The 72,089-nt window shown below is 43.6% G+C and overlaps 2 protein-coding genes across 2 annotated transcripts; one reads left to right on the forward strand and one right to left on the reverse strand.

Moving 5' to 3' along the window:
* The first annotated feature begins 3,172 nt into the window (after positions 1 to 3,172).
* LOC109894787 (trace amine-associated receptor 3-like) lies at positions 3,173 to 6,161 on the forward strand. Its single transcript, XM_031828230.1, has 3 exons — positions 3,173 to 3,272; positions 4,057 to 4,146; positions 4,784 to 6,161. Exons 1-3 carry the CDS (start codon positions 3,173 to 3,175, stop codon positions 5,890 to 5,892), a joined length of 1,299 nt encoding a protein of 432 aa, XP_031684090.1. The 3' UTR covers positions 5,893 to 6,161.
* Positions 6,162 to 17,469: 11,308 nt separating this feature from the next.
* LOC109894190 (alpha-1D adrenergic receptor-like) lies at positions 17,470 to 37,859 on the reverse strand. Its single transcript, XM_020487469.2, has 2 exons — positions 36,376 to 37,859; positions 17,470 to 19,400 (listed from the first exon to the last, which is right to left on the reverse strand). The coding sequence occupies exons 1-2, from the start codon at positions 37,325 to 37,327 to the stop codon at positions 18,808 to 18,810; spliced, it is 1,545 nt and encodes a 514-aa protein (XP_020343058.1). The 5' UTR covers positions 37,328 to 37,859; the 3' UTR covers positions 17,470 to 18,807.
* Positions 37,860 to 72,089: the final 34,230 nt, after the last annotated feature.

Genomic DNA, 72,089 nt, shown 5'->3' on the forward strand with positions numbered 1-72,089 from the left:
TAAATGCCTTCTTCGGCACCCCCAAAAAATCTAGAGAGATTTCCCAGCAATGGGCGCCAACTCGTTCTGAGCCGAAGAGCTCTGCTTATAACACCACGCCACCGCAGTTCACCATGTCCTAGCAAGCCGCGAGAATACTTGATGATAGTTGATGGTAATAGAGCCTCCTTTTTAGTTATTTTGTCTTCAGCCTTCTCCAAACCATAGCCCTGACCTTTTAACCACTCAGGATGAATACCTAAATGTAACTCTTTGAAAACAAAAAGTTTATTGGTCGCCTACACAGATGTGCAGATTTTATCGCAGGTGCAGTGACATGCTTGTGTTTCTCGCTCCAACAGTTCATTAATAAAATAAAACAATTTAAAAAACTATACACATAATCACCCCCTCAACAAAAAAAAGAAAGACATATCAGATTGAGCCATGTCAGAGTGCGGAATATATATATATATTATATATGTGTATGTGTATATGTATATGAATAGAAAGGTGTGTACAGCAGTAGTTATATAGGATGAGCCATGACTATAGAATACAGTATATACATATAAAGTGTGTAAAACCGTATGTACACATTATTAAAGTGACCAGTGTTCAATGACTCAGTTTCTGTTTTAACCCTGTAACCACGAGTCAAAAATAGATGTTCATCCATAATAAACTCAGCAAAAAAACGGAAGTCCTTTTTTCAGGACCTTGTCTTTCAAAGATAACTTGTAAAAATTAAAATAACTTCACAGATCTTCATTGTAAAGGGTTTGAACACTGTTTCCCATGCTTGTTCAATGACCCATAAACAATTAATGAACATGCACCTGTGGAACGGTCTATAAAACACTAACAGCTTACAGACGGAAGGCAGTTAAGGTCACAGTTATGAAAACTTAGGACACTAAAGAGGCCTTTTAACTGACGCTGAAAAACACCAAAAGAAAGATGCCCAGGGTCCCTGCTCATCTGCGTGAACGTGCCTTAGGCATGCTGCAAGGAGGCATGAGGACTGCAGATGTGGACGGGGCAATAAATTGCAATGTCCGTACTGTGAGACGCCTAAGACAGGATGGACAGCTGATCGTCCTCGCAGTGGCAGACCACGTGCAACAACACCTGCACAGGATCGGTACATTCGAACATCACACCTGCGGGACAAGTACAGGATGGCAACAACAACTGCCTGAGTTACACCAGGAACGTACACCAGGAACGCACAATCCCTCCATCAGTGCAAAAACTGTCCACAATAGGCTGAGAGAGACTGGACTGAGGTATTTTAGGCCTGTTGTAAGGCAGGTCCTCACCAGACATCACCGGCAACAACGTCGCCTATGGGCACAAACCCACCGTCGTTGGACCAGACAGGACTAGCAAAAAGTGCTCTTCACTGACGAGTCATGGTTTTGTCTCACCAGAGGTGATGGTCGGATTTGCGTTTATCGTCGAAGGAATGAGCGTTACACCGAGGCCTGTACTCTGGAGCGGGATCGATTTGGAGGTGGAGGATCCGTCATGGTCTGGGGCAGTGTGTCACTGAGCTTGTTGTCATTGCAGCTTATTGTAATTTCAGGCAATCTCAATGCTGTGCATTACAGGGAAGACATCCTCCTCCCTCATGTGGGACCCTTGCTGCAGGCTCATCTTGACATGACCCACCAGCATGACAATGCCACCAGCCATACTGCTCTTTCTGTGCCTGATTTCCTGCAAGACAGGAATGTCAGTGTTCTGCCATGGCCAGCGAAGAACCCGGATCTCAATCTCATTGAGCATGTCTGGGACCTGTTGGATCGGAGGGTGAGGGCTAAGGCCATTCCCCCCAGAAATGTCTGGGAATTTGCAGGTGCCTTGGTGGAAGAGTGGGGTAACATCTCACAGCAAGAACTGGCAAATCTGGTGCAGTCCAAGAGGAGAAGATGCACTGCAGTACTTAATGCAGCTGGTGGCCACACCAGATACTGACTGTTACTTTTGATTTTGACCCCCCCTTTGATCAGGGACACGTTATTCAATTTATCTTAGTCACATGTCTGTGGAACGTGTTCAGTTTATGTCTCAGTTGTTGAATCTTATGTTCATACAAATATTTACACATGTTAAGTTTGCTGAAAATAAACGCTGTTGACAGTGAGAGGGCGTTTCTTTTTTTGACGTTTCTTCACATGTTCTTCCAACCTCACAGAAAGACACTCACAAACGCACCCACCCACCCACACACACACCCACACACATTCCACACTCCTGTTCTGTTCTGATGTGTTCTGATGTTCTGACCTACCCTCTTGACCACTCAGTAGTGGGCGCGGTGTTCTGTCTGTTTGTCTGTCTGTTGACACGCCCCCTTCTTAGAAGACCAGAAGCAACAAGCAACCCTATGTGCACTGGGTAGAGTTATTATTTTAGCTTGTACTCATACTGTGTGTTGAAGGTGTTTGTGTGAGTGGTGGGCGGGTGGTGACACAGGGTGGTGCATGTGTGTGTGTGTGTGTGTGTGTGTGCACTGTGTGGAGTCTGTCTGTCTGTGAAGTTGAGAGAACATAACATATTTCTATAATCACATTGACCAAGATTCATCTCCCTTGATCCTTTGAACCAACGTCCAAAACTCCAAAGATCCATCATGTGCACTGGAAAGAGACAACATATCGGGTTTAGTGGAGTTTTGCTCAGGGGTTGGTGTGGTTATTTAAGCACTAACATTTCTGGAATAAGAGGGTAAAACTATAACTTATTTCCATTTTTTTCAGAGAAGCGTCATTGATTTGACCCACTGATTTACTGACTAAGATAGAACTTTTCCGTAAATGTGGCGTCTGGGACAGTCCAAATCGACCTGCTTGTCCTATCACTTGTCCCACCGACATTCTCCGTCTGCGTCCCAAATGGCGCCCTATACCCTTTATAGTGGTGTGTGGCTCTAGTCAGAAGTCACTGTATAGGGAATATGGTGACATTTGAGACAAGATATTCTCTGTGTCAGGCTGTGAACTTTGTTTATATTCCGTCTCATTGCCGAGCCAATATAAGTAAGTTATGTGGAGTTGCTTGATTTACAAATGCAGTGTGGGTTTAAGTATAAATAAGGAAAGGTGAAAACTTTCTGATAGAATCAGGTCAACTGTCATAAGATGAGAGGAATGGTGTTTCTTCCTGCTCTGTTGTCTCTTGCAAAAGCATGAGTTCTGCTCATGAGAATGATGACAGCGATGACGACCATGATGACCAGAATAGGAATGACAGCGTTGTTGATGGTGATGAGAAGGATGACGATGATGGTAAGTAGTGGCAACAATATTCACAAGGATCGTGACAGCGATAAAGACGGTGATGATGACGATGATGGAGTCCTTTGTTTTGACATGTTAGCATGACTGACAGGAGCAGGGGATATTACTTCCCTCGGCCCCTAGAACACTACAGTCCCTTTGGTGTTAATTAAAAAAACATTCTTACTGAACTAAAACCATTTCTCTATGCTTCCTCTGTTTTAGTCTCCGGAAACAATGAGCACCTCCGGCTGCTGCTTTCGCGCCACAGTAATCCGATGAGTTGCGTACCAAACGCCCATCCGAGTAACATTATATTCACTGAGCATGATAATGTCTAACAGATCAGACATTATCACTGCAACAGCGAAGCGGTGCTATCCCTGCTTTCAATCAGCCCTTCTCAGGAATATAGTGAACATATTAGGACAGGTTGTGGACAGATATCTATCGAAATATGGACACCATACTCGACCACGAACAACCTACTCTACCAACCTGTCAGATAGGAAATCCCCAGAACAGCCTGCAAATATCAGTTACGTTTAGGAGAGAAAGGAGTAGACTGCTTTGTGCCACGGTTAAATAGGTCCCCAAAGGGTTCAGTGGAAAGGTGTGAAATGGTATGCCTGTCTATCTGTCACTGTGTGATTATGTTTCCTGCTGGATAGTTCCACTCCAACAGAACTGATGACAGCTGTATCCACAGTGGAATATTCTTGAATGTTCCACTGGGGAAAGGGAGCCCAGGGAAGGTCAAACAAAGTGCCCTCTTTTGCATTGTGCTTGACAGTCTTCCAAAATGGCCGCCTCCGAGCCCCACACAGGCATCATCCCAGCAAACATGACCCCATTGGCCCCATGTGTGTATTCTTTGGGCAAGGTGAGCACGGGCTAGCACACACCAACCCCACACCAAGCTCACACCAGCCGTTAGGCTAGCCCAGCACGAGCTAGCCTAAGGCAATCCCACACCAGCCCAACACAGGCCAGCCTACACCAAGCCCAGCTAGAGGCGGGGGCACGTTAGAATATTGTGGGCATGTTTACTGGGAGGTGTCTCGCTGTTTGATTGTTTCTGATAGGTTTTGCCAACATCGTTCATTTGTGATTTCCTTTGCGCTGGTGAGGCTTGTAGATAAAATTTGAGAGAGCATCTGGTTTTCCTCAGTTAGCCCACCAGGGAGATCGCAGTCTAGATAAGAACCCGAAACCGGCACCAGAACTATTAGCTTCTTCCGCCAAGGTTCCTGGCTGTGTGATCTCATCAAACACTGATTTAGCTACGTATCAGACTAAAACACACAGTTTGAGGTTTAACTAACAATGAAGTGCCTTGGAGAGGGATGGATTAAGCAGAACCAGCAGAATTCTGGGTGGTTTGTTTGTATTGGTAAGATTGTTTGAGTACACAGATTCCTCACAGGGGGTAAATTTCCTGTTTTGGAAATGTCTCAACCTACTGCTTAAATCATGCCAAAACGTTTATTAACATCATGGATATTGTGTGTTTTTGACAGAACAAGACCAAGCCATGGATAATACCAGTTTGGGATGGCCAGAGGATCTGGATGATGATGCCAACCTTTCTTCTCTCCAAGGTGACCTGGAGGACTTCTGCGCTACGTCGTCAAGGCACCAGGCATCCCAGGTGATCCTGTATGCCTTCTTTACAGCGGGCATCGTGTGCACGGTGGTGGGTAACTTCCTGGTGGTCCTGGCCATCGCGTACTACAAGCAGCTGCAGTCGCCCACCAATTCGTTCGTCATGTCCTTGGCGGTGGCCGACTGCCTGGTGGGGTTGGTGGTCATGCCCTACAGCATGGTGCGCACCGTGGAGGGCTGCTGGCTCTTCGGCGCCCTCTTCTGTCGGGTCCACTCCAGCCTGGACGTCATGCTGTGCACCGCATCCATCTTCCACCTCAGCTGCATCGCCTTCGACCGCTACTACGCCGTGTGTAACCCCTTGGTCTACCACCTGAAAATGTCCCAGGGCCGAGTAGCCTTCCTGATCGTGGTCTGTTGGGCCGTCCCGCTGCTCATCTCCTTCGGCCCCATCATGCTGGGCCTCCACAAGGCTGGGGTGGACATGGTGCCCATGCCGCCCGAGGACGCCTGCGTCTTCCTGGTCAACCGTGTCTACGCCGTCATGGCCTCCCTGGTGGCCTTCTACCTGCCCATGGGCATCATGCTAGCGGCCTACTGGAAGATCTACAAGGCGGCCAAGCGGCAGGCCATGCAGATCAGCGCCATGGAGAGCCAGTTTTTGGCCGGGGTGGGCAAGGACTCCAGCAAGAAGCAGAGGCACCGCAACGCCATGAGGAGGGAGAGGAAGGCGGCTAAGACCCTGGGGATCATCATGGGGGTCTTTCTCCTCTTCTGGCTTCCCTTCTTCACTGTCAACATCGTGGATCCCTTCATCGACTATAGCACAGGGGTGGAGGTGTGGGAGATTTTCCTGTGGCTGGGGTACGTTAACTCATCGCTTAACCCATTCTTGTATGGGTTCTTCAATAGATCCTTCCGTAGAGCGTTTATGATGATTATGGGATGTCGGATATGTCTGTCGAGCTCCTCACCGGGTCTGGACCTATCAAAAGAGAGCAACGAACGCAAGGTCAACCAATAGGAGACAAGAATTGCAACACTCCACACATGGATGTGACATCGACCTATCACACGCCAAGAAAGAGGGCAACGGGACACACAGACAACCAATAGGAGACTTTTAAAATACTTCATTTACCGGCTAATTGTGTACAGGTAGAGGACAATTGAAGGGATTAAGTTGTTATTGTTATATTAAAGAGGATTAAGCCACTGACTGATGAAAACATTGACGTTTAAAACAATCTGTGCATTTCTGAGACGGACAAAACTGAAGATTGAGCTGCAAAACCCTCAAATGACAGGGTGCAAATAAACACTGGATTTTGGTAGTCGTTAAAAATAAAGAAAGAGAGAAAGAAAATGCATGTAAAAAAATAAAGAAGTGACTACTCTTCAGCAAATGTTGTTCTAGTGTGGAAATAAATATAATGTCTGGTTCTTCTTTTGCATTTCAAAAGTCTTTTTGTGTACGTTTTTTCCTTTTTACATTTTAGCAAGTGGTAGTGATGCACAGGCTTTTTTGAAACATCGCCATCTCCTGGCCGCATTAACCCGCAAGATTCAGTTGCTTGAAAACGCCCCAAAAGCTTGAAAACCCAATTCGGTTTAGCTAAAAAATAATTCATGATTGATTTTAGTTTGTTTTGGAGTCAAAGATTTGTTAATTATTTTACTAAATCATTTTTGTTTTCGTTGAATTTTTAGCTTACAATAATAACCTTGTACACAACTCTGATGAAAGTTTTAATCATCTTACATAGTCACCTTATAATGAGGATACTGTCCACACTCTGTTTGCATAGAGTGCTTCTGACTACCGACTATCGTGTTGATTAGAGAAGAGAGGAGCACACAGAAGTAATTGGGCTCAACTTGTTTGCAATAAGAGGATGGTCTCTGTATGACTTTGCCATGAATGTGAGATGTGTCCCCTGCCAAGTGTGGACCCGTTACAAACTAGTTTCAAACTGATTGCTGTAATAAAGCAGTATGCACACACACACACACACACACACACACACACACACACACACACACACACACACACACACACACACACACACACACACGCACGCACGCACGCAAACATGCACACACACATTCGCACACACATAAACACACACGGTATAAACACTTGGGTTTAGATTGCCTCTCAGGACATATTTGTTAGAGGAAATAGCCGGGGCGAAAATAGAATCTGAAATATGGTTATGTTTTGATTAAATGGTGCTTATGAAATGATTACTGCTTGTGACTGGACAGACGGGGTCAAGCACTGGCACCAGCCAGTCCGGCCATGCCAAGTAAGAATAATAAGGGAGAGAATGGACTTTAGGTTCGTGCCAAGGAGAGAGAGGAAGAGAAGGATAGCGGGGGACGAGATGAGAGAGAGAGGAAGGGGGAAAAGGAGAGATTAAGTAAGAGAAGGAGAGGGTGTCAGTGAATAACAATGTGAAGAAGGAAAAGAGGGAATAGCACGAGATGAGAAAGGAAATTCCACCTGTGTTCTTCAATGTACTTTGTGCAAAAAAGCTAACACATCTCCCAAATGTTCTCTCCACTCTCTATTCTAACAAAGTGAGTCTCCACTTTTTTTTAGAGACCAAATGAACCACAACTAAATCAGAACCTGGCCAACATTGAAAACAGCCAAGACAAAAAAATCCTTCAAGCAGGTTAACGAATTATATAATTTTGTGAACATTTGCTTAAATTTCACGAGATATATAAACTCAGCAAAAAAAGAAATGTCCCCTTTTCAGTGCCCTGTCTTTCAAAGATAATTCTTAAAAATCCAAATAACTTCACAGATCTTCATTGTAAAGGGTTTAAACACTGTTCCCAATGCTTGTTCAATGAACCATAAACAGTTCATGAACATGCACCTGTGGAACGGTTGTTAAAACACTAACAGCTGACATACGGTAGGCAATTAAGGTCACAGTTATGAAAACGTAGGACACTAAAGAGGCCTTTCTACTGACACCTAAGACAGCGCTACAGGGAGACAGGATGGACTGATCGTCCTCGCAGTGGCAGACCACGTGTAACAACACCTGCACAAGATCGGTACATCTGAACATCTCACCTGTGGGACAGGTACAGGATGGCAACAACAACTGCCTGAGTTACACCAGGAACGCACAATCCCAGACTGTCCGCAATAGGCTGAGAGAGGCTGGACTGAGGGCTTGTAGGCCTGTTGTAAGGCAGGTCCTCACCAGACATCACTGGCAACAACGTCGCCTATGGGCACAAACCCACCGTCGCTGGACCAGACAGGACTGGCAAAAAGTGCTCTTCACTGAAGAGTCGCGGTTTTGTCGCCCCAGGGGTGATGGTCGGATTCGCGTTTATCGTCGAAGGAATGAGCGTTAAACCGAGGCCTGTACTCTGGAGCGGGATCGATTTGGAGGTGAAGGGTCTGTCATGGTCTGGGGCAGTGTGTCACAGCATCATTGGACTGAGCTTGTTGTCATTGCAGGCAATCTCAATGCTGTGCGTTACAGGGAAGACACATCCTCCTCTCTCATGTGGTACCCTTCCTGCAGGCTAATCCTGACATGACCCTCCAGCATGACAATGCCACCAGCCATACTACTCGTTCTGTGCGTGATTTCCTGCAAGACAGGAATGTCAGTGTTATGCCATGGCCAGCAAAGAGCCCGGATCTCAATCCCATTGAGCACGTCTGGGATCTGTTGGATCGGAGGGTGAGGGCTAGGGCCATTCCCCCCAGAAATGTCCGGGAACTTGCAGGTGTCTTGGTGTAAGAGTGGGGTAACATCTCACAGCAAATCTTGTGCAGCCCATGAGGAGGAGACGCACTGCAGTACTTAATGCAGCTGGTGGCCACACCAGATACTGACTGTTACTTTTGATTTTGACCCCCCGTTTGTTCAGGGACACATTATTTCATTTCTGTTAGTCACATGTCTGTGGAACTTGTTCCGTTTATGTCTCAGTTGTTGAATCTTATGATGTTCATACAAATATTTACACATGTGAAGTTTGCTGAAAATAAACGCAGTTGACAGTGAGAGGGCGTTTCCTTTTTTTTCTGAGTTTATTTATGGCAGAACCAGGGGAAGTGGGAGAGACAGATAGGGTAACAGAGTGTGACTTGAAGCATGGCTTTGTCATGCTGAGTGCTTTGTGTTTATGCCCAGAGAGATTCATCGCTCACACACACCTCAGGTGGATTAGTCATCTGGAGGTGCAACAGGAAGAGCACATGCACGCAAACAGGAACACACATGCACACACACATTTTTCAGATTTGTTTCTCAACCCTTCATCTGAGGCAAAGAGTCTTGAGATCTGGTCTGTGTGAGGGAGACGAGAAAAGGGGAAGAAGAGGCATACACATTTCCCATGTTTACCCTATACAGAATCTGATGTGTCGCGGGCCGTACGGTTGACCTTCTCACAAGAAAATGATCAAACAGTTCCATTATTCGAATGTCTGTTCCTACAACGTGCCCTAAAAGGACCCGACCCTGTTTCTTCACAGCAGGAAGCCTTTGAGAGGCGGTAAAAACACGTGTCCTCCTGGACTTCCTAATCTGCCCTTGCTTGGACGATTATCGCGATAACAACAGTCCACCCAGCATGGGATTGGTGATTTGGAAGAGGAAGAGGAACATTTAACTTCTCACCCTGCAAAAGGTTATATAGGCTGTCTGATGAGTGAGGCACAGTTTATAGAGCATCACTTGCTTTGGCTGTTTTCATCTGCAAGAAACATCAAAACAAGTTCTGATGGAGGACGAAGCTTATCGGCTGGGTAGTAGTTTATGATATTTTTTTTACCAGGCAAGTCAGTTAAGAACAAATTCTTATTTTCAACGACGGCCTAGCAACAGTGGGTTAACTGCCTGTTCAGGGGTAGAACGACAGATTTGTACCTTGTCAGCTCGGGATTTAAACTTGCAACCTTTCGGTTACTAGTCCAACGCTCTAACCACTAGGCTACCCTGTGTTTATGATATAACACTGTAGGTTCCCATCCTACACCGCAGTTGTGTTGCACCAGTTCATTTTGTCAGTAAAGTCATGTGTAAAGTCTTACTAAATCCTTAGGCATTACTAGGGAGTTTATAATGGGGAAGGGGGGGGGGGGTTCTAAATTTGATTGCACCATGGACATGTACAGTGCTTTTGGACAGTATTCAGACCCCTTGACTTTCCACATTTCTGTTATGTTTCAGGCTTATACTAAAATGGATCAAGTTTTTTTTTGCCCTCATCAATCTAAAGACAATACCCCATAATGACAAAGCAAAAATCTGTTTTTTAGAAAAGTTTTCAAATTCATAAAAAATAAAAACTGAAATATGACATTTACACAAGTATTCAGACCCTTTACTCAGCACTTTGTTGAAGCACCTTTGGCAGCAGTTACAGTCTTGAGTCTTCTTAGGTATGACGCTACAATCTTGGCACACCTGTATTTGGGGAGTTTCTCCCATTCTTCTCTGCAGATCCTCTCAAGCTCTGTCAGGTTGGATGGGGAGCGTTGCTGCACAGCCATTTTCAGGTCTCTCCAGAGATGTTCGATCAGGCTCAAGTCCAGGCTTTGGCTGGGCAACTCAAGGACATTCAGAGACTTGTCCCGAAGCCACTCATGCGTTGTCTTGGCTGTTTGCTTAGGGTCGTTGTCCTGTTGGAAGGTGAACCTTCACCCAAGTCTGTGGTCCTGAGTGCTCTGGAGCAGGTTTTCATCAAGGATTTCTCAGTACTTTCCTCCGTTCATCTTTCCCTCCATACTGAATTGTCTCCCAGTCCCTGATGCTGAAAAACATCCCCACAGCATGATGCTGCCACCACCATGCTTCACCATAGGGATGGTGTCAGGTTTCCTCCAGAGGTGACGCTTACAGACGTGACGTGCCTCTTACTGAGGAGTGGCTTCTGTCTGGCCTGATTGGTGGAGTGCTGCAGAGATGGTTGTCCTTCTGGAAGGTTCTCCCATCTCCACAGAGGAACTCTGGAGCTCTGTCAGAGTGACCATCAGGTTCTTTGTCACCTCCTGACCAAGGCCCTTCTCCCCCGATTGCTCAGTTGGCCGGGCGGCCAGCTCTAGGAAGATACTTGGTGGTTCTTAACTTCTTCTATATAAGAATGATGGTGGCCACTGTTCTTGGGGACCTTAAATGCTGCAGAAATTTTTGGTACCCTTCCCCAGACTGATATATTTTTGGAATATCTGTTGTTCCATGTAGAGAATGTGTTATTCAATGTGTTTGTATGGGCTAATAGCAGTAGGCCTATTTGTTAATATTTTTTTATACTTCAAAGGGTCTTACATTTCAAAATCAAATAGCAAAATAATCCTTGGTATCCATTTAGAAGAACCTGAACGGCTAAGACAGGGCTTAGTCTCTGAGGGGTTAGACTTGGGGCAAAGTTACCATTTTATCACACATGCAGTGTTTTGGGCGAGATAACCAAGATTTGTTGGGCCTCCATGTTGTTTATTCTACTAGAGTGTGTGTCATATACAGCGTTCCTCACTGAGTTCCCTGAATTCCTATCGGACCTTGTAGTCATAGCAGATAATATTCACATTTTTTGTGACTTTAATATTCACATGGAAATGTCCACAGACCCACTCCAAAAGGCTTTCGGAGCCATCATCAACTCAGTGGGTTTTGTCCAACATGTCTCAGTCATACTCTGGACCGAGTTTTGTCCCATAGAATAAATGTTGTGGATCTTAATGTTTTTCTTCATAACCCTGGACTATCGGACCACCATTTTTTAAACGTTTGCAATCGCAACAAATAATCTGCTCAGACCCCAACCAAGGAGCATCAAAAGTCGTGCTATAAATTCTCAGACAACCCAAAGATTCCTTGATGCTTCCAGACTCCCTCTGCCTACCCAAGGACGTCAGAGGACAAAAATCAGTTAACCACCTAACTGAGAAACTCAATCTAACCTTGCGCAATACCCTAGATGCAGTTGCACCCATAAAAACATTTGTCATAAGAACTAGCTCCCTGGTATACAGAAAATACCCGAGCTCTGAAGAAAGCTTCCATTAAATTGGAACGGAAATGGCGCCACACCAAACTGGAAGTCTTCCGACTAGCTTGGAAAGACAGTACCGTGCAGTATCGAAGAGTCCTCACTACTGCTCGATCATCCTATTTTTCCAACTTAATTTAAGAAAATAAAAACAATCCGAAATCGCAAAGCTAACCGAAAAGGAGGATTCTCCAAGAGAGGAGGGCTTTCACTTCAGCAGTAATAAATTCATGAACTTCTTTGAGGAAAAGATCATGATCATTAGAAAGCAAATTACGGACTCCTCTTGAAATTAGCATATTCCTCCAAAGCTCAGAGTCTGCACAACTCTGCCAGGACCTAGGATCAAAGGAGACACTCAATTGTTTTAGTACTATATCTCTTGACACAATGATGAAAATAATCATGGCCTCTAAACCTTCAAGCTACATACTGGACCCTATTCGAACTAAACTACTGAAAGAGCTGCTTCCTGTGCTTGGCCCTCCTATGTTGAACATAATAAACGGCTCCCTATCCACCGGATGTACCAAACTCACTAAAAGTGGCAGTAATAAAGCCTCTCTTGAAAAAGCCAAACGTTGACCCAGAAAATATAAAATACTATCGGCCTATATTGAATCTTCCATTCCTCTCTAAACATTTTGAAAAAGCTGTTGCGCAGCAATTCACTGCCTTCCTGAAGACAAACAATGTATATGAAATGATACCGTCTAGTTTTAGACCCCATCATAGCACTGAGACTGCACATGTGAAGGTGATAAATGACCTTTTAATGGCGTCAGACCGAGGCTCTGCATCTGTCCTTGTGCTCCTAGACCTTAGTGCTGCTTTTGATACCATCGATCCACCACATTCTTTTGGAGATTGGAAACCCAAATTGGTCTACACGGACAAGTTCTGGCCTGGTTTTGATCTTATCTGTCGGAAAGATATCAATTTGTCTCTGTGAATGGTTTGTCCTCTGACAAATCAACTGTAAATTTCGGTGTTCCTCAGGATTCCGTTTTAGGACCACTATTGTTTTCACTATATATTTGACCTCTTGGGGATGTCAATCGAAAACATAATGTTAACTTTCACTGCTATGTGGATGACACACAGCTGTACATTTCAATGAAACATAGTGAAGCCCCAAAATTGCCCTCGCTAGAAGCCTGTGATTCAGACATAAGGAAGTGGATGGTTGCAAACGTTCTACTTTTAAACTCGGACAAAACAGAGATGTTTGTTCTAGGTCCCAAGAAACAAAGAGATCTTCTGTTGAATCTGACAATTAATCTTGATGCTTGTCCAGGCGTCTCAAATAAAACTGTGAAGGACCTCGGTGTTACTCTGGACCCTGATCTCTCTTTTGACGAACATATGAAGACTGTTTCAAGAACAGCTTTTTTCCATCTACGTAACCGTGTTCTGTTATAATCTCCACCCTGCACAGCCAGAAGAGGACTGGCCACCCCTCATAGCCTGGTTCCTCTCTAGGTTTCTTCCTAGGTTTTGGCCTTTCTAGGGAGTTTTTCCTAGCCACTGTGCATCTACACGTGCATTCCTTGCTGTTTGGGGTTTTAGGCTGGGTTTCTGTACAGCACTTGGATATATCAGCTGATGTTAGAAGGGCTATATAAATACATTTGATTTGATTTGATTAGTATTCACCCCTCTCAAATTTTGTTGCAGTACAAAGTGGGATTGAAATGAATGTAATCAGGATTTCTTTGTTGTCATTGGTCTACACAAAATACAAAAGTGGAAGAAAAATCACCCCCAAAAAATAAATTATAAAAAAAACAATACTATACCTTGATTTGATACATATTCAACTCCCCGAGTCAATATACGTTAGAAACACCTTTGGCAGCTATGAGTCTTCTTGGATAAGTCTCTAAGGGCCCGATTCCGATTGAGGAAATTACGCCTTTCTTACACATGCCTTTCCTTTGCACTTCTCAGTAGTTTGTATTCAGACTTACCTTAGGAAGGTGTGTAACAGGCTTTGCAGGTGTGGTTCCCTGAATACATGTAACAACCCGCTTGGAGTTTGCCAAAAAGGCACCTAAAGACTCTCAGATTCTCTAGTCTGATGTCTGGGGGAAACATGGCACCTTCCCTACGGTGAAACATGGTAGTGGCAGCAATGTTTTGGTACCATTCCACAGATCTGTGCCTCAACACAATCCTGTCTCAAAGATTTACGGAAAATTCCTTCATGGCTTGGTTTTTGCTCTGACATGCACTGTCAACTGTGGGACTTTAAATAGACAGGCGTGTGCCTTTCCAAATAGTATCCAATCAATTGAATTTACACCAGGTGGACTCCAATGAAGTTGGAGAAACGTCTGAAGGATGATCAATGGAAACAGGATGCACTTGAGCTCAGTTTCGACTCTCATAGCAAAGGGTCTGAATACTTATGTAAATACGTTATTTTTTTTTAGATTTGCAAACATTTCAAAAACCTATTTTTACTTTTTCATTATGGGATATTACGTGGAGATTTCAGAGTATTTTTTCGTATTTAATCTATTTTGGAATAAGGCTGTAACGTAACAACATGTGGAAAAAGTCAAGGGGTGTGAATAGTTTCCGAAGGCACTGTAGCACATTCATACGGACTCTACGCACACACACACACACACACACACACACACACACACACACACACACACACACACACACACACACACACACACACACACACACACACACACACACACACACACACACACACAATCACCATATACTGTATGCTGCTCTGTTTATCATGTACAGTATCCTGATGACTAAATCACACCTTAGCCCTATACTTGTCTGCCCCTACCACTCCAGTATTCCTGCACATTGTAAATATGGTATTGGCACTGACCCTGGAACTGACCCTTTATATAGCTCACTTACTTCCTTGTGTTCTTCTTTGTTCTGCTTTACTATTTGTACAGTTGAAGTCGGAGGTTTACATAAACCTTAGCCAAATACATTTAAGCTCAGTTTTTCATAATTCCTGACATTTAATCCTAGTAGAAATTCCCTGTGAAATGTCAGAATAATACTAGAGAGAATGTTTTATTTCAGCTTTTATTTCTTTCATCACATTCCCAGTGGGTCAGAAGTTAACATACACTCAATTAGTATTTGGTAGCATTGTCTTTTAAATTGTTTAACTTGAGTCAAACATTTCGGGTAGCCTTCCACAAGCTTCCCACAATAAGTTGGGTGAATTTTGGCCCATTCCTCCTGACAGTGCTGGTGTAACAGAGTCAGGTTTGTAGGCCTCCTTGCTCACACACGCTTTTTCAGTTCTGCCCACAGATTTTCCATAGGATTGAGGTCAGGGCTTTGTGATGGCCACTCCAATTGCCTTTGTTGTCCTTAAGCCATTTTGCCACAGCTTTGGAAGTATGCTTGGGATCATTGTCCATTTGGAAGACCCATTTGCGACCAAGCTTTAACCAAGCTCTGATGTCTTGAGATGATGCTTCAAAATATCCACATTATCTTCCTTCCTCATGACTCCATGTATTTTGTGAAGTGCACGAGCCCCTCCTGCAGCAAAGCACCCCCACAAAATAATGTTTGTGCTGTTGGGATGGTGTTCTTCGGCTTGCAAGCCTCCCCCTTTTTTCCTCCAAAAATAACGATGGTCATTATTGCCAAACAGTTCTATTTTTGTTTCATCAGACCAGAGTACATTTCTCCAAAAAGTATGATCTTTGTCTCCATGTGCAGTTGCAAACTGTAGTCTGGCTTTTTTTATGGCGGTTTTGGAGCAGTGGCTTCTTCCTTGCTGAGCGGTCTTTCAGGTTATGTCGATATAGGACTCAGTTTACTGTGGTTATAGATACTTTTGTACCTGTTTCCTCCAACATCTTCACAGGGTCCTTTGCTGCTGTTCTTGGATTGATTTGCACTTTTCGCACCAAAGTACGTTCCTCTCCAGGAGACAGAACGTGTTTCCTTCCTGAGCGCTATGATGGCTGCGTGGTCCCATGGTGTTTACACTTGCGTACTATTGTTTGTACAGATGAACGTGGTACTTTCATGCGTTTGGAAATTGCTCCCAAGGATGAACCAGACTTGTGGAGGTCTACAATTTTTTTCTGAGGTCTTGGCTGATTTCTTTTGCTTTTCCCATGATGTCAAGCAACGAGGTTCTGAGTTTGAAGGTAGGCCTTGAAATACTTCCAAATACACCTCCAATTGACTCAAATGATGTCAATTAGCCTATCAGAGGCTTCTAAAGCCATGTGATCATTTTCTGGAATTTTCCAAGCTGTTAAAAGGCACAGTCAACTCAGTGTATGTAAACTTCTGACCCACTGGAATTGTGATACAGTGAATTATAAGTGAAATAATCTGTCTGTAAACATTTGCTGAAGAAATGACTTGTGTCATGCACAAAGTAGATGTCCTAACCGACTTGCCAAAACTATAGTTCGTTAACAAGAAATTTGTGGAGTGGTTGAAAAACTAGTTTTAGTGACTCCAACCTAAGTGGATGTAAACTTCCCACTTCAGCTGCATTACTACTGATATTGATTACTTCATTGTTGGGAAATCAATGAAGGCATTTCACTGTTCTTGTGCACAGGACAATACAACTCTCTCTCTCTCTCTCTCTCTCTCTCAGTCCTCTTAGCTGAAGTCTCTGTCTGGAGTAATTGCTTGCATGGCCATTTTGTTATTGTCAGCTTGGCAGAGATTTTGGCCGGGCCCCTCACACAGCGGCTGACTCATACAGTACTTAAGGTAACGTCCCAAATGGCACACTATCCCCCATTAAGCACTATAGCGCTCTGGTCAAAAGTAGTGCACTATATAAGGAATGGGGTGCCGTTTGGGACACAGGGACTATGATTTATGTCTAGTACTTTCCTTTGTCTCAAAAATGATGGGGGGGGGGTGTACACTGAGTTGACAAAACATTAGGAAAACCTGCTCTTTCTGTGACAGATTGACCAGGTGAATACAGGTGAAAGATATGATCCCTTATTGATGTCACTTGTTAAATCCAATTCAATCAGTGTAGATCAAGGCTGTCAAACTCATTCATGCAGGTCCTAGTGTCTGCAGGTTTTAGTTTTTCCTTTGAATTAAAACCTAGACAACCAACTCAACATTAGGAAGGTGTTCTTAATGTTCTGTACACTCGGTGTGTAACACACAGAGGCAATGAACCATTTTTTATGCCCTCATCTGTGATACAGTAGTTATACTACTCTGGTAGTGCTTCTATTACTCCATTGGTGTCAGAGAAGACATCTTTGATGTGATCATGGACATTTTTAACTGAACTGTGATTATGAGGGAATGCAGCTGGTAGGGCATTACAGTAAATGGTAAATAGCAGCTGCCAATAGTGACACCTGCTGGGAATAACAGGTACAATACAATATGTAGTTACAATGCATATGTGGTGTGTAGTTTGTGTGGGTATTTTGTCCAAACCTAACCACCGTAAAATGTACCTGATACAGCCAGTTAAGGTTTCTCCAGTTGCTCAGTTGAATCGCTTCAGCCTAGAGTTTTAGTGCTAGGCTGGAACAAAAGCCTGCACCGACCAAGGCCCTCCAGGACTGACATCCATTTTATTTTGCTTAACATTGACAGACGTCATTGAACCATCAGCAAATACAAACGAAACAAAAGCGTATTTTTGGCAATGCAAAGAACAGACAAATACTGTAATCAACGTGTTCAAGGATTTCATTCTGTCAATCCTTGTCCTTTCAAAAGATAAAATGACCTCTCTTCTCTCTGACCTCTCTTCTCTCTGGCTCTGATTGCCGTTAAGGTAAATACACCATGCTACTTATTCAACTGCTCCGTACATTGTTTCCAGTCTGAATGTGACCCATCACTTTTATAATGCAATTTCACAGAGGTCTGCTAATGTCAGTTCATCACAGTTCACCTCACTCATTCACTTAGCCAAATAATCAGATGCAATTATTATCACCCATACACTACCCTATGTTTACTCACTTCACCCCGAAATGTTCCTGTGCAATGCTTTCGTCATTCAAGTCAGTGGCTTTCACTTTGTGATATGTGCTTTCTCTAAGAGAACACACGTCTATGCCCAGCTGCATTGTGTTAAGTTGAGCTGGATGAGCTGATACCCTAGCAAAGGGGTGTTTGTCAGTAGGTTATGGTAAAATGGGAGTTGTGAGTTGTGACATTGTGTCTCGATGTTGCTGCTGGTTGTAGGGGTTGAGCTGTTTGGACTTGAGAGTGAGAATGCTCAAAGGATATAGGCTGGAGCCGGTCACTATCATCAGCAGCCGGTCACTATCAATGAGAAGTCAGTTTGACATCTTGCTACTTGTCCAGAAAGTGCCTTTTCCATACCCACTTATTGTTCTGCGCTTGTCTTTTGAACGCAGCTCAAATAAATAACGCTCCCATTCCACTTCACTTCAATCGCCATCCAACAAAATGAAACAAACGCGATACAATCATTAAGGTTCGATATCATATTTTGGAGCAATTTGTGCTCGGATCAAATTGGGCCATTTCCAGACAAAATGAACTCAGGCCTTTGATCGATGTCCAAACAACTCTCTGCAGACAAATGTTCCTCCAGTCTTGTTTGTTTGCTGGTCAAATGGTCCCATGATAACCCCAAGTTCCGATCTTACATTTTGTGGAATTTCCGCATTCCATTCCATTGTGCAAGTGGAAAAGAGCACTTCCTTTTGACTCTTACCTCTTTCTGCTTCGCAACGATGAACCCCAACTAGGTGATTTAAGGAAGGAATTATATTGGTCATTCCCTGTGTTGATACTCCAATGGCAACCATCACGTGCTTTCACTTGCAGCGTCACTGCAAATGTCATTGAAGAAGCAATTGAAATGACAGTAGCCATCCACATTCGCCACTCCTTTTGTCTGTCCCTCTAGAATCTAGATGTCTGTCTCCTTCAGGCCGTAGCACTCTGTGAGGTCATAGATCTGATAGCAGCTCTGCTCGGCGACGTCGTTGTAAATCCCCATGGAAACCGTGTCAATCTCTGTCCTCGCAAGGGAGGGCGTCGCGACGCCTCCCTTAATCTTATTGGACAGATTGTTCATCTTCTCCTTGAGCTGGAACGATGACTTCTGTAGTGGCGGGAACAGGCTCCACCCTTTAAAACTCAGTGAACGTCCTTTAGTACCCTTGTAGTAGTGCGAGCTCCCGCACGACTCATGGTTGATGGAGTACCCCGGCCGGTAGTCTGTCACACTGGCATTGCCAATACCCATAGTACCCATTTCCCTGCCATCTATGCCCTGGTTGTGATGGCCCTTGACGGCTGTGCGCCAGTGCTGGTCATAGAAACGCCGCAGGACTCGGCGGCGGCGGTGGCACTGGCAGCGGAGGAGGCGGGTGAAGGCGCGCTGGAACTCTTTGCTGGAGCACGGGTAGATGACAGGGTTAATGCAGCTGTTGAAGTAGCCCAGCCAGAAGATGACCTTAAAGACCATGTCAGATGGCTTCAGTGCCGGGAAGAAGGAGCCTGGGAGGGGACAGAGGAGAGAGGTGTTAGGTTCTGTGATAATCTTGAAGATTTTGTGTGTAAGACAAGAATTGGCGAACGGCAGCTTCTTCGGGTAAGGTTAAGGTGGGAGGTGTGTGTTTCTTTGTAAACAACAGCTGGCGCGCGATCTCTGGAAGTCTCTAGGTTTTGCTCACTTGAGTTGGAATACCTCTTGATAAGTAGCAGACCATACTATTTATCTAGAGAGTTTCAATCTATTTTTTTCATAGCTGTATATTTACCACCACAAACCGATACCGGCACTCAACGAGATGTACAGTATAGTGCCATAAACAGCTATATAGGGCCAGTGATTTTAATGCAGGGAATCTGAAAAACTGTCTTACCAAATGTTTTCCAGAATGTCACCTGTGCAACTAGAGGGGAAAAACTCTAGATTACTATCACACCCTGACCTTGGAGATCCTTTTTATGTCTCTATTTTGGTTTGGTCAGGGCGTGAGTTGGGTCGGGCATTTCTAAGTTTTGTGTTTCTATCATTTTCTATCTCTATGTTTTGGCCGGGTATGATTCTCAATCAGGGACAGCTGTCTATCATTGTCTCTGATTGGGAACCATACTTAGGTACCCTTTTACCACCTATGTTTGTGGGAAGTTGAGGGCACATAGCCTTTGAGCGTCACGGTTTGGTTTTGTAGTGGTTATTGTTTTTTTTGGGCGTCATTTTGAGTTAATAAAGAAAATGTACGCTAACCAAGCTGCACCTTGGTCCTCTCCTTTCATCAGCCATGACAATTAACTTTATTCCACCAACAGAAATGTATACAAAGCTCTCCCTCGTCCTCCATTTGGCAGATCTGACCATAACTCTATCCTCCTGATTCCTGCTTACAAACAGAAAGTACTAGTGACACGCTCAATATTGAATTGGTCCAATGAAGGGAATAATAAGGTAGAAGACTGTTTCGCTAGCACAGACTGGAATATGTTCCTGGATTCATCTGATAACATTGAGGAGTTTACCACATAAGTCACTGGTTTCATGAATAAGTGCATCGACGACATCGCCCCCCATAGTGACCGTATGTACGTATCCCAAGCAGAAGCCATGGATTACAGGCAACATTCACACTGAGCTAGAGCTGCCACCTTAACGGAACGGGACACTAATCTGTATGCTTATAAGAAATCCCAAGACAACCTCCAAGCCATCAAACAGTCATAACGTCAATACAGAACTAAGATCGAATCCTACTATGCAGGCTCTGATCTTTTTCAGATGTGGCCGGGCTTGCAAACTATCACGGATCACAAAGGGAAACCCAGCCGCGAGCTGCTCAGTGACGCAAGCCTACCAGACGAGCTAAATTCCTTCTATGCTCGCGTTGAGACAAGCAACAGTGAACCATACCTAAGGGCACCAGCTGTTCGGACAACTGTGTGATCTTGCTCTCCGTAGCCGATGTAAGACCTTTAAACAGGTTAACATTCGTCTGGAAAGAGCAGTGTGGAGTGCAATTGAGATTGCGTCATCTGTGGATCTGTTGGGGTGGTATGTGAATTGGAGTGGGTCTATGGTTTCCGAGTGGTGTTGATGTGACGCATGACCAGCCTTTCAAAGCACTTCATAGCTACAGATGTGAGTGCTACGGGTCGGTCATCATTTAGGCAGATGACCTTAGCATTCTTGGGCACAGGGACTATGGTGGTCAGCTTGAAACATATAGGTATTACAGACTAGGTCAGGGAGAGGTTGAAAATGTCTGTGAAGACACTTGCCACTTGGTCCATGCATGCTCTGAGTACACGTCCTGCTAATCCTTCTGGCCCCGTGGCCTTGTGAATGTTGACCTGTTTAAAGGTCTGACTCACATCGGCTACGGAGGGAGTGATCACACAGTCGACTGGAACAGCTGGTGCTCTCATGCGTGCTTTAATGTTGCTTGCCTCGAAGCGAGCATAGAAGGTATTTAGCTCGTCTTGTAGGCTTGTGTCACTGGGCAGCTCACGGCTGGGTTTCCCTTTGTAATCCTTAATAGTTTGTAAACCCTGCCACATCCGACGAGCGTCAGAGCCGAAGTAGGATTCAATCTTAGTCCTGTATTGATGCTTTGCCTGTTTGATGGTTTGCCTGAGGGCATAGCGAGATTTCTTATAAGCGTCCGGATTATTGTCCTGCTCCTTGAAAGTGGCAGCTCTAGCCTTTAGCTCAGTGCTGATGTTGCCTGTAATCCATGGCTTCTGGTTAGGATATGTAACTGTGGTCACTGTGGGGATCACGTCATCTATGCACAATTGATGAAGCCGGTGACTGATGTGGTATACTCCTCAATGCCATCGAATAAATCCCAGAATATATTCCAGTCTGTGCTATTAAACAGTCCTGTTGCATCCGTGTCATCTAACCACTTCCGTATTGAGCGAGTCACTGGTACTTCCTGCTTTAGTTTTTGCTTGTAAGCAGGAATCAGGAAGATAGAATTATGGTCAGATTTGCCAAATGGAGTGCGAAGGAGAGCTTTGTACGCATCTGTGTGTGGAGTTAAGGCAGGCTAGAGTTTTTTTCCCTCGAGTTGCACATATAACATGCTGGTAGAAAAAAGGTAAAACAGATTGAAGTTTTCCTGCATTACTAGACGTTAGGTAAAACAGATTGAAGTTTTCCTGCATTACTAGAACTTAGGTAAAACATTCAAGTTTTCCTGCATTACTAGAAGTTAGGTAAAACATTAAAGTTTTCCTGCATTACTAGAAGTTAGGTAAAACAGATTGAACTTTTCCTGCATTACTAGGAGCACCGCTTCTGGATGAGCATTTTCTTGTTTGCTTTTGGCCTTATACAGCTTGTTGAGTGCGGTCTTCGTGCCAGCATTGGTTTGTAGAGGTACATAGACCGCTACGAAAAACGGTACTCTTGGTAGAGATGTTTCAGTGGAGAGGAACGCTTGGTACAGCCCCCACGTCCCTAATCTCATCTCATCTCCGCCACGGTGTTGACTGGCCCTCCTTTCCTTCATCTCTCCTTGCCCTGGCCTGAGCCCTCTCCTTAGGGACCTGTGGGCAGTTTAGTTTAGATTGGAGCTGACATGGCACACACGCACACTATCCTTGTGGGGACCAAACAACTGATTCCCATTCAAAATCCAATTTTCCTTAACCACTAACCCTAAATCTCTAGGGCTTAACCTATTCTTAAAGGGACATTTCTATATTTTTTACTTCATATTCATCATCTCCAGCACCACCCCAACATCAACATATGTGAAAATAGCGCTTTTCTATGTTTTGTACAAAAAAAGAGGATAGATGTTTCCAATGACATCATCAGCCAATTAGTAGGCAATTAATTAGTAGGCAATGCCTACTCATAAGTGGTTAAAATCACATAAGGCACACCAATATTGCTGGAAAAACCTGTCTTCCTCTAAGTTTTTTAGTACTGTAACGATCGTTGTTGGAAGGATTGGACCAAGGTGCAGCGTGGAAGGTGTTCATCATATTTATTAATGTGAACCAGCAACAAAACAATGAAGAGTAACAAAACGAACGTGCAGCTTTGTAGGGCTGAAAAGCAACAATACAAAATCAAGATCCCACAAACAGGTGGGAAAAGGCTGCCTAAATATGATCCCCAGTCAGAGACAATGATAGACAGTTGCCTCTGATTGGGAACCATACCAGGCCAACATAAAAAAAGAAACAACAAGACTAGCCACTCTAGTCACACCCTGACCTAACCAAAATAGAGAAATAAAAGGTTCTCTAAGGTCAGGGCATGACAACTACAAACATAGAAACGTCCCACTTTAAGATATGTTGTGGTGGTGCTGGAGATTAATATTAAGTTGAATTTTTTTTTTTTATCCTTTAAACCTAACCTTAACCCCAAACCACTAACCTTAACTTCTAACCCTAAACCTAACCCCTAACCATAATTCTAACCAAATAATTAAACAGCAGCAGTAAAATAACAATAGTGAGGCTATATACAGGGGCTACCGGTACAGAGTCAATGTGCTGGGGCACCGGTTAGTCGAGGTAATTGAGGTAATATGTACATGTAGGTAGAGTTAAAGTGACTATGCATAGATTATAAACAGAGAGTAGCAGCAGGGTAAAAGAGGGGTCTGGGTAGCCGTTTGATTAGATGTTCAGGAGTCTTGGCTTGGGGGTAGAAGCTGTTAAGAAGCCTCTTGGACCTCGACTTGGCGCTTGGTACAGCTTGCCGTGCGGTAGCAGAATGAATAGGGTGACTAGAGTCTTTGACCATTTTTAGGGCCTTCCTCTGACACCACCTGATATACAGTAGAGGACTTATATGGCAGGAAGCTTGAGCATTTGCCATACCAGGCAGTGATGCAACTAGTCAGGATGATCTCAATGGTGCAGCTGTAGAACCTTTTGAGGATCTGAGGACCATTGCCAAATATTTTCAGTCTCCTGAGGGGGAATAGGCTTTGTCGTGCCCTCTTCACAACTGTCTTGGTGTGTTTGGACTATGATAGTTTGTTGGTGATGTGGACACCAAGGAACTTGAAGCTCTCAACCTGTTCTACTACAGCCCCGTCGATAAGAATGGGGGAGTGCTCGGTCCTCCTTTTCCTGTAGTCCTCAATCATCTCCTCACCACACGATTAGGTCTCTGACCTCCTCCATATAGGCTGTCTCCTCGTTTTCAGTGTATTGGTGCAATAGCCAATTGATGTAATAGCTTACAGCTTTCTTGACATTTTGATTGAATTATTGTGGTAGGCTCATGTTTTTTTTCTCCCCAATTTCATGGTATACAATTGTTAGTAGTTACTATCTTGTCTCATCGCTACAACTCCTATACGGGCTCGGGAGAGACGAAGGTCGAAAGCCATGCGTCCTCCGAAACACAACCCAACCAAGCCGCACTTCTTCTTAACACAGCGCGCATCCAACCCGGAAGCCAGCCGCACCAATGTGTCGGAGGAAACACCGTGCACCTGGCGACCTGGTTAACGTGCACTGCGCCCGGCCCGCCACAGGAGTTGCTTGTGCGCGATGAGATAAGGATATCTCTACTGGCCAAAACCTCCCTAACCCGGACGACGCTAGGCCAATTGTGCGTTGCCCCATGGACCTCCCGGTCACAGTCGGCTGCGACAGAGCCTGGGCTCGAACCCATATAGGCTCATGTTTTACTTCTACGATGTACCCACATTATTTATTTTGCCGGGACACCGTACCGGACCGTACCGCCTTACTTTTACCCCTGACCCAAACCCTAATTGTAACCCTAACCCTAAATCTAACCCGTAAGCCTAAAATAGCCTTTTTCTTTGTGTGGACAGGTGAAATGTCCCCACTTGTCCAAATGTTCCTTGTTTCACTATGCTTGTGAGGAAAACACACACACACACACACACACACACACACACACACACACACACACACACACAGTCTACTTGCAAGTGTCAGCATTGCACCGGCTTCACAGGCACTATACCAGTAGCAAAGATGTAAATAGCAAAAGAGAGGCACACTTGCAAGTAGAGAGGAAAGGAGGTAGTGTAGTGAGGGAGGGGAGGAGAGGTTATCATCAGCCATCATCACCCACTGGAGTGGCTTTAACAACCTGACATAGGGTCACAACAGGCCTCCTCTCTTGGCCAGTATGGCGGTAATTTGGGTGGTAGTCAGGTCTCTGAGATGAAAGCGTGTTCCTTTTGGACAAGATTGGTGTGTGTGTGCATACGTATGTGTGTGCAATGGGTAATTGGTGTGTCTGCGTGTGCTTGTGTGTAATGGGTAATTGGTGTGCTAGTGTTGCTCGGAGGAACCCACCACCACCAAACCAGATTTTTGGGGGCATTACTGTACATAACGATCCCTTTAAAGAACCAGACAACCCCTTGTGACCCCCTGTGTGGGATCTGACTGATGACACCATTATAGACTACTGTACTGTTGTCGGATGTATGTGGCCCATTAGGCTACTACTACAGGAAGACTCGGTACCATTAGGTGGGTGATGGAGACAGAGTGAAACTCACTGGTGGTTCATTGTTTGAGGTCCTGCTTTGTTTTCTCTCGTTATTAGTGTTGTGTACTTGATGTAGAAGGCTGATGACGAAACAATGATACAACTATCATGCTCTTTTTGGGGGAACTATACAATAGTTTGCTGTTTGCTGTGATTGAGCTTGCCTGTCGCAATGTAACCAATGAAAGAGTCCCTAAAGTGTGCCCATGTAAGGGGGTGCGTGTTGGTGGCAGGGAAGTCAGGGGCAGGAGATCGAACTTGGTATAAACGGAGCAGTTTAATAAGTGCTCGAAAACTCAGAAAACCAAAATATACAAAATAATACAAGTGGGTACAAAACCCGTCGCACCACAAGAAAATAACTTGCACAATGCTTACAAACAAAACAATCACCGACAAGGACATGAGGGGGAACAGAGGACTAAATACATAACATGTAATTGATGGGATTGGAACCAGGTGTGATACAAGACAAAACCAAAGGAAAATGAAGAGGATCATCGATGGCTAGAAAGTCGGTGACTTCGACCTCCGAACGCTGGCCGAACAAGGAGAGGGACCAGCTTCGGTGGAAGTCGTGACAGCCCATCTGGCACTCTAGGCAGACTCAAGGGAACGTTCAAAGTATTTGAAAAGATTTCAAACCCAGGTCTGTTGTGTATACAGTACACACAGATTCATTATTCACACTCACATGCACACACTCCTAACTTTGCCGCAGGGGGGGTATGTGTCATATAAACAACTCTATACCCTCCTTCCCCTAGTCTGCCCTCATCTGCCCAGTTTGAGATTGGTTTTCATCTGGTGCGGAGCTAGGAATCGTGTTTCAAGAATGAGTCACGCCAATTTACATCTGCCAGAAGGAGAGATTTATGTCCCTTTGGTCCTGTTCTTCCCAGAGGCTTCACTGCTGACTGGTTCAACACAACAACACAGCATTAAAATGAACTATCAGACGCAAGGCATCATGGGAAAAGTAGTTGTGTATTGATTCTAATTGGCAAAATGACATCAACTTTGAGCAATGAATTCCGATTGTAGTCACGAGTCATATGCTACTTAGGAAGTGCCTGGATTGATTTGGCTTGATGCCTTGACACATCGCCGCTGTTGCCATGACCACGTCAGCAGCCGGAGATGAATAACTACTTTATAGTACTTTAGCTGCTTTTAGGAGTTTACGGAGTCTCTTTTATGTGGAGCTTCTCTTTCGAGAAGATGTTTTTTTTTTGTATTTTGTGAGGATATGGTTTTGAAAAGTTCAGTCGTGACAGTTTAACAGTTCCCAGAGTCCCAGCCTTACAGTGCCTTCAGAAAGTGGTCATACTCTTTGACTCCTTGCACATTTTGTTGTCTTACAATCTGAATTCAAAATGTATTTAAATATGATAAATTGTTTCACCCATCTACACACAATACCCCATAATGACAAAGTGAAAACAGGTTTTTGAAATACAGACCAGCTGCACACCTGGATTGTGCAATATTTCTAAATTCTTTCTAGGTGTGTCCAAACGTTTGCCCTGGAGTTTTTTATCTAGAAGTTCCTCCTCTGTAATTAGGCGTCCAATGAGTATTTCTGTATAGCTGTAAATTTTACACTATTAATTTTAAAAAATCCTTTCAAGTAACTTCAGTTCGTGGATATGGAGGAGACTGAAATTAAAACATATGCTTAAAGTACGTTGCTTCCTCTTTCAAAATATAGTTTGGTGAATCATGGATGACTCATTTGTAAATTATTTTTAATTTATTCTTAAAGCTCTGTCAAGTTGGTTGTTGATCATTGCTAGACAGCCATTTTCAAGCCTTGACATAGATTTTCAAGCTGCATTAAGTCAAAACTGTCATTAGGCCACTCGGGAACATTCACCATCTTCTTGGTAAGCAACTCCATTGTATATTTGGCCTTCTGTTTTAGGTTATGGTCCTGCTGAAAGGTGAATTAGAATTTACTTGAGTGCCTTATTGCAAACATTTGTCAAGCCCTCACAATTTGTCTTCTTTCAAATAGATGATGAGAGAAACAAATGGCAAAGCCCCTCTCGCTATTGGCCAAAGTACTCTCAGAACCTATCAAGAATGTGAAATGAAAAAAAAAGAATCCTCAAAGATAACATCGTGCAGGCCTGTTTTTCCTGAGCTAATTATTTCCTTTGGCAAAGCAGAGCTCCCCTTGCCCCCTCCCACCTCTCCATGGGTATGGGGATATTCATAATGGTATCATGTGAAAAAAGCGCAACAACATGTTAGTCATGTCCAAAATGGCACCCTATTCCCTATATAGTGTACTACTTTTGACCCATATGGCTCTGGTCAAATTAGTGAACTATGCAGGAGATGGTGTAATCTTTATTTATCTAGGCAAGTCAGTGAAGAACAAATTCTTATTTACAATGACGGCATACCTCAACCTAACCCTAACAACACTGGGCCAATTGTGCGTTCCCCTATGGGACTCCCAATCACTGCCAGTTGTGACACAGCCTGGAATCGAACCAGGGTCTGTAGTGATTCCTCTAGCACTGAGATGCAGTGCCTTGGACTGCTGCGCCACTCAGGAGCCCATTTTGGGACAAATCCACACAGTAGTCTCGTTTTGCTTGGAGTCAAAGACCTTCCTTACAACATCAGTGTCTTCAATAACATGGTGATACTGGTGCCGAGGCCATCATCAGATGCCTTTGTAACAATCAGAAGCGATACGTAACTACAGTTTCAGGTTACGTACAACGTGTCTGTTCTGTTTGTAAAAGTACTGAGTTCGGATATCTACAGTACCAGTCAACAGTTTGGACACCAACTCATTCAAGGGTTTTTCTTTATTTGACTATTTTCTACATTGTAGAATAATAGTGAAGACCTCAACCCAATTGAGATGGTTTGGGATGAGTTGGACCGCAGAGTGAAGGAAACGCAGCCAACAAGTGCTCAGAATATGTGGGAACTCCTTCAAGACTGTTGGAAAAGCATTCCAGGTGAAGCTGGTTTAGAGAATGCCAAGAATGTGCAAAGCTTTCATCAAGGCAAAGGGTGGCTACTTGGAAGAATCTCAAATATTGTAAAGGAGTGCGTAACTGGAAGCAGGGAAGTCAGGCGGAGAGAGCAAAACTGGGTAATCAACGGAGCAGTTTTATTCATAAAACCACTGGTAACCAGAACAACAAACAAATGGGTAAAAAACCCGTTGCGCACCAGAGAAAACGTGCACATGCACTTACAATCAACAATTCCGCACAAAGACATGGGGGGAACAGAGGGTTAAATACACAACATGTAATGAGGGAAATGAGACCAGGTGTGTGGGAAGACAAGACAAAACAAAAGGAAAATTAAAAGTGTATTAATGATGGCTAGAAGACCGGCGATGCCGACCGCAGAGCGCCGCCCGAACAAAGAGAGAACCGACTTCGGCGGAAGTCGTGACAAATATAACATATATTTTGATTTGTTTAACACTTTTTTGATTACTACATGATTCCATATGTGTTATTTCATAGTTCTGATGTCTTAACTATTATTCTACAATGTAGAAAATAGTAAAAAGAAAGTAAAAACCTTAAATGAGTATGTGTGTCCAAACTTTTGACTGGTTCTGCATATGGTTAGAGTTGTATTACTAATTACTATGCCTTCCTGTGTATCCTTTATCAAGGTTTCTGTCACATTACTATACACATTGCCTACTGCATATAATATATGACGAGTTTATGTCCTTAAGGCAGAGACATTACGGCCTCAAATTGTATTTTTTGTTTTGTTCCTCGGCTTTAACAGCACACGGCCCCAAAGTTGATATTTTTCGCCGTTTTAGATTAGACCTATGGACAGCACTGACATTTTGTTTTTGGGAAAAAGTGAAACGTTGGGCTTGACTGTATTACAATATTTTCTCCTGCTGTCAGTCTGTCGCAGTTCCACCACCACATTAACACGGACATTCCTATAGTGATAAGGCTCGTAGAAGAAGTGTTAAACATTATCTCTTTTGAACTGCTCTGCATTCCTAGAATTGGAGGGTCGCTCGACATTTGAGTGGCGAGGTGATGACATTTGAAAGATTTTGGCAACTATTTAAGGCTGTGTGTGTGTGTGTGTTTGTACGTGTGTATGTGTGTGTGTACGTGTGCGTTTGCGTTTGCGTGTGCGTTTGTGTGTTCGGACAAATGCTAAAAGCTTGTGTTCCAACACAAATAGATGTGTCATGGGGACTGGAGCCACAGAAATTGAGTCACGAGCATCATCAGAGCCACATTTCTTTAGCCTAAGATAATGACAATGCCTTCAGTGGTTGCTTAGTGTGGATTTATTGTTGCACCCTGAATGAAATGTCTTGGTAGTTGACTTCCTCGCTCTGTGCACTATCATGAGGTTACCAAGCGATGTTTCTCACTTCGTTCTACCAAGACATTGCATGCAAAGGCTAACTCAGAGACATGAAGAGGAAAGGCAGAGAAGTTTTGAGAGGGGGAGAGAACAAAAGAACGAGAGGGGTATTGTACGTGTGGAATGGTGCCATCTTTACCTCCTCCCTTCCCCCTCATCCTGGCTGTTGGGCGTGTGTTGTTGAGACTATGGGAGGAATTCAATTACAGCTGTCATAAGGGCAGTGGACCGTTGGGTTCCTGGGGTCAGCGGCCTGAATATTGCAATTAGAGTTACCCATCTCTCTTAATAGACTCTTTCGTGTCGATGAAACATCCTTGTTTAATATTTCACTTTCTTAATAGTGCACTTGGAATATGTAAACATACTCACAGTGAAAGAGATATATAACTTAAAAGTAATTGAATCGGGGTTGGGGAGCTGGGGACTGAGGGACTGGAGGTTGGAGGGCTGGAGGACTGAGAGGCTGGGAGGTTGGAAGGCTGGGGCTGGGGCTGGGGGGCCTCAGCTAGCCTGGCACAAGTAGCAGAGCGTGCTGGTTGGAGCCGAGCCAGGAGATGCTATCAGCCAACCAACAGCCAAGTACGCACAATAACATTCCGGGGGATTGTAGGAACTGAAATCTAAGGAACTCAACTTGATTAGTAGGCATAGTATGTTATGTGTAGGCTTATACAAAACAACGAGGCTGTGTTGGCTTGCAACAATGTTACAAACAGTGGTCCATTGAGATGGAAATCCCCAATGGTTTTAAACACACTTTCCTTTTTCAACCTAACACCTGTGGTGCGAATAGGATTTCCCATGATAGAAATCCCTATTGCAAAGTTAGTTGTTGTTTACTCTCAGAGGTAGAGTACAACTTCTGAAAGATGCCTCCCTCTCTAAACTCTATGGTGCCTGACTAAACTCCACCCTTTGTTCCAAAAGCAATGTTTGCCAGAATATCGCTTTTAGAATTACCCATCTCTAAAATATTTTGTCTATCTTGGGGGCACAGTCCATTTGTTCTGTTGTTAAGAGTACAGAACTGCAGCCAAAAATTTGTGCGCTGGGTGGAACTAACGAAGTGGTGCTGGCCATCTTTCTGCTTTTGAATGATTTTCCTGATACATACTGTAAATAATGCAATAGAAAGGACGAGGTATAGAGTGCGTGTGTGTGTACCAGTGGAGGCTCCTCAGAAGAGGACGGGGAGGACTGTACTCCTCAGTGAATTTCATAAAAATAAAAATGGTAAAACATTTTAAAAGTTATCCTTTTTAGATAAAACTAGACTAAATATACTCCCGTCATCAAATAATTGATTAAAATACACCGTTTTGCAATGAAGGTCTATTGTAGCCTCAACAGCACTTGGTATGGTAGCACCATGGTGTAGCCAGAGGACAGCTAGCTTCTGTTCTCTTCTCTGTACATTGACTTCAATACAAAACCTAGGAGGCTCATGGTTCTCACCCCCTTCCATAGACTTACAGAGTAATTATGACAACTTCAAGAGGACATCCTCCAACCTATCAGAGCTCTTGTATATCAGAGCTCTTGACATGTTGTCCTCCCAATCAAAAGATCAGATAATGAAACTAGTACTGAAAACATAAGCTACAGCTAGCTAGCCCTGCAGTGCATAAAATGCGGTGAGTAGTTGACTCAAAGAGAGAGAAAGACAATAGTTGAACAGTTTTGAACAAATACATTTCTTCCAACATAAAGGAAAAGCAAGAGAGAGATAGAGAGAGATTACATTTTTTCTTTTTCACTTTCAATTTCAATTACTTAGCTAGCAAACCCAGTCGTTCCTTCTAAATGTTCCATTTCCATACTGGCTGGCAACGTTCTTATCCCTTGTTTGTTAACTAGCCAACTATGACTAACTTGCAGTCATTTCAAAAAGTGCAGTCAGAATAACATCAACAGTAGCTGCATTTGCATTTGTTTAAGCTGTTTTCTAGTGACATTTATTTGGATGCATCCATAAAAATGAGCTAATGAGGTGCGATTTCGCCTGGCATAGAAAATGTGCTCACTTGTTAGGACACTGTTGTTCCGAGGAGCTAGCCAACAACACAGATAAAACAATCACTTCCAACTGACGCTGGAAAGACTGCAAACTAGCTACACTTTGTTTCATTTGACCTTTTTTTCAATTGACATTTCTTTGTATACAGTGCATTCGAAAAGTATTCAGACCCCTTGAATTTTTCCACATTTTGTTACGTTACAGCCGTATAAAAAAAGTTATTAAATAAAAAAATGTCTTCACTAACCAACACCCCATAATGACCCCATGTTTTTTGATTTTTTTGCAAATTTATAATATAATAAAAACTGAAATACCTTATTTACATAAGTATTCAGACCCTTTGTTATGAGACTCGAAATTGAGCTCAGGTGCATACTGTTTCCATTGATCATCCTTGAGATGTGGTAAATTCAATTGATTGGACATGATTTGGAAAGACACACACCTGTCTATATAAGGTCCCACAGTTGACAGTGCATGTCAGAGCAAAATCCAAGCCATGAGGTCCAAGGAATTGTACATACATTTCAGAGACAGGATTGTGTGGCGCAGATCTGGGGAAGGGTACCATAACATTTCTGCAGCATTGAAGGTCCCCAAGAACACAATGGTCTCCATCTTTCTTAAATGGAAGACATTTGGATCCACCAAGCCCTTCCTGGGGCTGGCCGCCCAACCAAACTGAACAATCTGGGGAGAAGGGCCTTGTTCACAGAGGTGACCAAGAACCCGATGGCCACTCTGACAGAGCTCTAGAGTTCTTCTAGAGCTCAGTTCTTTCCAGAAAGACAACCATCTCTGCAGCACTTCACCAATCAGGCCTTTATGGTAGAGTGGCCAGATGGAAGCCACTCCGCACATGACAGTCCGCTTGGAGTTTGCCAAAAGGCACCTAAAGTCTCTCAGGCCATGAGAAACAAGATTCTCTGGTTTGATGAAACCAAGATTGAACTCTTTGGCCTGAATGCCAAGCATCACATCTGGAGGAAACCTGGCACCATCTTTACGGTGAAGCATGGTGGTGGCAGCATCATGCTGTGGGGATGTTCTTCAGTGGCAGGGACGGGGAGATCAAGGGAAAGATGAACAGAACAAAGTACCAAGATATCCTTGATGAAAACCTTCTCCAGAGTGCTCAGGACCTCAGACTGGGGTGAAGGTTCACTTTCCAACAGGACAATGACCCTAAGCACACAGCCAAGACAACACAGGAGTTGCTTAGGGACAAGTCACTAAATGTCCTTGTGTGCCACAGTCCAGACTTGAACTCGACATCTCTGGAGAGACTTGAAAATAGTTGTGTAGCGACTCTCCCCATCCAACCTGGCAGATTTTGAAAGGATCTGCTTAGAAGAATAGGAGAAACTCCCCAAATACAGGTGTGGCAAGCTTGTAGCGTCCTAACGAAGGAGACTTGAGGCTGTAATTGCTGCCAAAGGTGCTGGAACAAAGTGCTGAGTAAAGGGTCTGAATACTTATTTAAATGTGATATTTCCGTTTTTTGGGGGGATGAATTTGCTAAAATGTCTAAAAGCCTGTTATTGCTTTGTCATTATGGGCTATTGCGTGTAGATTGATTATTAATTTCAGGCTGTATATTAATAGGGCTGTTAATTTCAGGCTGATTATTAATAAGGCTGTAACATACCAAAATGTAGAAAAAGTGGTGACACATTCATTACTATGGGTCAGCTGGAGATAGAATTTGAATATTAAAACAATGTTGTAAATGTCATAGAGACAGACAACAAGGTTTATACATATTTCCGCCATTGAAAACTACATGTTAGTCTAAAAGAAATGTGAGATAATGTTTGGATGCTTTTTACAGTGGAGATCAAGTTTATACATTCCCTGGCTAGTCTGATGAAACTGTGGATTGCGCAGTCAGACGAAACAGAATAAATAGGTATTTTAATGTCATAGACTTAGCTGGTGTGTTGTGGATTGAAGTCCACAAGCAAAGTGAAAAGGTAAGAGGAGGAGAGTGCATAATTGTGAGAAGGAATACAACATGGCTGCTAGGAAAGTGAACTGTGTTTACGTGTGATCAGGGGTGTATTCATTTAGCCAAATTCTGTTGAAAAATGTTTCTTAAATGGAAGTAATCAGAACAAAACGAAACGATTACACCCTAGATCAGCTAGATACAGGCAAGAGTATGCAAGGCAGTATTGAATGTGTCACTGTCTGTCCATATGACACTTTCTGTCACCTCAAAATGTTTCCTCGACCTGTGTGCACCTACGTTGTAAACTTTCATTCATAGGCTAGGTTGTAGCAACCTCATGATGGGTATAGGGAAAACGTCAGTATCATGTAGTAGCCTTAAACTATCCCTGTTACATTGAACTGGGTGAATGGAATATGAATGACAGCCATCCAATATGCTGTAAGAGACCATGCTCAAGAAAAGAGAGGTGTGTCCTCCCTCATCTTAAATGGCACTGACCGCCATTGGTGTGTACAATGTGTGTGTCTTTCTTATTTGACATCACAGTGGGCAGAGACGTCAGTTCAACATCTAGTTTTGATTTGAGTTGTCAACTAACGTGAATTCAACGTGAAATCAACAAAAAATGTCACCATGTCATTGGACTTCGGTTAGAATTTGGGTGAAAAAAAAAAAGAAATGCCCTTACATGGATCCAATCAGTTTCCCATGTCATCACATAATTTTGGGAAGGTTGAAATGATGTGGAAACAACGTTGATTCGACCAGTTTTTGCCCAGCAGGATGTCATCATAAAAGGCTCCGCCACACATCATCAGTAGGGTAAAACTAACCTGTCTCACGGCGGTCTAAACCCAGCTCACGTTCCCTATTAGCGGGTGAACAAGCCAACGCTTGGTGAATTCTGCTTCACACGTTTGACCCCCGTGTCTTTCTCATTGATGCTCCTTATAAAACGTATTACTTGACATAATTAGGGTGGCATTTGATTAACTCCTGTTATGCCTCTCGTCTCACATCTGACCCTATTTCACCAGAGTAAAGCACTTTTCCACTCATTAGCATTTTATTGACCGTCTGCCGCTCCGTGAGCAAGTCACCTGTTTGTTTCTCAAATCACTATCAGCCAAAGGTTCTTGCACTGACTCTCACACATTGTTTTTATTGCTGTTTAATGACCTGTAGAGTATATTGTGTTGCGTTTGAACACCTTCTACTCCCTTTCAACTCCTTTTCTCTATTGAGCAGTTTGTTGTAGAGAAATACATTGTAAAAACAAATACCCACAACTCTTATTATTAAGTAACTGGTTACAGGCCTTTTTCTTCTTCTGTTGACTCAACTTCTCTGTCCTAGTGTTAACCTGAACTAAAAACTATTAGTTGGCCCAAACTAAGCTCCAACTTGAGAGAACTTTGTCAAAAAATTCTGTCAATAATAAAATGATGTTTTCTCAACTCATATGTTCATTCAAGTAGAAACTATTATTTGGGAATCTTAACAAAAAAAAGTATGTGCAGCTGATTACACACAGCTTATTAAACTTACATAGTTGATACACAATTGCATGGTGCATGTTCATTTATACAGTAATTAGGATTCAACATGTCCTCACCTGGGATATGAACATACAACCTCTTGGTCCATGGCATGCCAATCTTCCTGCTACACCACCATGTCTGTGGCAGTTATCAATTAACCTGATTATTCTCTCATCATTGATTTCATGTACTTATATAAGCAATTCAAATGTTCAGTATAGTTGTCTAATGTTGGTGGGGAATAGTATATATTTTAATGTGACTCCTTAATCACTATGATAAATAAAATAATTTTTCTTGAATGTACTTTTATGTCAGGAAAGAAATTGGAATGGCTTGTTTTTGCTCTTCAACATACTGCTACAAAACAGTAGGGCTTTAAGCACAATTGATGACGCCTTTGAAGGATATTTTATGTCTATGGACTGTAAACAATACATCGATGAATTGCACATGTATATATATAAGTGAAAAATCGGACTTATACTTTTGTGTAATGATGCCGGATGCCAAAATTAGAACTCTTCATGATAAGTTGTAGTACATTGTTACCGAGCCTATGTCGTGTGTAATAGTGCGTAATTGTGGATTTTCTCAGTATGCTACGTTTATCTTCCAGAGAAAAAGAAAAGAAAAGAAAAACCAATACCTCACAATTTCAGATACGAAAAGAGTGTATTGTATTGACAGTTTGCACGCTGCGCGCAACCTTCTCATCCTAATTATGCACTTGGATGAATTTCAAACATCCTTGTTTCACGTGCTAAATAGTGCACTTCAATATGTAAACATAAGCACAGTGAACAAGATATAAGTTCAAAGTAATTTAATTGTATTTGAGTGATATGGACACGAGGTATAGGCTACATCCTCGCAGTAAAATGCACACTCGTCAATCAATACAGCGAATCCTACTGATCACACAAGGGAGAGCACCCACAAATGTACAGATTCAGAGACGCGTATTTTACATATGGTTAAAACAGAGAAGCAATTAGCCTGTAGTCTCTATTGTGGTCCTCTTTAACTCCCAATCAATTGCTAATTAAATGTTGATAATGCAAACCAACACTTACCCAGTGGTAAAACAAAGAAAAACGGTAGCCAACATAGGATGAACATCCCGACGACAATCGCCAGGGTTTTGGCAGCCTTCTTCTCCCGGGAGAACTTCATCAAGCGCACGGACAGCGAACTCCGGAACGGGTGGTTTTTACTCTTGGAAGTATCCTCCAGCATGCTCCGACAGTGAATCCTCAGCACCACTTCTATCGACTTATTTCTCTCCCGTTTGACCCCAGCTTCTAAACTCTTGGTAGTCCTCCGGGCCACCACGTAGACCCTAAAATACATCACTAGGATGACCATAAGCGGCAGGTAGAAGGAAAAGAGCGAGGAGAAGAGGGCATAGCCCGGTTCCTCGGTGATGCTGCAGACGCTCTCGTCGGTCGGCGGCGGTTCCTTCCATCCCAGCAGCGGTCCTATGGAGATGACCATGGAGGAGACCCAGACCAAGACCAAAATGACAGCGGCTTTCTTCTCCGTCATGATGGTAGGGTATTTGAGGCAGTGTTTGACCCCGATGTACCTGTCTATGGAGATGATACAGAGGCTGAGGATGGACGCGGTGCAGCAGAGAACATCCACCGCTGCCCAGATGTTGCAGAAGACCCGGCCGAACACCCAGCATCCCAGCACTTCCAAAGACGCGGAGAAAGGCAGCACAATAATGCTCAATAGCAAGTCCGCTATGGCCAGGTTGACTATAAAGAAGTTGGTGACGGTCTGTAAGTGTCTATTGCATAGCACCGAGAGGATAACCAAAATGTTCCCAACGATAGCCACCAAGATGAACACGGATAGAAAGACCCCGACCGCAATGACCTGGGGGTCCAGGGTGATGTTGGTGCAGCTGGTGGAGTTGGTGCTGTTGTCTGTGAATAAGATTCGGCCCAGGAAAGATTCGTTGAGAGCTTTTTCAAAATATATTCCATCATTGCTTTCGTTCATCAAATTAGAATATGTCATTTTGAAACTCCATAAAGAAAACGTTATAGTTTGATTCCAAGGGAAAACAAAGTGGTTTTCATAATGTTTTGTGTGTTTCCATTATGAAAAGAAAACGAGATGAAATGGGACATTCTTCTCACAGATGTGAATTGTCTTGAATTTATAAACATCTCTAGTGTTATCTAGATTGTTTCATCTATTAAATGCGTATTTTTTCCCCCAACAAAAATAAAATCGATGCGCAATTACAGCACCATCCCTCTGTCTGAAAATGCGGGATCAACTATTCCTTTTTTTAAACTGAATACTGTTCCAGCCAGGGATTTTCTTTGAGTTCTTTGAGGTAGTGAAAATGTCAGAAAAGCTCAAATGAAGTATCAGTAAGTATATTTTTGTAGCTCCATAGCACCGGATGGTCCGATTCTAGTCCACTGGTGGTATACTTTTAGTAAGAAGTCCAACCCGAACGACAGAGTCTCAGCCTGCCTAGGACCCCAGCATCTGAGCCCTGCGCTCCTCCCTAGCAAGTGGATTAAGTGACGCGTCTCCTAATAACTGCGATGCCACGAGAGGGAGTCGCGCCCGTTTCCACACACTCAACGCGCATGCCAGTGTTGCCACGAGTGTATATATTTTACCCACAGCCTAATATTCAGTTGATGTTTAGACTACTTCAGTATAACATCGCTGACATATGCAACCTGAAGCCAGACTACATGCAAACTAAACCCATCAGTAGAATATAATACACGACATTGCCAAAAGTATGTGGACACCTGCTCGTCGAACATCTCATAAAAAATCATGGGCATTAATATGGAGTTGGTCCAGCCTTTGCTGCTATAACAGCCTTCACTCTTTTGGGAAGGCTTTCCACTAGATTTTGGAACATTGCTGCAGGGACTTGCTTCCATTCAACCACAACAGCATTAGTGAGGTTGGGCAATGATGTTGGGAGATTAGGCCTGGCTTGCAGTTGGCGTTCCAATTTATCCCAAAGGTGTTCGATGAGGTTGAAGTCAGGGCTCTGTGCTTGCCAGTCAAGTTATTCCACACCGATCTCAAAAACAAATTCTGTATGGACCTCGCTTTGTGCATGGGGTCTTTGTCATGCTAAAATAGGAAAGGGCCTTCCCCAAACTCTTGCCACAAAGTTAGAAGCACAGAATCATCTAGAAAGTCATTGCATGCTATAGTGTTAAGATTTCCCTTCACTGGAACTAAGGGACCTAGCCCAAACCACGAAAACCATCCCCAGTCCATTATTCATTCTCCACCAAACCTTACAGTTGGCACTATGCATTTGGGCAGGTAGCGTTCTCTTGGCATCTGAAAACCCAGATTTGTCCGCCGGACTGCTAGGTGGTGAAGCGTGATTCATCACTCCAGAGATGCGTTTCCACTTCTCTGAAGTCCAATGGCTGCAAGCTTTACACCACTCCAGCCAACGCTTGGTATTGTTCATCATGATCTTACGCTTGTGTGCTGCTGCTCGGCCATGGAAACCCATTTCATGAAGCTCCTGCTGAACAGTTCTTGTGCTGACGTTGCTTCCAGAGGCAGTTTGGAACTCTGTAGTGAGTGTTGCAACTGAAGATAGACGATTTTTATGCTAGACGTTTCTACTTCAAAATAACAGCACTTACAACTGTAAGCTGCCGGGGCAGCTCTATCAGGGCAGGAATTTGACGAACTGACTTGTTGGAAAGGTGGCATCCTATGACGGTGCCACGTTGAAAGTCATTGAGCTCTTCAGTACGGGCCATTCTACTACCAATGTTTGTCTATGGAGATTTCATGGCTGTGTACTTGTTTTCATTCACACCTGTCAGCAACGGGTGTGGCTGAAATGGTCAAATCCACTAATTTGAACGGGGTTTCACATTATTTTGGCCATGTAGTGTAAAATAGCTAGAATATAATATAATAGAATGGAATAGATACTTAATTGTGCATTTTGTAGCTCTGGTACAAAATGTTAGATGTGTTAGTATTATGACATATTTTTGGCAGAGATGTTTGAAACATAACAAATCCAAAACCACAAGTGAGTTGAAATGACCACTGCAACAAAAACACTGTCAGTCATGGCCCCAACCCAGAGCTGTAGGTTTGAGTGAAAATGGCCCTCTGGGTCCTAGCTGTAAAGTTGTAAATCCCCAGTGACTCTGTGCAGCTGCTTCTGTCCCCCAAGGGAGGGGGGGGGGGGGGGGGTCGTTATGAGCCACCAGGGAGCTCCGGGGGGGGAGCAGAGGAAGGGACACAAGCTCTGGGAAAATGGTGCGAGGCAGAATGCAGAGTCGCTGCCGGACTCACAAGGGGCAACACACATGCTGCACTCCCTTTTTTGTGCAGTTGCATTTCAAAAGATACCTAAGTGGAGAAAAAACACACAAAAGCATAGAGCAAGATGCTTGGCTGAGGAGTATAGGCTAGCCGTGATATTGCCTTAGAAAGAGGACTGAATTATGTATTTCTATGCATATTGCATGGGAAGTATGAGAAGTATGGCTATTTAGGCAGGGGCTGAATGAGCATTGGCCTACATCAAATTTTTATATCACTGGTAATAGTTTGATAATATCTGATTCAAAACGATCACTCCTTATGCTACACATCCAGGGTTAGTCCTCCAAACAAAAAAAAATCATGAATCATTCTGATTCATTGTGGCTTATGGGTGAGAAAAGGGTATGAAATGACTTAATGATGTCTGTCAGGGGTCCGGATGCTGGATGCTTTTCTGTTCATGCAGAGTAATGCAATAACTAACTACACAATGTCAGTCACCCTGAACCTCAACAGCCAGTCTGCAGTCTAGAGGCAGTTCCTCGGGAACAATCCTCCCATGGACCATGATTACGGATAGCTGGAGCCTGGAGGGGCTGCAAAATAACTCTTACAGAAATGGTCTTCTTAGATGGCCACCTGTCAATCATCTCCATTTTTCATCATGTCCTTAAAGCACCAAGTGCACATCATTTTTTAAATTTATCATAATGGTTTCTAAATCTGTCCATTTGTTGGCTCTGGACATGACTACAGAACATGTGAAGGAATGTATTTACTAGTGTGCTATGTCAGCAGAACACTAGTGTTATCCAATCCAACATACTTTTTATATCAAGTTTAATAATATTCCACTTTTGGAAACCAGACAGAAGCAGACATTTTATTTTGTTGTTGTCCTTTGAATGTATTAACTTCTACGGACAAACGTGTAACTTTAAAATGAGGAAATTAAATTAACATGGTCTGTGATGTGACTGTGTGGTGCAATTGACATGTCTAGGTGAAAGCAACCTCTATCGCTGTACTGCTTCTTGTAGCAGACACCCTTGACCATACAAGGGGACTTACAAAGTTGATATTTGACATGTTATCCATTAAGGAGGAAATAGACTAATGCTATTTAGGAGAACTTCTTGCCTCAAGCGCACAGTAGTATAGTTCATATCCAAATCTGATTAACCAGCCGACTCACTTCGGTATTTCTAAACACCACACTACATCTAAAACATGGAGAAGAGGAATGGAAAACAGTTGAGGTATATTTCCCCCCCCCTGTCCAAACTGGTAAGAGTGTCTGCAATTTAACCCCTTGTCCAGCACTTTCCTATGTAGCATTGAGGACGCTCAGCTGTCACAGCCACCGCCTCATTACAGTTCCCAGTCAGAAGCCTTTAATGTGCAACTGGGGCTACTGTCCTGTTAAAACATTCTTTCCCATCCCAATCCATCCCATTCAGACCTGGGTTCAAATAGTATTTTTCCTATTTCCTTATTGTTTGATTGAGCCCAACCTGGAATGCCTGATGAGAGGGGTTTGCAGCTGCACTTTTGGGACTATTCCACTGATTCCATTGTGCCAGGCAACCTCAATCAAGTTCAGCTTAAGTACTTAAAAATAGAATAATACTATTTGAACCCAGGTCTTGGTTGGACTGCTGATCAACATTCTGCTCTCCATAGTTTGTCTGAGCTCATCCTGTTCCCCTTGAGTGAAGGATAACTTGGAAGTTATACATTTCACCCCCCAGGATAGGGCATCCAGGCAGTGATGGCAGGATTACATTTCTCCTGTGTGTGCGCGTGCGCATGAATTCGTATGTTCATGTGTGTGTGTGTGCGTGCGGGTTGTGTGCGTGTGTGCATGAATTCGTATGTTCATGTGTGTGTGTGTGTGCGTGCGGGTTGTGTGCATGTGTGCATGTTTCTTCAATGAACAGCATTATTTGGAGAGTTGCGTCGCTGGAAAATATGTTCATCATAACAATATCACATTTCCATGAACTTCAGTGGATATATCAGTACCTGAACATGCACACTTCCGTGCAGCGCGCAAGTGCAACACTTTCATGTTCTTGGCAGTGGTTACTTAAGTAAAAATACTTTAAAGTACTACTTAAGTAATTTTTGGGGGTATCTGTACTTACTTTACTATTTATATTTTTTTAACTTTTACTTTTACTTCACTACATTCCTAAAGAAAATAATGTACTTTTTACTCCATACATTTTCCCTGACACCCAAATGTACTCTTTACATTTTGAATGCTTAACGGACAGGAAAATTGTCCTATTCATGCATTTATCAAGAGAAAAATCCCGGTCATCCTTACTGCATCTGATCTGACCGATTCACTAAACACACATACTTCATTTGTAAATTATGTCTAAGCATTTTCTATTAAGGTATCTGTACTTTTAGTAAAATCAAATCGAATCAAATTGTATTAGTCACATGCGCCAAATACAACAGGTTCACATTACAGTGAAATGCTTACTTACGAGCCCCTAACCAACAATGCAGTTTAAAAAAATATATGGATAAGAATAAGAGAAAAAAGTAACAAGTAATTCAAAAGCAGCAGTAAAAAAACAATAGCGATACTATATACAGGGGGTACCGATACAGAGTCAATGTGCGGGGGTACCGGTTAGTTGATGTAGTATGTACATGTAGGTAGAGTTGTTAAAGTGACTATGCATAGATGACAACAGAGAGTAGAAGTGGTGTGAAGAGAGAGGGAGGGGGGGGGGGGGGGGGGCAATACATATAGTCTGGGTAGCCATTTGATTAGATGTTCAGGAATCTTATGGCTTGGGGGTAGAAGCTGTTAAGAAGCCTCTTGGACCTAGACTTAGCGCTCCAGTACCATTTGCCGTGCGGTAGCAGAGAGAACTGTCTATGACTAGGATGGCTGGAGTCTTTGACCATTTTTAGGGCCTTCCTCTGACACCGCCAGGTATAGAGGTCCTGGATGGCAGGAAGCTTGGCCCCCGTGATGTACTGGGCCGTTTGGACGACCCTCTGTAGTGCCTTGCGGCCAAAGGCAGAGCAGTTGCCATATCAAGCAGTGATGCAACCAGTCAGCTCTCGATGGTGCAGCTGTAGAACCTTTTGAGGATCTGAGAAACCATGCCAAAATTTTTCAGTCTCCTGAGGGGGAATAGGTTTTGTTGTGCCCTCTTCACGACTGTCTTGGTGTGCTTGGACCATGTTAGTTTGTTGGTGATGTGGACACCAAGGAACTTGAAGCTCTCAACCAGCTCCACTGCAGCACCATTCAATGAGAATGGGCGCATGCTCTGTCCTCTTTTTCCTGTAGTCCACAATCATCTCCTTTGTCTTGATCACATTGAGGGAGAGGTTGTTGTCCTGGCACCACATGGCCAGGTCTCTGACCTCCTCCCTATAGGGTGTCTCATCGTTGTCGGTGATCAGGCCTACCAATGTTGTGTCATCGGCAAATTGAATGATGGTGTTGGAGTTGTGCCTGGCCATGCAGTCATGAGTGAACAAGAAGTACAGGAGGGGACTGAGCACGCACCCCTGATGGGCCCCTGTGATGAGGATCAGCGTGGCGGATGTGTAGTACCACCTGGGGGCGACCTGTCAAGAAGTCCAGGATCCAGTTGCAGAGGGAGATGTTTAGTCCCAGGGTCCTTAGCTTATTGATGAGCTTTGAGGGCACTATGGTGTTGAACACTGAGCTGTAGTCAATGAATAGCATTCTCATATACGTGTTCCTATTAAAGGGCAGTGGAGTGGAGTGCAATAGAGATTGCATCATCTGTGGATCTGTTGGGGCGGTATGCAAATTGGAGTGGGTCTAGGGTTTCTGGGATGATGGTGTTGATGTGAGCCATGAGCAGCCTTTCAAAGGACTTCATGGCTACAGACGTGAGTGCTACAAGTCGGTAGTCATTTAGGCAGGTTACCTTAGTGTTCTTGGGCGCAGGCCTGTGGACTGCTTAAAACATGTTGGTATTACAGATTCGGACAGGGAGAGGTTGAAAATGTCAGTGAAGACACTTGCCAGTTGGTCAGAGTATGCTCGCAGTACACGTCCTGGTAATCCGTGTGGCCCTGCGGCCTTGTGAATGTTAACCTGTTTAAAGGTTGCGGAGAGCTTGATCACACAGTCTTCTGGAACAGCTGGTGCTCTCATGCATGTTTCTATGTTATGTTCCTCGAAGCGAGCATAGCGAGATCCTATAAGCTTCCGGGTTAGAGACGCGCTACTTGAAAGTGGCAGCTCTAGAAAGAGATTGTGATATCTCACATTTCAAAATAGGGTTACTTAATGTTAGATCCCTCACTTCCAAGGCAGTTACAGTCAATTAACTAATCACTGATCATAATCTTGATGTGATTGGCCTGACTGAAACATGGCTTAAGCCTGATGAATTTACTGTGTTAAATGAGACCTCCTGCGTACACTAGTGACCATATTCCCTGTGCATCCTGTAAAGGTGGAGTTGCTATGAAATCTATGCAGCCTACTGTTTACAGGCCTCCTGGGCCAGAAAAGTCCATAGACCCACTCCAAAAGGCTTTCTGAGCCATCATCGACTCAGTGGGTTTTGTCCAACATGTCTCAAGACCTACTCACTGCCACAGTCATACTCTGGACCTAGTTTTGTCCCATGGAATAAATATTGTGGATCTTAATGATTTTCTCATAATCCTGGACTATCGGACCACCATTTTATTACGTTTTCAATCGCAACAAAAAATGTGCTCAGACCCCAACCAAGGATCATCAAAAGCCGTGCTATAAATTCTCAGACAGCCCTTCCAGACACCCTCAACCTACCCAAGGACGTCAGAGTACAACAATCAGTTAACCACCTATCTGAGGAACTTAATTTAACCTTGCGTTATAACCTAGATGCAGTTGCACCCCTAAAAAATTAAATGAATTGTCATAAGAACTAGCTCCCTTGGTATACAGAAAATACACAAGCCCTGAAGAGAGCTTCCAGAAAATTGGACTGGAAATGGCGCCACACCAAACTGGAAGTCTTTTGATTTTCTTAGAAAGACAGTAGCGTGTAGTATGAAGAGCCCTTACTGCTGCTCTAACATCCTATCCTAGAATAAGAACAATCCTACATTTATTTTTGACACTGTTGCAAAGCTAACTATAAAGCAGCATTCCCCAAGAGAGAATGGCTTTCACTTCAGCAGTGATACATTCATGAACTTCTTTGATGAAAAGATCATGATCATTAGAAACCTATTACGAACTCCTCTTTAAATCTGCATATTGGGCCCCCCGGGTGGCGCAGTGGTCTAGGGCACTGCATCGCAGCGCTAGCTGTGCCACCAGATACTCACGCCCAGGCTCTGTCGAAGCCGGCCGCGACCGGGAGGTCCGTGGGGCAATGCACAATTGGCCTAGCGTCGTCTGGGTTAGGGAGGGTTTGGCGGGATATCCTTGTCTCATCGCGCACCAGCAACTCCTGTGGCGGGCCGGGCACAGTGCACGCTGACCAAGGTAGCCAGGTGCACGGCGTCTCCTCCAACACATTGGTGCAGCTGGCTTCTGGGTTGGATGCGCGCTGTGTTAAGAAGCAGTGCGGCTTGGTTGGGTTGTGTTTTGGAGGACACATGGCTTTCGACCTTCGTCTCTCCCGAGCCCGTACGGGAGTTGTAGCGATGAGACAAGATAGTAATTACTAACAATTGAATGCCACGAAATTGGGGAGAATATTGTAAAATTTTAATAAAATCAAAAAATCTGCATTTCTCCTAAGCTCAGTGGTCCTGAGTCTGCAAACCACTGCCAGGATCAAGGGATTAATGATCAATTATGTTATGTTATGATAACTATGATATAATTTCTATTGAAATAGGGCCTCCAGGTACGTTCTTAGTGATTGATATCTTGGCCCCTAAGTCATAAAATCGGCCATGGGTGCCTTCAGGCACTTAACATGGTTCAAATGTTTAGTCTGTTCAACCCCAAGGGCAAACTTGATTTAATATTTTGTGTCTAGACATGGAAGGATGAAACAACAAACAGATAAGGAAGAGTATACAGTCGTGGCCAAAAGTTTTGAGAATGACACAAATATTCATTTTCACAAAGTCTGCTGCTTCAGTGTCTTTAGATATTTTTGTCAGATGTTACTATGGAATATGGAGTATAATTACGAGCATTTCATAAGTGTCAAAGGCTTTTATTGACAATTACATGAAGTTGTTGCAAAGAGTCAATATTTGCAGTGTTGACCCTTCTTTTTCAAGACCTCTGCAATCCGCCCTGGAATGCTGTCAATTAACTTCTGAGCCACATCCTGACTAAGGGCAGCCCATTCTTGCATAATCGATTCTTGGTGTTTGTCAGAATTTGTGGGTTTTTGTTTGTCCACCCGCCTCTTGAGGACTGACCACAAGTTCTCAATGGGATTAAGGTCTGGTGAGTGTCCTGGCCATGGACCCAAAATATCAATGTTTTGTTCCCCGAGCCACGTAGTTATCACTTTTGCCTTATAGCAAGGTGCTCCATCATGCTGGAAAAGGCATTGTTCATCACCAAACTGTTCCTGGATGGTTGGGAGAAGTTGCTCTCGGAGGATGTGTTGGTACCATTCGTTATTCATGGCTGTGTTCTTAAGCAGAATTGTGAGTGAGCCCACTCCCTTGGCTGAGAAGCAACCCCACACATGAATGGTCTCAGGATGCTTTACTGTTGACATGACACAGGACTGATGGTTGCGCTCACCTTATCTTCTCTGGACAAGATTTTTTCCGGATGCCCCAAACAATCGGAAAGGGGATTCATCAAAGAAAATGACTTTACCCCAGTCCTCAACAGTCCAATCCCTATACCTTCTGCAGAACATCAGCCTGTCCCTAATGTTTTCCCTTGAGAGAAGTGGCTTCTTTGCTGCCCTTCTTGACACCAGGCCATCCTCCAAAAGTCTTCACCTCACTGTGCATGCAGATGCACTCACACCTGCCTGCTGCCATTCCTGAGCTCTGTACTGGTGGTGCCCCGATCCCACAGCTGAATCAACTTTAGGAGATTGTCCTGGCGCTTACTGGACTTTCTTGTGCGCCCTGAAGCCTTCTTCACAACAATTGAACCGCTCTCCTTGAAGTTCTTGATGATCCGATAAATGGTTGATTTAGGTGCAATCTTACTGGCAGCAATATCCTTGCCTGTGAAGCCCTTTTTGTGCAAAGCAATGATGACGGCACGTGTTTCCTTGCAGGTAACCATGGTTGACAGAGGAAGAACAATGATTCTTAGCACCACCCTCCTTTTGAAGCTTCCAGTCTGTTATTCGAACTCAATCAGCATGACAGAGTGATCTCCAGCCTTGTCCTCATCAACACTCACACCTGTGTTAACGAGAGAATCACTGACATGATGTCAGCTGGTCCTTTTGTGGCAGGCCTGAAATGCAGTAGAACGTTTTTTGGGGGGATTCATTTCATGGCAAAGAGGGACTTGGCAATTAATTGCAATTCATCTGATCACTCTTCATAACATTCTGGAGTAAATGCAAATTGCCATCATACAAACTGAGGCAGCAGACTTTGTGAAAATGTATATTTGTGTCATTCTCAAAACTTATGGCCAAGACTGTACACTGAGTGTACAAAATATTAAGAAAAAACATTCCTAATATTGAGTTGCACCCCCCTTTCCCTCAGAGCATCTTCAATTCGTGAGGGCATGGACTCTACAAGGTGTTGAAAGCATTCTACAGGGATGCTGACCAATGTTGACTTTAATGCTTCCCACAGTTGTGTCAAATTGGCAGGATGTCCTTTGGGTGGTGGAGCATTCTTGATACAAACTGGAAACTGTTAAGTGTGAAAAACCCAGCAGCATTGCAGTTCTCGACACTTTCAAACCGGTGCGCCTGGCACCTACTACCATACCCTGTTCAAAGGCATTTAAATGTTTTGTCTTGCCCGTTCACCCTCTGAATTGCACACATATACAATCAATTGTCTCAAGGCTTAAAAATCCTTTTACCTGTCGCTTCCCCTTCATTTACACTGATTGAAGTGGGTTTAGCAGATGACATCAATAAGGGATCATAGCCTTCACCTGGATTAACATGTTCAGTCTATGTCACGGAAAGAGCTGATTTGTTTTGTTTTGTAATGTTTTGTCCACCCAACGTATATGCCCAACCTTACCTTCAGAGTGGGGAGATTATTACGAACCTTGCAGAAGTGTTGCTTTGGTCTCCCCATGCACAGTTCTGTCTAATAAAACTATTTAATAAATCTGTGCAAAAATATTTTATTTTTTATTTTTACTCAGCAAACGTCCTCTCACGGTCAACTGCGTATATTTTCAGCAAACTTAAGATGTGTAAATATTTGTATGAACATAAGATTCAACAACTGAGACAAACTGAACAAGTTCCACTCCAGAAATGGAATAACGTGTCCCTGAACAGGGAGGGAGGGGTCAAAATCAAAAGTAACAGTCAGTATCTGGTGAGGCTACCAGCTGAATTAAGTACTGCAGTGCATCTCCTCCTCATGGACTGCACCAGATTTGCCAGTTCTTGCTGTGAGATGTTACCCCACTCTTCCACCAAGGCACCTGCAAGTTTCCATACATTTCTGCGGGGAATGGCCCTAGATCTCACCCTCCGACCCAACAGGTCCTAGACGTGCTCAATGGGATTGAGATCTGGGCTCTTCGCTGGCCATGGCAGAACACTGACAATCCTGTCTAGCAGGAAATCAGGCACAGAACGAGCAGTATGGCTGGTGGCATTGTCATGCTGGAGGGTCATGTCAGGATGAGCCTGCAGGAAGGGTACCACATGAGGGAGGAGGATGTCTCCCCTGCAATGCTTAGTGTTGCGAGTGCCTGCAATGACAACAAGCTAAGTCCGATGATGCTGTGACATACCGCCCCAGACCATAACGGACCCTTCACCTCCAAATCGACCCCGCTCCAGAGTACAGGCCTCGGTGTAATGCTCAAACACGAATCCAACCATCACCTCTGGTGAGAACTCTGCGACTCATCAGTGAAGAGCACTTTTTGCCAGTCCTGTCTGGTCCAGCGGCGGTGGGTTTGTGCCCATCGGAGACGTTGTTGCCGGGGATGTCTGGTGAGGACATGACTTACAACAGACCTACAAGATCTCCATCCAGCCTCTCTCAGCCTATTGGGGACCGTCTGAGCACTGATGGAGGGATTGTGCTTCCTGGTGTAACTCGGGCAGTTGTTGTTGCCATCCTGTACCTGTCCCGCAGGTGTGATGTTTGGATGTACCGATCCTGTGCAGGTGTTGTTACACGTGGTCTGCCACTGCGAGGATGATCAGCTGTCCGATCAGCTGCCTGTCTCTCTGTAGTGCTGTCTTAGGCGTCTCAAAGTACAGATTGCAATTTATTGCCCCGGCCACATCTGCAGTCCTCATGCCTCCTTGCAGAATGCCTAAGGCACGTTCACGCAGATGAGCAGGGACCCTTAGCATATTTCTTTTGGTGTTTTTCAGAGTCAGTAGAAAGGCCTCTCTAGTGTCCCACGTTTTCATAACTGTGACCTAGGATCAAGGGAGACACTCAATTGTTTTAGTACTTTATCTCTTGACACATTGATGAAAATAGTCATGGCCTCCAAACCTTCAAGCTGCATATTCCAACTAAACTACTGAAAGAGCTGCTTCCTGTGCTTGGCACTTCTATGTTGAACACAACAAATGGCTCCCTATCCACCGGATGTACCAACCTCACTAAAAGTGGCAGTAATAAAGACTCTCTTGAAAAAGCCAAACCTTGACCCAGAAAATATAAAAAACAATTGGCCTGTATCAAATCTCCCGTTCCTCTCAAAATGTTTTGAAAAAGCTGTTGCGCAGCAACTCACTGCCTACCTGAAGACTAACAAAATACACAAAATGCTTCAGTCTGGTTTTAAACCCCATCATAGCACTGAGATTGCACTTGTGAAGTTGGCAAATTACTTTTTAATGGTGTCAGAACAAGGCTCTGCATCTGTCCTCGTGTTCCTAGAGCTTAGTGTTGCTTTTGATACCATCGATCACCCCATTCTTTTGGAGAGATTGGAAACCCAAATTGGTCTACACGGACAAGTTCTGGCCTGGTTTAGATCTTATCTGTTGGAAAGATTTCAGTTTGTCTCTGTGGATGGTTTGTCATCTGACAAATCAACTATAAATGTTGGTGTTCCTCAATGTTCTGTTTTAGGACCTCTACTGTTTCCACTATATATTTGACCTCTTGGTGATGTCATTCGAAAACATAATGTTTACTTTCACTGCTATGCAGACGATACACACCTGTACATTTAGATGAAACATGGGGAAGGCCCAAAATTGCCCTCCCGGGAAGCCTGTGTTTCAGACATAAGGAAGTGGATGGCGGCACATTTTTGACTTTTAAACTCGGACAAAACATAAATGCTAGTTCTAGGTCCCAAGAAAGAGAGATCTTCTGTTGGATCTGACAATTAATCTTGATGGTTGTACAGTTGTCTCAAATAAAACTGTGACGGACCTCGGCATTACTCTGGACCCTGATCTCTCTTTTGACGAGCATATCAAGACTGTTTCAAGGACAGCTTTTTTCCATTTACGTAACATTGCTAAAATCAGAAATTTTCTGTCCAAAAATGATGCAGAAAAATTAATCCATGCTTTTGTTACTTCTAGTTTAGACTACTGCAATGATCTACTTTCTGGCTACCCAGATAAAGCACTAAATACAGCTAAAAACAGCTGCTAGAATCCTGACAAGAACCCCAAAAATGGATCATATTACTCCAGTGCTAGCCTCCCTACACTGGCTTCCTGTTAAGGCAAGGGCTGATTTCAAGGTTTTACTGCTAACCTACAAAGCATTACATGGGCTTGCTCCTACCTATCTTTCCGATTTGGTCCTGCCGTACATACCTACACGTATGCTACGGTCACTAGACGCAGGCCTCCAAATTGTCTCTAGAATTTCTAAGCAGACAGCTGGAGGCAGGGCTTTCTCCTATAGAGCTCAATTTTTATGGAATGGTCTGTCTATCCATGTGAGAGGTGCAGACTGTCTTTATTGAAGACTCATCTCTTCAGTAGGTCCTGTGATTGAGTGTAGTCTGGCCCAGGGGTGTGAAGGTGAACAGAAAGGCACTGGAGCAACGAACCACCCTGTCTCTACCTGGCCGGTTCCCCTCTCTCCATTGGAATTCTCTGCCACGAACCCTATTACGGGGGCTGAGTCACTGGCTTACTGGTGCTCTTCCATGCCGTCCCTAGTAGGGGTGCGTCACTTGAGTGGGTTGAGTCTCTGATGTGATCTTCCTGTCCTGGTTGGTGCCCCCTTCAGGTTCGTGCCTTGGGGGAGATCTTTGTGGGCTATACTCGGCCTTGTCTCATAGTAGTAAGTCGGTGGTTGAAGATATCCCTCTAGTTGTGTAGGGTGTAGGCTGTGCTTTGGCAAAGTGGGTGGGGTTATATCCTGCCTGGTTTGCCCTGTCCGGGGGTATAGTCGGAACGGGGCCACAGTGTCTCCCGACCCCTCCTGTCTTAGCCTCCAGTAACTATGCTGCAATAGTTTGTGTCGGGGGTGCTAGGGTCAGTCTGTTTATCTGGAGTATTTCTCCTGTCTTATCCAGTGTCCTGTGTGAATTTAGGTATGCTCCCTCTAATTCTCTCTCTTTCTCTCTTTCTCTTTCTCTGTCTCCATTCCCGGAGGACCTGAGCCCTAGGACCATGCCTCAGGACTCCCTGGCCTGATGACTCATTGCTGTCCCCAGTCCAGCTGGTCGTGCTGCTGCTCCAGTTTCAACTGTTCTGCTTGTGGTAATGGAACCCTGACCTTTTAACTGGATGTGCTACCTTGACCCTGACCTGCTGATTTTGACTCTCTCTCTCTACCGCACATGCTGTCTCTAACTCTGAACGATCGGCTATGAAAAGCCAACTGACATTTACTCCTGAGGTGCTGACCTGTTGCACCCTCTAAAACCACTGTGATTATTATTATTAGTGCTTCTACATCTGCATTGCTAGCTGTTTGGGGTTTTAGGCTGGGTTTCTGTATAGCACTTTGTGACATCTGCTGATGTAAAAAGGGCTTTATAAATACATTTGATTGATTGATTGATTCTGTGAAGCATAATATACTACCGTTTTTAATGTCCCGTTAGTAGTTTAATATTCCGCGTAACTCTGCAATTTTATTCTGCAAGGATTGCACGTCTGCTAGCAGAGTGGAGGGAAGTGAAGGGTTTAGTCAGAAGGCAGACTGCCCTTCGGTCCCTCTTTCTCCTCTCCTCTTCACGCAGATCACGTTGATCAGGGCCTGTTCCTGAGGAAGCAGTATATCCTTTGCGTCGGGCTCGTCGGAGTCGTGAAAGGAAAAAAAAGATTCTGCTAGTCAGTGGTGAGAAATTGCAGTCCTGATGTCTAGAATTTATTTTCGGTAGCGGCGACATTATGTAAAAATAAGTTAAAAAATAAGTTACAAACAATGCAAATAAACAAACAAAAAACACACATTTGCCTTCTTCTCCGGCGCCATCTCAAGCATTAACAATTGGGTACTTTTTCCACCTCTGGTTCTCAGTCATGTTTACATTACAATGACAACATACTGCCATACATAGTATTGTAGAGACCAGGGAACCATTGCATGACTTTGATGCATCTGGTTTGGTCCTTTTCGGACTCGTAATATCCAGAAAATAGGACGGCATGCAGAATTAAGTTATGAAGTGCCCTTGCTATTGACTGACACATAAATGAGTAACATCACGTGACATTTCCCGTGTTGGCTGGCTGCGTTTAGACAGCCCTTTATAAGGTGAACTTTGGTCTGTCCTTTTTGTGCTCTGTAAAAAAAATGTCTGGTATTTCCTTTGATAATCTTGCTTTGACATACATCCACGGAACTAAGAATCTCAGCAATTTGGATTTCATTGCTGTGTATGAAGAGCCCTCTACCTGCCTGCCCTGTGGAGCTCTGGCCGTTGTTTTCGATTACAGACGATGTGTCCTCGTGGTCTGATATATGCCGGTCAGACAACGGAAAAACTTGACAGATATTTTTGTTGGAATGCTTTGATAGTCAATTGAAAAATGGCGTCTGTTTAATTTTTGTATTGATCTATTCTAGGGGTAAGGAGGCCGGACTGGCGCAGGCAGATAAAGAAGATCGAAAGCTCTGTTTACTTTTCAAAGCACCTCGCTCCACGATTGATGTTTCCTATTTCTCACAGCTATTACAAAGACAATTGAAACGGCACGCTTTTGCTGGCAACTGGATTTCATGCTCTTACCATAACTCTGGTGTTGGGAGGAAAGGACCTACTCATGGGCTGCGTCCCAAATGGAACCCTATTCCCCCCTTTGGGCCCTTGTCAAAAGTAATGCACTATATAGGGAAGAGGGTGACATTTGGGACGAAGTGGTCCGTCAACCGCAACCCTGTCCTCTTCGTGTGAAAACACTCATTTTGTCTGCCTGCCATGAAGATATCAATATCAGAACAGTGCACCTGTCTGTGCCACAGTTCAGCTGAAACAATAGTCTGGTTAAACAAGCCCCACAGTCCATATCAGACCTGGGTTCACATTTAGCTGGGGTTGATTGAACTTTCCTGGCGCCTTGGAACCAAGGGAATAGTTCCACATCTTCAAATCGAGCACATCTGGCACTCCGGGCAGGCTCAATCTAACGCTTGCATTTCGAATACCTTTTGAACCCAGGTCTATATACTATACCCATGCCGCTCAATATGAATGACTGTGGCGTAATACAACATTTACACACAATACAATGTTTCTTTTTACACAATGTCATGTGTTCATTATGGCAACATGAGGCACAGACATAACTCTTCAAGTAAATATCGTCACTAGTGTGGATCACCCGTCAAGCCTCTTTGATATCGTATGCTACAGCATATGACACTTTTACGTAGAGTCGTATGTTGTGATCTTACAGTATTGTAGTGGGCATACTATTTATAATGTATGATAAATACATTATAAGACTATTATAGATTATAGATTATAAGGCAATTAGCCTATTAAAAATCATTTCACATCCAGTATATTTAGTTAGCCAGATGGCACGATTTTCGCTTAAAAAAAAAAAAATCATGGATAGCCAGGGGCGCACTTGGGGGATCACTCAGAGATCATTTACAAACGAAGCATGTGTGTTTTGTGAGTCGGCCAGATCAGAGGCAGTAAGGGTGTTCTCTTGATAAGTGTGTAAATTGCACCCTTTTCCTGTCCTGTTAAGCATTTGAAATGTAAGAAGTACTTTTGGATGTCAGAGAAAATGTATGGAGTAAAAAGTACATGATTGTCTTTAGGAATACAGTGAAAAGTAAAAGTAAAAGATATGTCAGAAATATAAATAGTAAAGTAAAGTACAGATACCCCAAAACGACTTAACTAGTACTTTACACCACTGCACACATCCTCAGACTGTCTCTCATCATGACTTTCTCTGCTCCAGCCTCCAGTCTGTTTGAGTGTCTGCAGTCTTGTCAGCTTCTCTGCAGGATGCAGGTTAGGGCTTCCGCTGGACACCTATCACGTGTGTGTGTGTGTGTTTGCGTGTGTGTCTGTGTGTGTTTGCGTGTGTGTGTGTTTGCGTGTGTGTGTGTGTTTGCGTTTGCGTGTGTGTGTGTGTGTGTGTGTGTGTGTGTGTGTGTGCTTGCATGCCTGTGCGTGTATTGCAATGTGGTGACATCACCCGGCAGGGTTGTCGTCTTCTCTTCAGATGTGCAGCTGGCTGTCTCCTGTCTCTCAGGGGGTTGGTGGGGAAGCTCTCCATAGGATGTTGTGGTCCACAGGGTCAGGCTTTTCACAGATCAGCCTCTGGCCTATCACATCCGCTGGTCTGCAACATGTTTATTTGCACGGGTTAGGGGCGGAGTTGGGCTTCACACTTCAAATCACACACACACACACACACACACACACACACACACACACACACACACACACACACACACACACACACACACCACTGTTTCTTCCGTCCCTCTCTTTCTTCGCCCCAACCTGCGTTCAAACCATGGACTACCTGAACACTTCTGAACACTTCGACAACAGTCACCCTCGAAGCATCGTTACCTATCGCTCCACAAAAGCCAGGTCACTGATTGAAACGCTACTCGTGCGCAGCTCTGATTAGCTAGCCATTTTACACACACACACACACACACACACACACACACACACACACACACACACACACACACACACACACACACACACACACACACACACACACCTGATGACATGTACGCAGACTCTAAAGCCTATTCATACATGCTGTGTCATTCTTGTTATCGGTGGCATATATTCCAGACACTTCTGCAGGAAGAGCACATCCCCTATAAGGAAAGGTTACTTAGAAGCAGAAAACTGGGGAAAGTAAAGTACGCTTGTTGATTATTTAATGCAAATTTTTTTATTTGACCATCAGTCTTAAGGGAAGGTGCTAGGAGGCAGCATCATCAGCATTGTGAAAGCATGTTTTTAATCCAAATGGCACCTATTCCCTATATAGTAGACTACTTTTAACCAAAAGTTGCGCACTAAATAGGGAATAAGGTTTCATTTGGGATGCACCCACTGATTTATGGATTGGTCGTCTTCTCCCTCCAAGAGCATTCGTTACGCTAAGTACCATCTTATCAAGGGAGAAAACCCATTTTGTATTCACGGCCCTGGCCATGCTTTCTACATGTGTAAATGAATGCGTATATCACTCGTTTCCCCGGTGCGCCACTAATGCTTATGAGTTAGTGGTGGAGTGGACAACAAAGGTGTGTGTGTGTACAGTACAGTACATCATTACTGTTTGTACAGTATTATTATAATGCAGGCCCCATTGTAAATCTAATGTTGGCACTCAAGTATTTTTTCCAAACCTGGAGTAACTGCATGTAATAAATGCATAGAACATCTTCATGCATAATGAATTGGCATTAGTCACGAGTATGATCACATAGCCCATTCTTGTAAACATTCTTGTAAACCTTCTATTCATGGAAGGTTTATGGTATCGTTATGGTATCGTTATGGTATCGTGTGCCTTGTTATGGCAGGCTTGAAACTCAGCAACTGAAAAAGAAGCATTTGCCCAAAACGGAGCCTGAAGAATGTAAACCATTTTGACGTTGTTTGGGCTGGATTGGCACGCTCCTAGATTATTGTGTTGGTGTAAGGAGCTTTCGGAGTTTAGGGCTGCCTTGACTCATGCCAGAGGTAGTTCATTGCTGGTCTGTCTGGGTGACCTGCATAGATAACACACTGTGGAGAATTGGAAGAGGTATGTATTGGATGGCAGCCCCTGCCACAAGTCATGTTTGAGCCAAAATGGCTACAGAGGCTGGTGGGAACAGACATGTACCTTCCCCCCCAGGGACCAAACCGCAACAGTCAGGTGGGAGCTGAGAGATAAGGGGCTGGGAGGGTGATGGGAAGTTGGGAGAGAGAAGGTTTGGGGGTAGAGAGGAAGGAAAGGGGAAAGTGAAGAGAGGAAGGAGTGGGGGTGAGGAGGAGAGAACAGGGGAGATAGAGAGTTAGGGGATGTAGGCGCAAATGTCCTTTTCACACAGAGACAACACAGGGCAGAGATGATGGTGATTGTTTTGGAGCGATTGAGATGTAGAGGATACCTGATGGAGACAGGTGGCCAGGGAATCGTTAGGGTTTATTAGAACACAGTGTTTATTAGAACACAGTGTTAATTACAGCACACTCTTTATTAGAACACAGTGTTTATTAGAACACAGTGTTTATTAGAACACACTCTTTATTAGAACACACTTTTTATTAGAACACCATGCCTCAGGACTACCTGGCATGATGACTCCTTGTTGTCCCCAGTCCACCTGGCCGTGCTGCTGCTCCAGTTTCAACTGTTCTGCCTGCGGCTATGGAACCCTGACCTGTTCACTGTGATTACTATTATTTGACCACGCTGGTCAATTATGAACATTTGAACATCTTGCCCATGTTCTGTTATAATCTCCACCCGGCACAGCCAGAAGAGGACTGGCCACCCCTCATAGCCTGGTTCCTCTCTAGGTTTCTTCCTAGGTTTTGGCCTTTCTAGGGAGTTTTTCCTAGCCACCATGCTTCTACACCTGCATTGATTGCTGTTTGGGGTTTTAGGCTGGGTTTCTGTACAGCACTTTGTTATATCAGCTGATGCAAGAAAGGCTATATAAATACATTTGATTGGATTTGATTTGAGAACAGTGTTTATTAGAACACACTCTTTATTAGAACACTGTGTTTATTAGAACACCGTGTTTATTAGAACACACTTTTTGTCCTACACACACACACACACACACACCAGATAATGACCTGCCAAAGTACACATACACACTGGTCCCTACTCCCTGTAGCCTCTGTCGGAATGAGAGTTTCAGTTGTAGATAAGAGGTGCCAGCAGGTTGCAGAACGCATGTTGTGAGCTCGCCTACACACAGACATTCTCTCAGTGGCTGCTGAGTGTGAGAAAAAGAGAGAGAGCAAGAGAGAAGAGGAGGGAGAGAGAGACAACGAGATAGAAGAAAGGAGGGGGAGAGAGCGACAGGGAGAGAGACAGAGGGGACTTGTGTCTGGACAGAGGCAGATGCAGACACACTAAAGGGGCTGGTTAGTTAAGGAGGCAGCAGCAGTGGCTATTTACTGGGCCCTCCAACTACCACATAAAAGAGAAACTCCCCCTGCTAGAACAACACTGGGGGGAGGGAGGTAGAGCGGTGGAAGCAGGTTACTGTTTATTGTCATGACAATAAATATCAACCTTCTTGTCCTGGAGGCAGAACCAAGCGATTTTCTCTTAGATACGCCAGCTGTAAAGTTCAAATTGGCTATATGGTAAAGAATTATTGAAAACAAAACTGCTTTTTGGTCTTAATTTAAGGTTCGAGTTAGGGCAGTGTGGTTATGGGTTAAGGTTAGGGTTATGTTTAAAAACAGATTTGATGACTTTGTGGCTGTGCCAGCTAGTGACCACTCTGCAGAGCTGCCTCCAGAATAAGACTCATGACAAAGAAATGCTAACCTGACGTACATGACAGAGGAAAAATTAAAGGTTGCAGCACAAGAATAATAACTTGTTTACACAATATACCATTGAACACAGTGACATCTGGGATGACATTTGTTGGAGGAAATATGTAAAAACTTGCAGCACATCTTATAACAACAACAAGTCGCTGTTTAAATAACAGAATTGGCATACAGGGTCATTTGGCTCAACATTTGTTGAGGTTGGTGGATTTGAAAATGATTCAGGTTGGCCATTGGACTCTTTCTCTTAAAATACAAACACAGGCAAACCAATTTATGCAAAACTATATGGCACTTGGAAACCAAACGAGGGTGGTCTATGGTCATTGGGATAAGAGTGGCTGAGGGGTGGGATTAAAGAGCTTATGTTTGGTAATGTGTTATTGTTCTGCGATGTAAATGCAAAATGTACATGTCAAATGTCTATGTAAAATGTATGTATATATGTGGCATTCACATGCATACCCAACAACAAGCATAACCTATTGAAAATACAGAATTGGCAGTCATGCATTTGGGACAAAATCTGTTCAGGCTGTTCTGTGGATTTGAAAATATTCAAGTCGGTCATTGCTTCAGTTTCAGCTTCAGTTTCAAGTTTAATGAGTGGCATGTACAGGATACACATCGGATCCACCGTCCAAAGGAATGCGTACTTCTCAACAATGCAACAGCAATAGGAAATAATACAAGATAAGAATATGAACATAAAGTAAATGGCTCTGTTATGAACCGGCAAGACGCGCGCCCTCTTCGGCGTCACCGTCTCAATGACTAGTAGGGGAAAAGAGACAATGAACAAATGTAACAATGCATTGGAATGCAGCGATTCATATTCCTAGCTGAGGTGTTCTTGGGTCTTTTGTTTTGTGTATCCTTCCCCTTTCAAGCAGTATTACCCACCGCAACACACTCGCACACTCTCCCTCCACCTTAATTCGACATCCTCAAGATCTTCAATGGCAGAGGCAGGGGGGGGGAAAAAGGCACAATGTTGAGATTGGCTTCTCACAGCATATTGTTTTTCAGGGCAGCGATGTCACCTATTATCTCAGGTTACTTGGAAACCCACTGCAGTGTTCTAAGGTGACGATGAAGGGCCATGGAAAACATACACCATTCTTCTCCAAGGTTACTGCAACACTGAGGGCGTTTACTAGTACACGCATGCACACACACACACTGAGGGGGTGTAAAAATGAGGAGCGTTATGTCACACCTTCTGACTGCTTTACAGCATATGACTCGCCATTGCCGGTAGCTGTAAACTATCTTGGACTCCATCTCTCATGATGGCTTTGATGCAAAATTCATACACACACACACACACACACACACACACACACACATCCCTCCTGTTTCATATGTTTGACAGACTGCAGTTATGTCCCAAGCAGCTGTGCGGGAGGAGCGCTCAGCAGATGGAGTACATCGAAACAACAATTCATTAGTCCACCACTAACAGATACCCATATCAAAGAGCTAATCGTCTCACAATACTGGGAACAAATCTTGTTCTTGCTTGCGAGAGATGGTTTTGGGGAAGCCTGGGGGATCCAGAATGAACACTACGATCTGGATCCACCAGGCCTGGGAAGTAAAGCCTCGGAATCTAATTATTTTAGCATTTATTTTGGTTTAACCAAACCTTAAAACACTAATGTGGCTGAACCAGCCAGTAACTTTTTAAAATAAAAAGTAGGAACAATAATTTATTTATTCAGATGTTCTATTCAAATCTCACCTGAAACTGTCCCAAACTTTCCCTCGGAGGTTGCATTGCAATTAAGGATGAAATGGAAGGAAAGAGAATATTTTTATTCAACCAAACACCAGCAGTGAGTGACCTTGCCCTTCATTAAAGAGATTTATAAACCACTGAATACATTCATAACATGCAGAACTTTGCATAACTCCCATCAGAGAATATTATCTCTAAGTGTAGCCCAAGCCTATTAACTTTCATCACACATAAACATTAAGAGGGCAAAAAAATGACAAACTGGGTAAAAGCTATACATAAACACATTATATACGAAAACACATTATCAGCAGTGTAGAGTATTGTCACGCCCTGACCTTAGAGATCCTTATTATTCCCTATGTTTGGTTAGGTCAGGGTGTGACTCGGGTGGGAAATTCTATGTTTTCTATTTCTTCGTTTGTGGCCGAGTGTGGTTCCCTATCAGAGGCAGCTGTCTATCGTTGTCTCTGATTGGGGATCATACTTAGGTAGCCCTTTTTCCCACCATTAGATTGTGGGATCTTGTTTTCTGTTTAGTGTCTGTACCTGACAGAGCTGTTCGCTTTCACATTTGTTGTTTTGCTTGAGTGTTTTTTTGAAAATAAAATATCATGAACACTTTCCATGCTGCGCTTTGGTCCACTCCTTTCGACGGGAGCCGTTACAAGTACAGTATATGCTGGGAGTCGGAAAGCAAGTGCAGGTGGTGAGATTAATAATAAATCGATCATAGAACAATACAAGAAACAGAAGTAAAATATAGACGTGAAACACACAGTCGGAGACAGTCAATAACGCCTAAGAAAAGAACCAAGGGGAGTGACAGATATAGAGAAGGTAATCAGGAAGGTGATGGAGTCCAGGTGAGTGTCATGAGGCATGAGGCAGGTGTGCATAATAATCTGGCAACGTTGAGCCGTAGCACCAGGCCGGCCAGAGGGATGGTCCCGAGGACCAGGAACGGGCCTGTCGCTTCTTTAAAAAAAATATATATATATTTCACCTTTATTTAACCAGGTAGGCTAGTTGAGAACAAGTTCTCATTTGCAACTGCGACCTGGCCCAGATAAAGCAAAGCAGTTTGACACATACAACAACACAGAGTTACACATGGAATAAACAAACATACCATCAATAATACAGTAGGAAAATCTATATACAGCATGTGCAAATGAGATAAGAGAGGTAAGGCAATAAATAGGCCATGGTGGCGAAGTAATTACAATATATCAATTAAACACTGGAATGGTAGGATGTGCAGAAGACGAATGTGCAAGTAGAGATACTGGGGTGCAAAGGAGCAAGTTAAATAAATAAATACAGTATGGGGATGAGGTAGATTGGATTGGCTACATACAGATGAGCTATATACAGGTGCAGTGATCTGTGAGCTGCTCTGACAGCTGGTGCTTAAAGATAGTGAGGGAGGTAAAGAGTCTCCAGCTTCAGAGATTTTTGCAGTTCGTTCCAGTCATTGGCAGCAGAGAACTGGAAGGAGAGGTGGCCAAAGGAAGAATTGGCTTGGGGGTGACCAATGAGATATACCTGCTGGAGTGCGTGCTATGGATGGGTGCTGCTATGGTGACCAGTGAGCTGAGATATGGCTGGGCTTTACCTAGCAGAGACTTGTAGATGACCTGGAGCCAGTGGGTTTGACGACGAGTATGAAGCGAGGGCCAGCCAACGAGAGCATACAGGTCGCAGTGGTGGGTAGTATATGGGGATATTTTGTAAATGACATCGAGGAAGTCGAGGATCGGTATGTTCAGTTTTACTAGGGTATGTTTTGCAGCATGAGTCAAGGATGCCGTGCTGCGAAATAGGAAGCCGATTCTAGATTTAATTTTGGATTGGAGATGTTTAACTTGTTATGGCTGCAATCCCGATATTGGGATCGATGTGACAACTACCAGGGAAAATAGAGGGCGCCAAATTCAAACCACAGAAATCTCAATTACAATTCCTAAAACATACATGTCTTATATCATTTTAAAGCTATTCTCGTTGTCAATCCCACCAAAGTGTCCGATTTCAAATAGGCTTTTCAGCGAAAGCACTACAAACGATTATGTTAGGTCTCCACCAAACCACAATAAGCACAGCCATTTTCCAGCTAAATCTAGCATTCACAAAAAGCATAAATAAAGATAAAATGAATCACTAACCTTGAATTATCTTCATCAGATGACACTCATAGGACTTCATGTTACACAATACATGCATGTTTTGTTTACATTGGCGCGTTATATTCACTAGTTCCAAAAACATCAAGTGATTTTGCATAGCCACATCGTTTCAACAGAAATACTCATCATAAATGTAGATGATATTACAAGTTATACACATGGAATTATAGATATACCTCTCCTTAATACAACCGCTGTGTCAGATTTCAAAAAAAGTTTACCGAAAAAGCAACCCATGCAATAATCTGAAATGGAGCTCAGAACAGTAGCCAAATTAGCCTCCATGTTGGAGTCAACAGAAACCAGAAAATACATGATAAATGTTTCCTGATGAACTTCATCAGAATGCAGTCCTAGAAATCCCAGGTCCACAATAAATGCTTGATTTGTTCGAAAATGTCCGTTATTTATGTCCAATTAGCTAATTCCAAAGTCACAAGGCGCATCCACTATAATGTGACGAAATGTCCAAAAGTTCTGTAACAGTCAGTAGAAACATGTCAAACGATGTACTGAATCAATCTTTAGAATGTTGTTTATATATATATCTTGAATAACGTTCCAGCCTGAGAATTAGAATTACTTCAGATGAGCGGTGGAACGCAAGTCCTTCCCCTGTGAACGCGCCTGGTGAAAGCATGGTCCACTCATGGCTGTGGTGACTATTTCCTGTGTCAATCGACCCCCCTTCACATTAAAGTCATCAGACAAAGTTCTATTGACTGCTGATATCTAGTGGAAGGCGTAGGAAGTGAAAACTCATCCATATCTCGCTGTAATTTCAATGAGACCTTGGTTGAAAATATGCCACCTCCAGAAAAAAAACATGAAGTGTAATGTCTCAGGTTTTTTCCTGCTATATGAGTTCTGTTATACACAGACATAATTCAAATAGTTTTAGAAACTTTAGAGTGTTTTCTATCCAATACTAATAATAATATGCAAATATTAGCAACTATGACTGAGGAGCAGGCCGTTTGATATGGGCACCTTTCATCCAAGCTACTCAATACTGCCCCTGCAGCCATAAGAAGTTAATGTGAGTCTGGAAGGAGAGTTTACAGTCAGACACCTAGGTATTTGCATTTGTCCACATATTCTAAGTCAGAACCATCCAGAGTAGTGATGCTGGACGGGCGGGCAGGTGTGGGCAGCGATCGGTTGAAGAGCATGCATTTAGTTTTACTTGCATTTAAGAGCAGTTTGAGGCCATGGAAGGAGAGTTGTAATGGCATTGAAGACGTCCGGACAACAGGCCCTCCGATTTGACATACTGAACTCTAATCGGAGAAGTAGTTGGTGAACCAAGCAAGGCAATCATTTGAGAAACCAAGGCTGTTGAGTCTACCAATAAGAATGTTGTGATCGACCTGGCTAAAGCTTTCGACTCTGTCTATGAATACGGCTGCACAGTATTGTCTCTTACCGATGGTGGTTATATCGTTTAGGACCTTGAGCGTGGCTGAGGTGCACCCATGACCAGCTCTGAAAGCAGATTGCATAGCGGAGAAGGTAAGGTGAGATTCAAAGTGGTCGGTGATCTGTTTGTTTACTTGGCTTTCGGAGACCTTAGAAAGGCAGAGGGGGATGACAGCGGCAGCTTTCCAATCTTTGGGAATCTCAGACGATACGAAAGAGAGGTTGAAAAGGCTGATAATAGGGGTTGCAACAATTTTGGCAGATCATTTTAGAAAGAGGGTCCAGATTGTCTAGCCCCGCTGATTTGTAGGGGTCCAGATTTTGCAGCTCTTTCAGAACATCAGCTTTCTGGGTTTGGGTGAAGGAGAAGTGGGGAAGGTTTGGGAAAGTTGCTGTGGGGAGTGCAGGGCTGTTGACCGGGGTAGGGGTAGCCCGGTGGAAAGCATGACCAGCCATATAAAAATGCTTATTGAAATTCTCAATAATTGTGGATTTATCGGTAGTGACAGTGTTTCCTAGCCTCAGTGCAGTGAGCAGCTGGGAGGAGGTGCTCTTATTCTTTTTGAGTTTGTACTACAGGATGCAAATTTCTGTTTGAAAAAGCTAGCCTTTGCTTTCCTAACTGCCTGTGTATATTGGTTCCTAACTTCCCTGAAAAGTTGCATATCACGGGAGCTATTCGATGCTAATGCAGAACGTTACAGGATGTTTTTGTGCTGGTCAAGGGCAGACAGGTCTGGAGTGAACCAAGGGCGATATCTATTCCTGGTTCAATGTTTTTTTTATGGAGCATGCTTATTTAAGATGGTGAGGAAAGCACTTTTAAAGAATAACCAGGCATCCACTACTGACGGGATGAGGTCAATGTCATTCCAGGATACCCCGGCCAGGTCGATTAGAAAGGCCTGTTCGCTGAAGTGTTTTAGGGAGCGTTTGACAGTGATGAGGGGTGGTCGTTTGACCGCAGACCCATTACGGATGCAGGCAATGAGGCAGTGATCGCTGAGTTCTTGTTTGAAAACAGCAGAGGTGTATTTGGAGGGCGAGTTAGTTAGGATGATATCTATGGGGGTGCCTGTGTTTACGAATATGGTAGGTTCATTGATAATTTGTGTGAGATTGAGGGCATCAAGCTTAGATTGTAGGATGGCCGGGGTGAACTTCTTACGGGGCCAACATCCGGTGAAATTGCAGAGTGTGAAATAAAAAAAAATACTAAATTCAAATATTTAACATTCATAAAAATATATGTATTTTTCATCAAAATAAAGCTTAACTTCTTGTTAATCCAGCCAACGTGTCAGATTTCAAATAGGCTTTCCCGCGAAAGCAAACCATGAGATTATCTGAGGACAGCGCCCCGCATACAAATGCATGACAAATCATATTTCAACCAGGCAATTGCGACACAAAAGTCAGAAATAGCGATATAATATATGCCTTACCTTTGATGATCTTCTTTTGTTGGCACTCCAAAAGGTCTCAGTTACATTACAAATGGTCCTTTTGTTCGATAAAGTCCTTCTTTATGTCCATAAAAACTCAGTTTAGCTGGCACGCGTCAGTCAATAATTCACAGATTTCCCTCCACCAAAATGCATACACAATGAATCCCAAACATTACCAATAAACTTATCCAAACAAGTCAATCAACGTTTATAATCAAACCTTTGGTACCCTAATACGCAAATAAACAATCAAATTTAAGACGGAGAATCGTTATTGTCTATACCGGCGATAAATAACAAAGATCGCCCTTTCCTCCACGCGCTTGGAAACACTACAGCCAAAATGGGAGCCACTTAGAAAAACTACAACTTCTCCCTCATTTTTCCAAAAAACAGCCTGAAACTCTTTCTAAAGACTGTTGACATCTAGTGGAAGTGCTTTGGAACTGCAATCAGGGAGGATTTTGCCCTATAATAAAAGTGCCAGCCATTGAAATCAGTGTTATGCTGAATTGTTTTTTTGGGGGGGATGGTTTGTTCTCAGAGTTTCGCCTGCCATTTCATTTCTGTTATACTCACAGCCATTATTTTAACAGTTTTAGAAACTCTAGAGTGTTTCTATCCAAATCTTTATGCATATCCTAGCTTATGGGCCTGAGTAACAGGCAGTTTACTTTGGGCACGCTTTTCATCCGGACATCAAAATTCTGCCCCCTAGCCCAAGAGAGGTTAAGCATGTTCCAGTTTAGGTCACCTAGCAGCACGAGCCAATCTATTCACATATGGTGTCCAGGGCACAGCTCGGGGCAGAGGGTGGTCTATAGCAAGCAGCAACGGTGAGAGACTTGTTTCTGGAAAGGTGAATTTTTAGAAGTAGAAGCTCGAATTGTTTTGGTACAGACCTGGATAGTAAGACAGAACTCTGCAGGCTATCGCTGCAGTAGATTGCACCACCGCCCCCTTTGGCAGTTTCTAATGTTAACATGCATGAAACGGCTTTTACGGTTACAGAAGTCAACAAATGAGAGCACCTGGGGAGTAGGAGTGGAGCTAGGCACTGTGCGATGACGACGATAGACCAGTCGTGGAATTAGTAAGGTTCCAAGTAGCAGAGGGGTCCAAGTCCAATTGGCAAAATGGGTATAGTGGTCCAAGAAAACTGGCCGATGGATCAGCTAACAGTCCAATATGCTCTAGATAGCTAGCAGGCCGCGGTTAACAGAAAGGACCTTCAGGGGACGTCGCATCTGAGGGGCCTGTTGGGGTCCTCGGGCAGATTATGTTGGTATTCCAGTCATGAAGGATCGGCGGGGTTCTGTGCCCCGTACCGGCAGTAGAAGGGGTCCAGATATTGTAGCCGAGGAGTGGGCTTCAGGAGTAGCCCAGGAGCCCTACCCGGGAGATGGGTCTAGCATGGGCTGGCTCCAGGCTAGTTGGTGCTTGCTCCGGAACGGAAACGTTTGCCAGGAGTAGTCAACCCGGGTTGCGCGGGTTAGATAGCTGCGGTGATCCAGATGAAAAGGTTCAGTGTTTGTGGTAGGAATCTGGGGATATGGAGAGAAAAATAGGTCCAGTATGCTCTGGTTTGAAACCCGTTGTACGAACTGGTGAGAGCTTTCTGAGCTAAAGGTTAGCTGATGACCGCTAGCAGTGGTTAGCTGACTGATAGCTGATAGCTGGTAGCTAGTTAGCTAGCTAGCTTCAGTTGAGGGATTCCAATTCGGAGGTAAATAGAAATACCTCAGAAGAAAACCCAGATCCACACCCCATTGGGTGAGGCGGGTTGCAGGAGAGTAATTTGAAGTTGAGGTTTAGGAAAAATATTTTAAAAGAATGCAAAGAAAATATATAAAAGATCTGACTGCTACGCCATCTTGAAAAAATTATGGTGAGGTGTGGGAACCTGTAGAGCGAGCTAAGGTGTGGGAACCTGTAGAGCCGGCTGAGGTGCGGGAACCTGTACATTCAGCTGAGGCATGGAGCCTGCTGAGCCAACTGAGGCTTGAGAACATGTCAAGCCAGCTGAGGCATGGAAGCCTGAGGCATCCCCTGTTGCTTTGGCAGCCACACTTGAAAAGATATTCAATGTCTGCTTTTTCCCCCCACCCATCTACCACTAGTTATCTTTCTTTGGGAAGCCTCCCTGGTCTTTGTGGTTGGATCTTTGTTTGAAATTCATTGCTCGACTGAGGGACTTTACAGATAACTGTATGTGTACTGAGTACTGAGTATGAAATGAGTACTGAGTACTTAATTACTGAGATGAGATAGTCATAAAATAATCATGTTAAACATTATTTTTGAGTCCATGCAACTTATGTGACTTATTTTTACTCCTGAACTTATTTTTACTCGCAAATTTTTACTCCTGAACTTATTTAGGCTTGCCATAAGAAAGGGGTTGAATACTTATTGACTCCAGACATTTCAGCTTTTCATTTATTATTCATTTGTAAAAAGTTCTTAAAACATAATTCCACTTTGACATTATATGGGGTATGGTGTGTAGGCCAGTGACATAAAATCTCAATTTGGTCAATTTTAAATTCAGTCTGTAACACAACAAAATGTGGGAAAGTCAAGGGGTGTGAATACTTCCTGAAGGCACTGTATATATTTTTTCTCAGAAAAGGTGGAAAGCGATGTCACATCCAGTGACCAAATAATGCATTTTTCCCATAAATTATATATGGTGAAACACACACACACACACACACACACACACACCCCTCTGTGGCTTCCCCCTGACCCTCTGAATGTCAACACTGCTGCTTAGATTTTCCTAGACTATATTAGCACTGTGTCCTCCAGCTATGCAGTAAAATACTAATTTTGGTTTTCCTGCTCATCTGCCACTATATTGACGGGGTGCAGGACACTGTGTACTGTGAAAATGTTCATTTGAACATTGATCTCGGTCTCGCTCCCTAGTAAGCTGACTGAGGAGATTACTGTGATTTACTGTGTGAGATAGGGAACACACAGTACTATCTGATTGTGGACGTCTGGACTATTGCCGTCATAACTGGTAACTTACCGGGATGGAATTGAGACACTGAATGATCAGACATTTGGAGAAGATGAGACAAAAAAACTGGAATTAGCTGGAAGCCATGAGTCATCATTCGGTTTGATAGAAGATGTCCGAATGTGTTTTTAAATTACATGAGTGATTGCCGAGTGGGAGTTCGAGAAAGGAGATTTGGTGATTATGGTTTAACTTCCCCTCAGCTGTATGCACCACACATTTAAATCACACACACCAACACACACACACACACACACACATTTGGCATCTTCTTGGCCCCTTGTTTACACTGTGTCTAATTCCCAGTTGATTGTGGAGCGGGGTCCCAGTTTACAGAGAGGAAATCTCCCGGGGCCCACCCTGTGTACTCTGTGGCCCGGACAGCTTCTTTTCTCACGCTGGACGCATCCATACTTTCAAAGAACACCCTGTCTGAGGGACAGTGAATGTCTCTCAATGGTCTTTCATAATGTCCTCGGCTCCTTCTCAAAACACATTGGAGAAGTTCGGAGTGGACCTCCAATGCGTTTTGAGAGGGAGGTGAACGATGATGAGAGGAATCAAGGAAAGACAATTGAGATAGAAACAACGCCTCTGTGCTTCCCACTCCCCTTCAAGTCTAGTGATTGTTTGTGGATTGTTTGTCTTCTTAACCTCTCTCACTGACAGTCACTTTACTCTGGGTCACCTTCTGCTCACCTGTAAAATTCTAGTATTTCCTTCCAAATCTGAAATATCCATTTACACCGGCAGGATGGTAATACTGTTTCACTTTCCACCTTAAAAAACTGTTTTTAATCCTATATCCACTTTGCCTGGTGTGACTGTGAATAGTTATAATTTCTCCTCCACACGATAACTGACACGTTAGCTAGCCAGAGTTGACAATAAGCTGTGGAAATAAAAAAAACAATTCTACGCCCACTCAGATTTGAACATGTCGAGTTCCACTGATAACATAAAGATGTTTAATGATAGGGGTATTATGTCATTGCAGTTAAAGGGGCAATCTGGAATTCAAACGATGTCAAAAAATTGGATGTGCCAATCACAGGTTGCCCTTTTTTGTATTGACATTTATTATGATCTCATGATGGTTCAAGCGAGAGGATGTTTTATGGTCACATACACCAGATTGGTGCAGTGAAATGTGTTGTTTTACAGGATCACGCCCAAGTAGTATGGCAACCCTGGTGAAAATGAGGGAAAAGTGCCTTGCTTTAGGACACGTCGACAGATTTTTCACCTTTTCTGCACGAGTATTCAAACCAGCAACCTTTTGGATACGGGGATAACACTCCATCTGCTAGGCCACCTGCAAGGGAAGAAGGGGGAGTTGGTAAGAGAGGGGGAGTGAGAGCAAGGAGAGGAAAGTAACAGCGACAAAAGTGAGTGAAAACAAGGATGATAGAAAGAGGACGGAGATGGAGAATGAGGACGGAGAGGAAGACTGAAAAAGTGGGCTCAGAAAAGGAGCTTGTCAGTCCGAATGTGGAAGACCAGGCAGGCACACTTTGGTTTGGCTGCAACAGTGAGGGAGAAGCACATCACATTTTATTTCGCTTCGTTGTCAACTAAATAGCATTACATGGAATACCAGGGACATAGCTTTCCCTCTTCTGTTCCCATCATACTATTGGTCATTTCTCAAGGTAGCCATACAATTATTAAATCTTCCACTTCAAATATTCATTGCCCTTCCGAGTTACTGTCACCAAACTGACTTGGGAGATTGTGCATGAGGTGCACACTGGTACAATTCCGTCACCATTGGCTATCACTGAGAACAAAGCAATTATAGAATCAAGTAGTAGCCATGTATTTTTTTAAACTTTTTTAAACTTGAGCTGCATATATAACCCTCTGCCAAACTGCGGGAAAGTCAGGTTTATTCTGTGTGTGGCTTGAACAGCCCAAGGCATGATAATTACGACACTGCATGGTTTGATGAACAGTTACAAAACTGGTTCAACTCTTGATGGCTAAATCAGCGTCAGTGCAGCGCAGGGACCGTGAACACAGCTCAGCGTGGGATGTGTGTGTGTCTACACTAAATAGTTAGTGGTAGAGAATAGGATTTTGAATGCGACTGAATTGTTGTTCCCCAAAAAGACCTCATAAGTATAGTAAGACATAGGTGTGTGTGTGTGTGTGTGTGTGTGTGTATCTGTGTGTGTGTGTGTGTGTGAAGTCCCAAAGCAGATCTATCTCATAGATGGTTATAGGTGGTTATTCCAGTAGCCGCATCACGACGGGCCGTAGACTTGCGTGAATTGGTTGAACAGATTTGTACGACAGTGATTAAATTATATGTGACACGTGGCCCTCAAATGGGCCCTTTTTAGTACAACATGTTTCTACTCATAATCATAAACAGTGAACTCTAGAGAACGTGTTCATGTGAAGGTATAACTAAAATGTGTCCCAGTGATGGGGTGAAGGTCCAGGACTGAAATCTGAAGCCACGGTCTGGAGCCTCCCAGCTAAATGCTCTGAATTCCACGGCGTCAGGCCTCTGAGGGAAATGTTGACGGGCAAATGTCAGCTCTGAGCTGGTCTGCCGCCCTCCACATTTTGTACTCTCATTACTTGGATAAATACAAAACAACATCGCCTCCTGAAGGTCTTTTGGCAGATCATTCTCGTGTTCAAACACATTTGCTGTAAAACCCTCTCAATGGTATTTGCTAGAAAGCATTAGCGCAGACATGGGTTCAAATAGTATTTGTTTTCTTTCAAATACCTTAGCTGTGCTTAATTCAGCTCGTTTGGTGCAATGGAACCAACCCGAATTTAAACCTCGCCCATTGAACGCTCAATATAACACTCTAAGCATTTCAACAAAAACAAATTATATTTGAACCCAGATCTGCCCCCCAAAGACTTCTATGGTGGTCTATATGCCGTAAACCACGGCAGGGCAGGGCGCTAACTCGTAATGCTACAATGAAATGTTACAATTAGCCTTAGGCTAATTACCCCGCTAACCATGTGAGGGTTGTATGCGTAACGGGGAGAGTTTTTGAAATGGCCAAAGGACCACTTTGTTTCTGTCAAATAGAGAGAAACCACCACAACCATTAGCGAACTGCCTCTGGTTGGATGATAGACCAACATAGCCGCACACAACAGTTGAGCTAGAAGTTTTAGAAGGCATTTGTGCAACACAGGTGTGTCTGTTAGGGTGGCAGGTGGCCTAGTGGTTAGAGTGCTGGGCCAGTAACTAAAACATTCCTGGTTTGAATCCCCAAGGTGAGCTAGGCAGTTCATTTGATCTAGGGGTGCCATACAATCTGACCTTGTAAAACAATACAATTCACTGTACCTAGGTGTGTGACAATAAAACATATTTTGTTGGTCAGGGAATATTTGTACTCATGTGGCCTTTAAGTACATTACCATTTAGTAAATTAGGTAGGTACATCATAGTAGATACGAAGAGGACTTTGAGTACTTTGTGGTGTCCTGCTAACTCATTCATTTCCCTCTAATATGCGTTCTATGAGGAGAATCTATTTAATCCATTCACTTTGAGACTTTGTCTCCCTCATTTCCTATGTAGAGACATGTCCACTTAAGGAATGTGCCTTAACAAATGATAGCTAATTAACCCGATGGGAATAGTTTTGTACATGTAGGGTGTGTTAGGCTTTATTCATTAGTCGAAACCAGATAAAGCCAGGAAGAGCAAGGAACACACAGAGACAGATCACACTAGGGTGCTTCACAAATGACCGCTTGTTCCCTAAATACTGCACTACTTTTGATCACTTTTGGTTAAACGTAGTGTGGTATGTAGGGAATACGGTGCCATTTGGGAAGCAACTCAGACACTATTCAATCAACTCTCCCACTGATTGTTCTGCTACTTTCAATTTAATCAATTAAATTAGTCTAGTGAAGTTTTGTACAATTACTTCCAACATTCGTTATGTGGTGCGTCATCTCACTGTGCGGTCGAGTATGAGGTACATGTAAACAATCTTGGATATTTTATTTACCATCTTCATAATCCATTATCAGCACATTTGTAACAACTTATGAGCTATACATAATGCATTATAATGTATGACAAAGTGCTTATAATTGACACATTAACATCTAACAACTATGTCCATTGAGCATCATGACCAGGTTGTATAATGATGATGTCACGTTCTGACCATAGTTCTTATGTATTTTCTTTGTTTTAGTGTTGGTCAGGGCGTGGGTTGGGTGGGCAGTCTGTTTTCTGTTTCTATGTGGGGTTTCTTGTTTGGTCTGATATGGTTCTCAATCAGAGGCAGGTGTTAGTCATTGTCTCTGATTGGGAACCATATTTACGTAGCCTGTTTTCTGTTGGGGTTTGTGGGTGGTTGTTTTCAGTCTGTGTATCTGCACCAGATAGAACTGTTTCAGTTGTCACTTTTGTTGTTTTGTAATTTGAAGTGTTCAGTTTTTTTGATTATTATTAAATTAAGATGAACACTAACAACGCTGCGCTTTGGTCCTCTCCTTCTTCCACCGACGACAACCGTTACAGAACCACCCACCAAAAAAGGACCAAGCAGCGTGGTAACAGGCAGCAGCAGCAGGAGCAGCGCGATAAGGAGGAATTGACATGGGAGGACATTC

Source organism: Oncorhynchus kisutch, linkage group LG7 (genome assembly GCF_002021735.2).
Source record: "Oncorhynchus kisutch isolate 150728-3 linkage group LG7, Okis_V2, whole genome shotgun sequence".
NCBI lineage: Eukaryota > Metazoa > Chordata > Actinopteri > Salmoniformes > Salmonidae > Oncorhynchus > Oncorhynchus kisutch.

Coding starts and splice junctions, on each gene's coding strand:
- LOC109894787 (XM_031828230.1), top strand. CDS start 3,173: ATGAGTTCTGCTCATGAGAATGATGACAGCGATGACGACCATGATGAC. Junction 3,273..4,056: donor TGAGAAGGATGACGATGATG/GTAAGTAGTGGC, acceptor TGTGCTTGACAG/TCTTCCAAAATGGCCGCCTC. Junction 4,147..4,783: donor GTGTGTATTCTTTGGGCAAG/GTGAGCACGGGC, acceptor TGTTTTTGACAG/AACAAGACCAAGCCATGGAT.
- LOC109894190 (XM_020487469.2), bottom strand. CDS start 37,327: ATGACATATTCTAATTTGATGAACGAAAGCAATGATGGAATATATTTT. Junction 19,401..36,375: donor TTTCTTTGTTTTACCACTGG/GTAAGTGTTGGT, acceptor GTCCCCTCCCAG/GCTCCTTCTTCCCGGCACTG.